General features: G+C 44.6%; 3 protein-coding genes and 1 long non-coding RNA gene across 16 annotated transcripts; 1 reads left to right on the top strand and 3 right to left on the bottom strand.

The window, feature by feature from the left end:
• Nucleotides 1-29,344: 29,344 nt before the first annotated feature.
• On the top strand, nt 29,345-46,063 carry LOC123180092 (uncharacterized). Of its 13 annotated transcripts, none has more exons than XR_006490713.1 (6): nt 29,345-29,675; nt 29,762-31,552; nt 41,509-42,096; nt 42,669-42,748; nt 45,175-45,245; nt 45,670-46,063. It is a non-coding gene; the product is annotated as an uncharacterized lncRNA (long non-coding RNA). The 13 variants fall into 13 exon arrangements; XR_006490712.1 differs by having other exon boundaries at nt 45,175-45,268; XR_006490718.1 differs by lacking the exons at nt 42,669-42,748; nt 45,175-45,245 and having other exon boundaries at nt 29,762-29,927; nt 30,409-31,552.
• On the bottom strand, nt 32,929-35,142 carry LOC123180090 (L-type lectin-domain containing receptor kinase SIT2). The gene has a single exon (XM_044592052.1). It carries the CDS (start codon nt 35,099-35,101, stop codon nt 33,098-33,100), a length of 2,004 nt encoding a protein of 667 aa, XP_044447987.1. The 5' UTR covers nt 35,102-35,142; the 3' UTR covers nt 32,929-33,097.
• Nucleotides 37,123-39,360, bottom strand: LOC123180088 (L-type lectin-domain containing receptor kinase SIT2). Its single transcript, XM_044592051.1, has one exon. It carries the CDS (start codon nt 39,221-39,223, stop codon nt 37,217-37,219), a length of 2,007 nt encoding a protein of 668 aa, XP_044447986.1. The 5' UTR covers nt 39,224-39,360; the 3' UTR covers nt 37,123-37,216.
• Nucleotides 42,759-44,516, bottom strand: LOC123180091 (UDP-glycosyltransferase 83A1-like). The gene is made up of 2 exons (XM_044592053.1): nt 44,018-44,516; nt 42,759-43,943 (listed from the first exon to the last, which is right to left on the bottom strand). Exons 1-2 carry the CDS (start codon nt 44,514-44,516, stop codon nt 42,973-42,975), a joined length of 1,470 nt encoding a protein of 489 aa, XP_044447988.1. The 3' UTR covers nt 42,759-42,972.
• Nucleotides 46,064-72,089: the final 26,026 nt, after the last annotated feature.

Below are 72,089 nucleotides of genomic sequence, written 5' to 3'. Positions count from 1 at the left end.
GTTTAGCAATGGACTCCTTAGGCCATAGAAAGCATGTCATAAAGTAGCTCGGGATACTGGCGAGGACTGAATTGATCAAAGTTAGACGGCCACCGGGAGACAGAAGGGCAGCCAACCAACCAGACAGCCGCTTATCAACCCTGTGGATTACTGGCAGAAGCATGCCATGTCCGATCTTGTGCAGAGAGAGAGGAAGGCCAAGGTATGTGCAGGGAAACGAAGAGACGGGGCAACCCAAGAGGGCAGCAATCTGGTTAGCAACTGTATTGTCCAAACATATAGGGACCAAGGTGCTCTTGTGAAAATTAATTTGCAAACCCGAGAAGTCAGAAAAAGCTGTAAGGATTTGTTTGACGAGGCTGGCCTGCTGTATATTGCCCTGAAAAAGTAACAGTGTGTCATCGCGTATTGAAAGACAGGAAACAATCGATCCGACCCAACCGGATAAACCAGATTACCCGCTTCAAATTGGGCACAACATAACCTCTGCAGCACATCGGCAACCAGGATAAACAAGTATGGTGACGTGGAGTCACCCTGCCTCAGCCCTTTCTTAGCCAAGAAAGGATCACCAAGCTCGCCATTAACCATAACTCTTGAACTGGCTGTCGAAAGAAGCGAAGAGACCCAGCTGATCCATCACTGAGGGAAACCTCGGGCTTCCATGATGGTATGGAGGCACTACCAGCTGACCGTATCAAAAGCTTTGCGGAAATCAAGCTTGAGCGCTACCATAGGAAGATTCCTCTTATGGGCAGATTGAACCATATCAGCGGCCATGGCAAAGTTTTCCACAATAGACCTCCCTTTGGCAAAACCGGACTGAAAGGAATGAATTAGATGCGGTATCTGACTCTGCAGTCTGCGGGCAAGAACCTTGCTGTCCATCTTTGGTATGCTGTGGACGATGGAAATAGGCCTAAAGTCCCGCAGCTCCAGCGATGTATCTTTTTTAGGCAGGAGTGAAATGAAAGCCGTGTTAATTCCTGTCAAGTCCACACGGTTATGATACAAGTCTGAGAAGAAGAGCTCGAGATCAGGCCTGAGTGTGCTGTGAAACATTTTGAAGAACTCATTAGTGAACCCATCCGGGCCGGGGCTTCGGTTATTTGGGGAATGGTTGATGGCAGCAACTATCTCAGACCAGGTGAACTCTGCTTCAAGGCAGGAGAGGTCCAAAGTGGGGTACAGAGAGCCTAGCTGTACAGTTGGCAGAGAGAGAGAGAGCGGGCTGCCCAAGAAGTTCAAAGAAGTAGTTGGTGGCAAGCTGTAGTTTATGTGCATTATCAAAGAACTCAACCCCTTCATGAACAATAACTCTGATCTTATTTCTCCTTGCATGACCGTTGGCTGCCGCATGAAAGAATTTCTTGCTCTCATCCCCAGAAACACACCACCGCAACTTGGCCCTCCTGCGCCACATCTCAGTTTGCCACAGAACAAGCTGTTCAGCCTTAGCAGAAGCAAATTGCCTGAGAACCTTTTCCAGCGAGGATAGCAGGCGCCGTTCCTCAAGCATATTGAGGTACTCAACCACATGCTTGTTGTTATTAATAAGCAGCTTGAGGCTGGCCCTGTGCCTTTTCCAGTGTCTCAAGGCGGCATGAATGCGCCTCATTTTGAAATTGATAAGCGAGGCAGAGGACTGAAACTGTCTAGTACCCCGAGTCCAGCCCTCCAAGATGATCCTGCGTGTGTCCTCCATAGCTAGCCAGTGATTCTCCATACGGAACAGATTACTTTTGTTAACTTGATGGCTGAACTGAACCAAGATGGGCACATGATCAGAGGTGACAGTAGGAATAGCAGAGGCAGAAGTTTGAGCAAACCCTAGCAACCAGTCAGTATTCACAAGCACTCTGTCTAGACGCACCAACGTTGGATTATCCCTTTTATTTGACCAAGTGAACTTTCTGTTACTGACCTCGATCTCATCAACACCATGATCCCTGGTCCAAGCATTGAACATATCCATCATAGCCCAGTTGATACGACCACGTGATTTTTCATGCTCAGAACGATACATATTAAAATCACCAACCAACAGCCAGGGATCAGACACCATGCCAACAGCCGAGTCAATAACATCAAGAAAAGGAAGGCTGTCCCGATCCAAACAAGGACCATAAACAGCCGTGAGTAAGAAAACAGAACTGCTTGAGGTGGATGTCATTCTGATAGTAATGTGATACTTGTGCGCCACAATGATCTGCCCACCAACAACAGAAGAATCCCAGGCCACCAGCAGACCACCAGATGAACCATCAGAGGGGAAAGCCTCAAGGCGATCCAAATGAGGGGGGAGAAAGGCATTCAACTTTCTGTGCGGGAGCGATTCCAACTTAGTTTCCTGCAAGCAGACTATACTAGGACGACAGGAAGTTAGGGTGTCGCGGACCAAAGAATACTTATCCTTATCACCAAGGCCACGAACATTCCAATCAAGAACTTTCATGGATTGCAAGATGCAGCAGCAGCCCAGCATAAAGAGAGAACACAAGTTTGAAATGCTCATGCGAAGGAAAAGCAAAAGACGCGTACATGACAGGCTCAAAAGAGACCTCTAACAGACAGAATCTGAAACAGACTACAGACGCTAGAGCAATGCAGGAACAATGCAAATGAGCTAGTGGAAAGGTGGTGAATGGCAGCGACCAACGCTGCAGCCAAACTCCAGAAGAACTAGACCTACACATCCAGAGTGGCGCAGTCACTGACGGAGGAAGCAGAGGCGCCACCAGCCTGGGGGAGCGAACAACCCCACCAGAGGAAGAAGCTTGAGCTTGTGCCTAGGCGAGAATGGCGTCAGCGTTGAGGTCGTAGCATTTTGCCAACTGCTTGAGCTTACCCCTGGTAAGCGGCCTGGGGGTGTTGGAGAAGGGAAGCTTCAGCAGGCCAGCCACGGCGGCCACCTTGGGCACCTTGCGACGGCCACCAGGAGAGAGGAAGCGCCTGCCTGGAGCGTGATACGTCTCCAATGTATCTATAATTTATGAAGTATTCATGCCATGTTTACAATAGTTTTATATGATTTTGGTATGATTTGATTAGAACTAACCCGGACTGACGCTGTTTTCAGCAGAACTACCGTGGTGTTGTTTTTGTGCAGAAATAAAAGTTCTCGGAATGCGATGAAAAACAACGGAGAATTGTTCTGGAAAATATGAAAAATACTGGAACAGAAATCTACCGGAGGGGAGTCCTGGGGGCCCCGCGAGGGTGGGGCGCGCCATGTGCCTCGTGGACTCCCCGAGGGCCCCCCTGACGTGAAATCAACGCCAAACTCTTCTATAAATACAGAAACCTTCGGGAAATAACCTAGATCGGAAGTTCCACCGCCGCAAGCCTCTGTAGCCACGAGAAATCAATCTAGGCCCTCGCTGGCACCCTGCCGGAGGGGGCCATCATCACCGGAGGCCATGGAGGAGGATCCCGGAGGGGCCATCATCGCCATGAAGGCCAAGGACCAGAGGGAGAACCTCTCCCCATCTAGGGGGAGGCCATGGAGGAGGAAGCATAAGGGGAAGAACCTCTCCTCCTCTCTCTCGGTGGCGCCGGAGTGCCATCGGGAGGGGAATCATCGCCGCGGTGATCGTCTTCATCAACATCATCATCACCATCCTCATCTCTTTTACGTGGTCCACTCTTCCGCACCCCGCTGTAATCCCTACTTGAACATGGTGCTTTATGCCACATATTATGATCCAATGATGTGTTGCCATCCTATGATGTTTTGAGTAGATATCCTTTGTCTTTGGGTTGATTGATGATCTAGATTGGTATGAGTTGTATGTTTTATTTTGGTGATGTCCTATGGTGCCCTCCGTGTAGGGTGTTGCAGTATGTCCATGGTTTACTTATTGTCTGCGTTGCTTGAGTGACAGAAGCATAAACACGGATAAGTGGGTCACGGCGTATGGGATAAAGGGGACTTGATGCTTTAATGCTATGGTTGGGTTTTACCTTAATGATCTTTAGTAGTTGCGGATGCTTGCTAGAGTTTCAATCATAAGTGCATATGATCCAAGACGAGAAAATATGTTAGCTTATGCCTCTCCCTCATATGATATTGCAATAGTGATTACCGATTTTGTTAACAATTGCCTAGGAAAATTCCGCACACCGATCCATCATTATTCCACACTCGCTATTTATAATATTTAGTAATATATTCTAACTTTATGATAACAACACCTACTTTTATATTTTAGCTCTCCGATACCATGCAAAGCTATCCTCTTCATACCCACAATGTAGTTTTATTTCTCGTTTCTAGTTGGAAGCAAATGTTCCGTGTACGTAGAGTCGTATCAGTGGCGGATAGGACTTGAGAGAATATTGATCTTACCTTTAGCTCTTTGTGGGTCCGACACTCCAAACTTATCACTTCCACCTTTGGAAATTGCTACGATGATTCCCTGCACTTGGGGATTATCAAGCTCTTTTCTGGCACCGTTGCCAGGGAGCAATAGCGTGGGGTTGATATTCTCGGGTGTGCTTGTTTGCTTTCTTCACTAAGTAGATTTTGTTTTTCCTTTTTGTTTCTGTTTAGTTGTGGGTGAAACATACAAAAAAAATTAAAATACAAAAAATTTACTTGCCTCTCATGCCTAAAAAGTTCTTCAAAAAGAGAAGTGGTTGGAAAGTTATGCATTGAAGAAGTGAGGGTCGACCTTGAGCACTTGTGTTCATGCTTACGGAAACAATGTAGAATTTTTCATGGAAGTTTCTCTGTAAATAATTATCCCCTTATATATATATATCCATTGTATTATAAAAATAATGTGCCAAGCTTTGGTTTTAGGATGATTAGATTGCTTGTTTACTATGTGCAGAACAAAAACAGAAACTTTGGCTGTAGTGCGTGAATTTACATTTTTTACTGGAAAGTCAAATGGGTCTGAAACGTTTTGCACATTACTTCTGTACAAATTGGTTAAATTGTCATATTTTTTAGAATTTTTTGGAGTTACAGAAGTTTACTAAACTTCCAGATTACTACAGACTGTCCTGTTTTTGACAGATTCTGTTTTCTATGTGTTGATCGCTTATTTTGATGAATCTATGGGTAGTATTGGGGGGTATGAACCATGGTGAAGGTGTAATATATTAGATAAAGTGATAATATGAAATTGGAATGAGTTTGCAACAGTACCTAAAGGTAGTGATTTGCTTTAGTATACTAATGGATCTCACAAAGTTTTTGTTAAAGTTTTGTGTGGATGAAGTGTTCGGAGATCGAGGAGCTATCAATATGAGAAGAATAAAGAGAGGCAAGAGTTCAAGCTTGGGGATGCCCAAGGCACCCCAAGTAAATATTTCAAAGGATACTCAAGCATCTAAGCTTGGGGATGCCCCGGTTGACATCCCATCTTTCTTCTTCAACAAATATCGGTATACCTAGGTTTTTGTTTTGTTCACATGATTTGTGTCTTTTGTGTTTTTTTTTCCTTTAAGAAACATGCTAGTATAAGATAGCCCTTCATTGATTTATAAAATACTTCATGTGCTGCACTTATATCTTTTAAGTGTGATCTTATAGAATTGCTCTTTGTGCTTCACTTAAATCTTTTGAGTATGGTTTTATAGAATGCTTCGTGTGCTTCACTTACGTATTTTGAGCTTGGATATTGGTTAGTCTATATTAATTGTAGAATGTTCCATGAACTTCACTTATATCTTTTGGAGTATGAATAATACTATCATCTAAAGCGGGTTTGGAAAAGTGTCAACTTTAGGAATTAGTGATCCCACTATTCTAAATGAAAATAATTTTGCTTACGGGAGAGTAGAAAAATTTCTATGCTTGTAGATCATGAAAAGAATGCTTTATGTGATGGTTATATTGTTGAATTCATTCATGATGATACTGAAAATTATTATGAGGGAGGAATATATGCTTGTAGGAGTAGCAATAATACCAAGTTTCCTCTCTATGTGCTTAAAGTTTTGAAGTTATACTTGTTTTGCCTTCCTATGGTAGTTGATTCTTGTTCCTATAAATTGTGTGCTCACAAAATCCCTAGGCATAGGAAGTGGGTTAGATTTAAATGTGCTAGTCATATTCTTCATGATGCTCTCTTTATGTTTCAATTCTTATCTTTTATGAGAGCATCATTCAAATCATCATGCCTAGCTAAAAGGCATTAAAGAAAAGCGCTTATTGGGAGACAACCCAATATTTACCCTTAATGTTTTTGTGTTTACATGATTAAGCTACTGTAGTAATCATGTTTATAGCTTTTGTTTCAATAAAGTGCCAACTAAGACCTTTGGGAAGACTTGGGTGAAAGTTAATGTGATCTTGCTGTAAAAAACAGAAACTTTGCGCTCACGAGATTAGCTGTCATTTTTTACAGAGGAATGCTTTTGAGTTGATTATTTTTGCAGGAAATTAATAGACAAATTCCTCAGGTCCACCAATTTATTTCATAATTTTTGGAGTAGCAGAAGTATGGTTGCTGTTAAAATCATTACAAACTGTTCTGTTTCTGACAGATTCTGTTTTCATTGCATGGTTTGCTTGTTTTCTAGTTTCTATGGCTTATATTTCTCAATATAAATTGTAGAAATGATATGGTACAGTAGGCATTGTGTGAGAACAATTATGAACCTTGTCTTTGACAGTACCAAAGTGAATGGTTTACTCTTTATCATACTAACCTATCTCACGAAGTTCCGTTAAGTTTTGTGTGATTGAAGTTTTCAAGCTTTAGGTGAGATATCGATATGAGGAGAATAAGAAGTGGAAAGTCCCTAGGCTTGGGGATGCCCAAGGCACCCCAAGCTAATATTCAAGGAAGACTCAAGCGCCTAAGCTTGGGGATGCCCCGGAAGGCATCCCCTCTTTCGTCTTCAAAACTATCGATATACCTTACTCGGAGCTATATTTTTATTCGTCACATGATATGTGTTTTGCTTGGAGCGTATTTTCATTTTACTTGCTATTTGAATAAAATCATTGGATCTGAAATATTAAATGAAAAGGAATCCTCCCATGGCTAGTTAATTATTTGACTACTCCGTGTTCTTCACTTATATCTTTCGGAGTAGTTTATCATTTACTCACGTGCTTCATGTATATCCTATGAGTGAATGGTTGAATGAATTGAATATCATAAATCTGAATTTATATATGTTTCATATGCTTATAACATGGGGAGTAATGACTTCACACATAATAAGTGTAGGTAGTAAACTTATTGAAAGTTAGCAAACGCAGAATTGGTCGCTTGAACAATTCATGAAATAATATTGAAGGAAGAGAGATTTCACATATAAATATACTATCTTGGACATCTTTTTGTAATTGTGAGCACTCATTAAAATATGACATGCTCAAAGGTTGATGTTGGACAAGGAAGACAACGAATGGGTTATGTTTTCTTATATCCGAAATAAAGTATATTGTCATGGATCATCCAACATGCTGAGCTTGCCTTTCCCCCTCATGCTAGCCAAATTCTTTGCACCAAGTAGAGATACTACTTGTGCTTCCGAATATCCCTTAAACTAGTTTTGTCATGAGAGTCCACCATACCTACGAATGGATTGAGTAAGATCCTTCAAGTAAGTTGTCATCGGTGCATGCAATAAAAATTGTTCTCTAAATATGTATGATCTATTAGTGCGAAGAAAATAAGCTTTATACGAACTTGTGATAGGGAAGAAATAAAAGCGACGGACTGCATAATAAATGTCTCTATCACAAGAGGCAATATAAAGTGACGTTCTTTTGCATTAAGATTTTGTGCATCCAATCTTAAAAGCACATGACAACTTATGCTTCCCTCTACGAAGAGCATATCTTTTATTCTTGTCTTATACCTTATACAAGAGTCAAGGTGATCTTCACCTTTCCTTTTTACATTTTATCATTTGGCAAGCGCATTGTGTTGGAAAGTGTTGGGGAACGTAGTAATTTCAAAAAAATTCTACGCACACGCAAGATCATGGTGATGCATAGCAATGAGAGGGGAGAGTGTTGTCCACGTACCCTCGTAGACCGATAGCGGAAGCGTTTAACACAACGCGGTTGATGTAGTCGTACGTCTTCACGATCTGACCGATCAAGTACCGAACGCACGGCACCTCCGAGTTCAGCACACGTTCAGCTCGATGACGTCCCTCGAACTCCGATCCAGCCGAGTGTTGAGGGAGAGTTTCGTCAGCACGACGGCGTGGTGACAATGTTGATGTTCTACCGACGCAGGGCTTCGCCTAAGCACCGCTATGATATTATCGAGGTGTAATATGGTGGAGGGGGGCACCGCACACGGCTAAGAGATCAATCATCAATTGTGTGTCTAGAGGTGCCCCCTGCCCCCGTATATAAAGGAGCAAGGGGGGTTCGGCCGGCCTAGAGGAGAGGCGCGCCAGGAGGAGTCCTACTCCTACCGGGAGTAGGACTCCCCCCTTTTCCATGTTGGACTAGGAGAGGAAGGGGGAAAAGGTGGAGGGGAGGAAGGAAGGGGGGCGCCGCCCCCCTCTCCTTGTCCTATTCGGACTGGGGGGAGGGGCGCGCGGCCCTGCCCTGGCCTCCTCTCCTCTCTTCCACCTAGGCCCACTAAGGCCCATTAAGTTACCGGGGGGTTCCGGTAACCTCCCGGTACTCCGGAAAAATCCCGATTTCACCCGGAACACTTCCGATGTCCAAACATAGGCTTCCAATATATCAATCTTTATGTCTCGACCATTTCGAGACTCCTCGTCATGTCCGTGATCACATCCGGGACTCCGAACAACCTTCGGTACATCAAAACATATAAACTCATAATATAACTGTCATCGTAACGTTAAGCGTGCGGACCCTACGGGTTCGAGAACTATGTAGACATGACCGAGACACCTCTCCGGTCAATAACCAATAGCGGAACCTGGATGCTCATATTGGTTCCCACATATTCTACGAAGATCTTTATCGGTCAGACCGCATAACAACATACGTTGTTCCCTTTGTCATCGGTATGTTACTTGCCCGAGATTCGATCGTCGGTATCTCGATACCTAGTTCAATCTCGTTACCGGCAAGTCTCTTTACTCGTTCCGTAATACATCATCCCGCAACTAACTCATTAGTCACAATGCTTGCAAGGCTTATAGTGATGTGTATTACTGAGTGGGCCCAGAGATACCTCTCCGACAATCGGAGTGACAAATCCTAATCTCGAAATACGCCAACCCAACAAGTACCTTTGGAGACACCTGTAGAGCACCTTTATAATCACCCAGTTACGTTGTGACGTTTGGTAGCACACAAAGTGTTCCTCCGGTAAACGGGAGTTGCATAATCTCATAGTCATAGGAACATGTATAAGTCATGAAGAAAGCAATAGCAACATACTAAACGATCGAGTGCTAAGCTAACGGAATGGGTCAAGTCAATCACATCATTCTCCTAATGATGTGATCCCGTTAATCAAATGACAACTCATGTCTATGGCTAGGAAACATAACCATCTTTGATCAACGAGCTAGTCAAGTAGAGGCATACTAGTGACACTCTGTTTGTCTATGTATTCACACATGTATTATGTTTCCGGTTAATACAATTCTAGCATGAATAATAAACATTTATCATGATATAAGGAAATAAATAATAACTTTATTATTGCCTCTAGGGCATATTTCCTTCAGTCTCCCACTTGCACTAGAGTCAATAATCTAGATTACACAGTAATGATTCTTACACCCATGGAGTCTTGGTGCTGATCATGTTTTGCTCGTGGAAGAGGCTTAGTCAACGGGTCTGCAACATTCAGATCCGTATGTATCTTGCAAATTTCTATGTCTCCCACCTGGACTAAATCCCGGATGGAATTGAAGCGTCTTTTGATGTGCTTGGTTCTCTTGTGAAATCTGGATTCCTTTGCTAAGGCAATTGCACCAGTATTGTCACAAAAGATTTTCATTGGACCCGATGCACTAGGTATGACACCTAGATCGGATATGAACTCCTTCATCCAGACTCCTTCATTTGCTGCTTCCGAAGCAGCTATGTACTCCGCTTCACACGTAGATCCCGCCACGACACTTTGCTTAGAACTGCACCAACTGACAGCTCCACCGTTCAATGTAAACACGTATCCGGTTTGCGATTTAGAATCGTCCGGATCAGTGTCAAAGCTTGCATCAACGTAACCATTTACGATGAGCTCTTTGTCACCTCCATAAACGAGAAACATATCCTTAGTCCTTTTCAGGTATTTCAGGATGTTCTTGACCGCTGTCCAGTGATCCACTCCTGGATTACTTTGGTACCTCCCTGCTAAACTTATAGCAAGGCACACATCAGGTCTGGTACACAGCATTGCATACATGATAGAGCCTATGGCTGAAGCATAGGGAACATCTTTCATCTTCTCTCTATCTTCTGCAGTGGTCGGGCATTGAGTCTTACTCAATCTCACACCTTGTAGTACAGGCAAGAACCCTTTCTTTGCTTGATCCATTTTGAACTTCTTCAAAACTTTGTCAAGGTATGTGCTTTGTGAAAGTCCAATTAAGCGTCTTGATCTATCTCTATAGATCTTGATGCCTAATATATATGCAGCTTCACCGAGGTCTTTCATTGAAAAACTCTTATTCAAGTATCCCTTTATGCTATCCAGAAATTCTATATCATTTCCAATCAGCAATATGTCATCCACATATAATATCAGAAATGCTACTGAGCTCCCACTCACTTTCTTGTAAATACAGGCTTCTCCAAAAGTCTGTATAAAACCAAATGCTTTGATCACACTATCAAAGCGTTTATTCCAACTCCGAGAGGCTTGCACCAGTCCATAAATGGATCGCTGGAGCTTGCACACTTTGTTAGCTCCCTTTGGATCGACAAAACCTTCCGGTTGCATCATATACAACTCTTCTTCCAGAAATCCATTCAGGAATGCAGTTTTGACATCCATTTGCCAAATTTCATAATCATAAAATGCGGCAATTGCTAACATGATTCGGACAGACTTGAGCATCGCTACGGGTGAGAAAGTCTCATCGTAGTCAATCCCTTGAACTTGTCGAAAACCTTTCGCAACAAGTCGAGCTTTATAGACAGTAACATTACCGTCAGCGTCAGTCTTCTTCTTGAAGATCCATTTATTTTCAATGGCTTGCCGATCATCGGGCAAGTCAACCAAAGTCCATACTTTGTTCTCATACATGGATCCCATCTCGGATTTCATGGCCTCAAGCCATTTTGCGGAATCTGGGCTCACCATCGCTTCTTCATAGTTCGTAGGTTCGTCATGGTCTAGTAACATAACCTCCAGAACAGGATTACCGTACCACTCTGGTGCGGATCTTAATCTGGTTGACCTACGAGGTTCAGTAATAACTTGATCTGAAGTTTCATGATCATTATCATTAACTTCCTCACTAATTGGTGTAGGTGTCGCAGAAACTGGTTTCTGTGATGATCTACTTTCCAATAAGGGAGCAGGTACAGTTACCTCATCAAGTTCTACTTTCCTCCCACTCACTTCTTTCGAGAGAAACTCCTTCTCTAGAAAGGATCCATTCTTAGCAACGAATGTCTTGCCTTCGGATCTGTGATAGAAGGTGTACCCAACAGTCTCCTTTGGGTATCCTATGAAGACACATTTCTCCGATTTAGGTTCGAGCTTATCAGGTTGAAGTTTCTTCACATAAGCATCGCAACCCCAAACTTTAAGAAACGACAACTTTGGTTTCTTGCCAAACCATAGTTCATAAGGCGTCGTCTCAACGGATTTCGATGGTGCCCTATTTAGAGTGAATGCAGCCGTCTCTAAAGCATAACCCCAAAACGATAGCGGTAAATCAGTAAGAGACATCATAGATCGCACCATATCTAGTAAAGTACGATTACGACGTTCGGACACACCATTACGTTGTGGTGTTCCGGGTGGCGTGAGTTGCGAAACTATTCCGCATTGTTTCAAATGTAGGCCAAACTCGTAACTCAAATATTCTCCTCCACGATCTGATCGTAGAAACTTTATTTTCTTGTTACGATGATTTTCAACTTCGCTCTGAAATTCTTTGAACTTTTCAAATGTTTCAGACTTATGTTTCATTAAGTAGATATACCCATATCTGCTCAAATCATCTGTGAAGGTGAGAAAATAACGATATCCGCCACGAGCCTCAATATTCATCGGACCACATACATCTGTATGTATGATTTCCAACAAATCAGTTGCTCTCTCCATAGTTCCGGAGAACGGTGTTTTAGTCATCTTGCCCATGAGACACGGTTCGCAAGTACCAAGTGATTCATAATCAAGTGATTCCAAAAGTCCATCATTATGGAGTTTCTTCATGCGCTTTACACCGATATGACCTAAACGGCAGTGCCACAAATAAGTTGCACTATCATTATCAACTCTGCATCTTTTGGCTTCGACATTATGAATATGTGTGTCACTACTACCGAGATTCATTAAAAATAGACCACTCTTCAAGGGTGCATGACCATAAAAGATATTACTCATATAAATAGAACAACCATTATTCTCTGATTTAAATGAATAACCGTCTCGCATCAAACAAGATCCAGATATAATGTTCATGCTCAACGCTGGCACCAAATAACAATTATTTAGGTCTAATACTAATCCCGAAGGTAGATGTAGAGGTAGCGTGCCGACGGCGATCACATCGACTTTGGAACCGTTTCCCACGCGCATCGTCACCTCGTCCTTGGCCAGTGTTCGCTTAATCCGTAGTCCCTGTTTCGAGTTGCAAATATTAGCAACAGAACCAGTATCAAATACCCAGGTGCTACTGCGAGCTCTGGTAAGGTACACATCAATAACATGTATATCACATATACCTTTGTTCACCTTGCCATCCTTCTTATCCGCCAAATACTTGGGGCAGTTCCGCTTCCAGTGACCAGTCTGCTTGCAGTAGAAGCACTCAGTCTCAGGCTTAGGTCCAGATTTGGGTTTCTTCTCCTGAACAGCAACTTGCTTGCTGTTCTTCTTGAAGTTCCCCTTCTTCTTCCCTTTGCCCTTTTTCTTGAAACTAGTGGTCTTATTGACCATCAACACTTGATGCTCCTTTTTGATTTCTACCTCCGCTGCCTTTAGCATTGCGAAGAGCTCGGGAATTGTCTTATTCATCCCTTGCATGTTATAGTTCATCACGAAGCTCTTGTAGCTTGGTGGCAGTGATTGAAGAATTCTGTCAATGACGCTATCATCCGGAAGATTAACTCCCAGTTGAATCAAGTGATTATTATACCCAGACATTTTGAGTATATGCTCACTGACAGAACTATTCTCTTCCATCTTGCAGCTGTAGAACTTATTGGAGACTTCATATCTCTCAATCCGGGCATTTGCTTGAAATATTAACTTCAACTCCTGGAACATCTCATATGCTCCATGACGTTCAAAACGTCGTTGAAGACCCGGTTCTAAGCCGTAAAGCATGGCACACTGAACTATCGAGTAGTCATCAGCTTTGCTCTGCCAGACGTTCATAACTTCTGGTGTTGCTCTTGCAGCAGGCCTGGCACCCAGCGGTGCTTCCTGGACGTAATTTTTCTGTGCAGCAATGAGGATAATCCTCAAGTTACGGACCCAGTCCGTGTAATTGCTACCATCATCTTTCAACTTTGCTTTCTCAAGGAACGCATTAAAATTCAACGGAACAACAGCACGGGCCATCTATCTACAATTAACATAGACAAGCAAGATACTATCAGGTACTAAGTTCATGATAAATTTAAGTTCTATTAATCATATTACTTAAGAACTCCCACTTAGATAGACATCCCTCTAATCATCTAAGTGATTACGTGATCCAAATCAACTAAACCATAACCGATCATCACGTGAAATGGAGTAGTTTTCAATGGTGAACATCACTATGTTGATCATATCTACTATATGATTCACGCTCGACCTTTCGGTCTCAGTGTTCCGAGGCCATATCTGCATATGCTAGGCTCGTCAAGTTTAACCTGAGTATTCTGCGTGTGCAAAACTGGCTTGCACCCGTTGTAGATGGACGTAGAGCTTACCACACCCGATCATCACGTGGTGTCTGGGCACGACGAACTTTGGCAATGGTGCATACTCAGGGAGAACACTTTTATCTTGAAATTTTAGTGAGAGATCATCTTATAATGCTACCGTCAATCAAAGCAAGATAAGATGCATAAAAGATAAACATCACATGCAATCAATATAAGTGATATGATATGGCCATCATCATCTTGTGCTTGTGATCTCCATCTCCGAAGCACCGTCATGATCACCATCGTCACCGGCGCGACACCTTGATCTCCATCGTAGCATCGTTGTCGTCTCGCCAACTATTGCTTTTACGACTATCGCTACTGCTTAGTGATAAAGTAAAACAATTACATGGCGATTGCATTGCATACAATAAAGCGACAACTATATGGCTCCTTCCAGTTGCCGACAACTCGGTTACAAAACATAATCATCTCATACAATAAAATATAGCATCACGTCTTGACCATATCACATCACAACATGCCCTGCAAAAACAAGTTAGACGTCCTCTACTTTGTTGTTGCAAGTTTTACGTGGCTGCTACGGGCTTAGCAAGAACCGTTCTTACCTACGCATCAAAACCACAATGATAGTTTGTCAAGTTGGTGCTGTTTAACCTTCGCAAGGACCGGGCGTAGCCACACTCGGTTCAACTAAAGTGAGAGAGACAGACACCCGCCGGTCACCTTTAAGCAACGAGTGCTCGCAACGGTGAAACCAGTCTCGCGTAAGCGTACGCGTAATGTCGGTCCGGGCCGCTTCATCTCACAATACCGCCGAACCAAAGTATGACATGCTGGTAAGCAGTATGACTTATATCGCCCACAACTCACTTGTGTTCTACTCGTGCATAACATCAACGCATAAAACCAGGCTCGGATGCCACTGTTGGGGAACGTAGTAATTTCAAAAAAATTCTACGCACACGCAAGATCATGGTGATGCATAGCAACGAGAGGGGAGAGTGTTGTCCACGTACCCTCGTAGACCGATAGCAGAAGCGTTTAACACAACGCGGTTGATGTAGTCGTACGTCTTCACGATCCGACCGATCAAGTACCGAACGCACGGCACCTCCGAGTTCAGCACACGTTCAGCTCGATGACGTCCCTCGAACTCCGATCCAGCCGAGTGTTGAGGGAGAGTTTCGTCAGCACGACGGCGTGGTGACAATGTTGATGTTCTACCGACGCAGGGCTTCGCCTAAGCACCGCTACGATATTATCGAGGTGTAATATGGTGGAGGGGGGCACCGCACACGGCTAAGAGATCAATCATCAATTGTGTGTCTAGAGGTGCCCCCCTGCCCCCGTATATAAAGGAGCAAGGGGGGTTCGGCCGGCCTAGAGGAGAGGCGCGCCAGGAGGAGTCCTACTCCTACCGGGAGTAGGACTCCCCCCTTTTCCATGTTGGACTAGGAGAGGAAGGGGGAAAAGGTGGAGGGGAGGAAGGAAGGGGGGGCGCCCCCCTCTCCTTGTCCTATTCGGACTGGGGGGAAGGGGCGCGCGGCCCTGCCCTGGCCTCCTCTCCTCTCTTCCACCTAGGCCCACTAAGGCCCATTAAGTTACCGGGGGGTTCCGGTAACCTCCCGGTACTCCGGAAAAATCCCGATTTCACCCGGAACACTTCCGATGTCCAAACATAGGCTTCCAATATATCAATCTTTATGTCTCGACCATTTCGAGACTCCTCGTCATGTCCGTGATCACATCCGGGACTCCGAACAACCTTCGGTACATCAAAACATATAAACTCATAATATAACTGTCATCGTAACGTTAAGCGTGCGGACCCTACGGGTTCGAGAACTATGTAGACATGACCGAGACACCTCTCCGGTCAATAACCAATAGCGGAACCTGGATGCTCATATTGGTTCCCACATATTCTACGAAGATCTTTATCGGTCAGACCGCATAACAACATACGTTGTTCCCTTTGTCATCGGTATGTTACTTGCCCGAGATTCGATCGTCGGTATCTCGATACCTAGTTCAATCTCGTTACCGGCAAGTCTCTTTACTCGTTCCGTAATACATCATCCCTCAACTAACTCATTAGTCACAATGCTTGCAAGGCTTATAGTGATCTGTATTACTGAGTGGGCCCAGAGATACCTCTCTGACAATCGGAGTGACAAATCCTAATCTCGAAATACGCCAACCCAACAAGTACCTTTGGAGACACCTGTAGAGCACCTTTATAATCACCCAGTTACGTTGTGACGTTTGGTAGCACACAAAGTGTTCCTCCGGTAAACGGGAGTTGCATAATCTCATAGTCATAGGAACATGTATAAGTCATGAAGAAAGCAATAGCAACATACTAAACGATCGAGTGCTAAGCTAACGGAATGGGTCAAGTCAATCACATCATTCTCCTAATGATGTGATCCCGTTAATCAAATGACAACTCATGTCTATGGCTAGGAAACATAACCATCTTTGATCAATGAGCTAGTCAAGTAGAGGCATACTAGTGACACTCTGTCTGTGTATGTATTCACACATGTATTATGTTTTCGGTTAATAAATTCTAGCATGAATAATAAATATTTATCATGATATAAGGAAATAAATAATAACTTTATTATTGCCTCTAGGGCATATTTCCTTCAGAAAGATCCTGATATACATATCCAATTGGATGTAAGTTATCATGAACTATTATTGTTGACTTTACCTTTGAGGTAAAAGGTTGGGAGGCGAATCTATAAGCCCCTATCTTTCTCTGTGTCCGATTAAAACTTTGTACCCATAAATATCACGTGAGTGTTAGCAACTATGAAAAATTAAATGATAGTTGAGTATGTGGAGTTTGCTGAATCAAAGCTCTGACATAGACGCTTCCTGAAAATAAGATGAATTGCAATTGTTTGATGACTAAGAATATAGTTTGTTAGCTTCAAGAAAGTTTATGATCTATAGTTTGACATGTGAATAGCTTGTTACTGTTGGGAATCGTAGCATAATTTTAAATTTTTCCTACGCTCACCAAGATGCATCTATGGAGTCTACTAGCAACGAGGGAAGGGAGTGCATCTACATACCGTTGTAGATCGCGAGCGGAAGCGTTCCAATGAACGTGGATGACGGAGTCGTACTCGCCGTGATCCAAATCACCGATGACCGAGTGCCGAACGTACGGCACCTCCGCGTTCAACACACGTACGGTGCAGCGACGTCTCCTCCTTTCTTGATCCAGCAAGGGGGGAGGAGAGGTTGATGGAGATCCAACAGCACGACGGCGTGGTGGTGGATGTAGCGGTTCTCCGGCAGGGCTTCGCCGAGCTTCTGCGCGCGAGAGAGAGGTGTTGCAGGGGAGGAGGGAGGCGCCAAAGGCTGTAGTGTGCTGCCCTCTCTCCCCCCCCTTTATATAGGCCCCCAAGGGGGGTGCGCAGCCCTAGGAGATGGGATCTCCAAGGGGGGGGGCGGCGGCCAAGGGGGGAAGGGGTTGCCTTGCCCCCCAAGGCAAGGGGGAACTCCCCCTAGGGTTCCCAACCCTAGGCGCATGGGGGGGAGGCCCAAGGAGGCACCCCAGCCCACTAGGGGCTGGTTCCCCTCCACTTTCAGCCCACGGGGCCCTCCGGGACAGGTGGCCCCACCCGGTGGACCCCCGGGACCCTTCCGGTAGTCCCGGTACAATACCGATAACCCCCGAAACTTTCCCGGTGGCCAAAACTGGACTTCCTATATATAATTCTTCACCTCCGGACCATTCCGGAACCTCTCGTGACGTCCGGGATCTCATCCGGGACTCCGAACAACTTTCGGGTTTCCGCATACATATATCTCTACAACCCTAGCGTCACCGGACCTTAAGTGTGTAGACCCTACGGGTTCGGGAGACATGCAGACATGACCGAGACGCCTCTCCGGTCAATAACCAACAGCGGGATCTGGATACCCATGTTGGCTCCCACATGTTCCACGATGATATCATCGGGTGAACCACGGTGTCGAGGATTCAATCAATCCGTATGCAATTCCCTTTGTCAATCGGTATGTTACTTGCCCGAGATTCGATCGTCGGTATCCCAATACCTTGTTCAATCTCGTTACCGGCAAGTCTCTTTACTCGTACCGCAATGCATGATCCCGTGACTAACGCCTTAGTCACATTGAGCTCATTATGATGATGCATTACCGAGTGGGCCCAGAGTTACCTCTCCGTCACACGGAGTGACAAATCCCAGTCTTGATCCGTGCCAACCCAACAGACACTTTCGGAGATACCCGTAATGCACCTTTATAGTCACCCAGTTACGTTGTGACGTTTGGCACACCCAAAGCACTCCTACGGTATCCGGGAGTTGCACGATCTCATGGTCTAAGGAAAAGATACTTAACATTGGAAAAGCTCTAGCAAACGAAACTACACGATCTTTTATGCTATGCTTAGGTTGGGTCTTGTCCATCACATCATTCTCCTAATGATGTGATCCCGTTATCAGTGACATCCTATGTCCATAGTCAGGAAACCATGACTATCTGTTGATCAACGAGCTAGTCAACTAGAGGCTTACTAGGGACAGGTTGTGGTCTATGTATTCACACATGTATTACGATTTCCGGACAATACAATTATAGCATGAATAAAAGACTATTATCATGAACACAGAAATATAATAATAACCATTTATTATTGCCTCTAGGGCATATTTCCAACAGTTACTTGATCATGAGAAGTTTTATGAGTTGAGCTACTGTTATGATATATAATCATGCTAGAAAAAGTGATTGGAATTATCATTGATCAAACTTATGCACTTGCTAGCATTCACACTTCATAAATTATTTCTTTTATCATTTACCTACTCGAGGACGAGCAGGAATTAAGCTTGGCGATGCTGATACGTCTCCAACGCCTTTCTAATTTATGAAGTATTCATGCCATGTTTACAATAGTTTTATATGATTTTGGTATGATTTGATTAGAACTAACCCGGACTGACGCCGTTTTCAGCAGAACTATAGTGGTGTTGTTTTTGTGCAGAAATAGAAGTTCTCAGAATGTGATGAAAATCAACGGAGAATTTTTCTGGAAAATATGAAAAATACTGGAACAAAAATCTACCGGAGGGGAGTCCCGGGGGCCCCACGAGGGTGGGGGGCGTGCCCACCCCCCTAGGCGCGCCCCTATGCCTCGTGGACTCCCTGAGGGCCCCCCTGACGTGAAATCAACGCCAAACTCTTCTATAAATACAGAAACCTTCGGGAAATAACCTAGATCGGAAGTTCCGCCGCCGCAAGCCTCTGTAGCCACGAGAAGTCAATCTAGGCCCTCTCTGGCACCCTGCCGGAGGGGGCCATCATCACCGGAGGCCATGGAGGAGGATCCCGGAGGGGCCATCATCGCCATGAAGGCCAAGGACCAGAGGGAGAACCTCTCCCCATCTAGGGGGAGGCCATGGAGGAGGAAGCATAAGGGGAAGAACCTCTCCTCCTCTCTCTCGGTGGCGCCGGAGTGCCATCGGGAGGGGAATCATCGCCGCGGTGACCGTCTTCATCAACATCATCATCACCATCCTCATCTCTTTTACGCGGTCCACTCTTCCGCACCCCGCTGTAATCCCTACTTGAACATGGTGCTTTATGCCACATATTATGATCCAATGATGTGTTGCCATCCTATGATGTTTTGAGTAGATACCCTTTGTCTTTGGGTTGATTGATGATCTAGATTGGTATGAGTTGTATGTTTTATTTTGGTGATGTCCTATGGTGCCCTCCGTGTCGCGCAAGCGTGAGGGATTCCCGCTGTAGGGTGTTGCAATATGTCCATGGTTTACTTATTGTCTGCGTTGCTTGAGTGACAGAAGTATAAACACGGATAAGTGGGTCATGGCATATGGGATAAAGGGGACTTGATGCTTTAATTCTATGGTTGGGTTTTACCTTAATGATCTTTAGTAGTTGCGAGTTCCAATCATAAGTGCATATGATCGAAGACGAGAAAGTATGTTAGCTTATGTCTCTCCCTCATATGAAATTGCAATAGTGATTACCGATTTTGTTAACAATTGCCTAGGACAATTCCGCACACCGATCCATCATTATTCCACACTCGCTATTTATAATATTTAGTAATATATTCTAACTTTATGATAACAGCACCTACTTTTATATTTTAGCTCTCCGATACCATGCAAAGTTATCCTCTTCATACCCACAACGTAGTTTTAATTCTCGTTTCTAGTTGGAAGCAAACGTTCGGTGTACGTAGAGTCGTATCAGTGGCAGATAGGACTTGAGAGAATATTGATCTTACCTTTTGCTCCTTGTGGGTTCGACACTCCATACTTATCACTTCCACCTTTGGAAATTGCTACGATGATTCCCTGCACTTGGGATTATCAGAGCGCTAGCAGAGGCAGCACCAGACGCTGCCGCCTTCCGCTTGGAGGCTCTCTCAACAGAACCAACACGCTCACCATCATACAGCTGCAGAATCCGGGGGCTGCCGCGAGGAGAGCGTGGCGCCGCCACCTAAGCGCCCCTGGCGATGGCCAGCTCCACGAGGCGACCGGGGTTACCAGGCCCAGCACGCGCAGCACTCCCGAGCCCCAGTTCCTGCAAGAGGGGATCAGGCGCTGGATCCAGGATAAGCGCATCCCGATCCGCTGCCACAGGAGGAGAGGGCGGGGAAGCACAGGGGCCAGGCATCACTGGCCCGAGGAACTGCAGCGTAGGTGGGGAAGGAAGGAGGTCCCCTGCCTGGGGCTCTGACGGTGGCGCCCGGCAGCTGCAGAAGGCGGCCGCCACATGAGCCGGGACTAGCGAGCAAGCTCCATGCCTGAGGTCAGTGGCCACCACTAGGGAAACGGACCCACCTGGGAGCAGCCCTTCACCCAGCGGAGGCAGGTGCTTGATGGGCCTGGAGCAGATGGACCGGGCTGCGAGGACCTGGTGGGCCTGCACCAGTGCTTGGGCCACGAAGTAGACGTCCGGCGGCAGAACGACCGCCTCAGCAAAGGAAAGGAAGGGGCCCACAGTAGGCAACAGCCCAGCTGGAACGATGGGCTTGGGGGGGGGCCTACACTGATGGTCTCATCAATGAGATATGGGACGTCGCGCGCTCGCTTGGCGCTCCCTCTGCTCCGCCCCTAGCCCCGATGGACCGCCATGAGGACGGTGGCTCCGGCCAAGGCGGCAGTGCCCTGCCAAGGATGCTCCCCCGCCAAGCCCATGCACATCCTCGTAGGGCGCGTCCAGGGCGCGCAGCTCCTGGCCACCTAGAGGAGGAGGACGGCATGGTGACGCGTGCCTACCGCGCGTTCCTTCACCCGCATATCGCCTCTCCTGCCGACCTCATGGCGATGCTGAAGCTTTCCTTCAAGCCAAGGCTCATCAAATGGCCACCTTCCATCTTCCCACCGCCGAGCAGATCGTCCATGAGGACGAGCAACGTCACTGCCTCCGTCCTATCCTTCTCGCTGCTCATGCCCATAAGCCCCGCGTCCTTGTTTCCTTTGACCTTGACACCATGTGCTTCTCTTTCAAGCTTGAGCTCAGCCACTGCCGCTCCGCCTTGGGTTCGATTCCGGTGCGCCCTGTCGCAGTGGATAACGACTACTTCCCATCCTTTGATCTTTGCTCCGAGCTGCTTGCGCGGGAAAGCTGTCGCTCCCTGCTGTTCAAATTTTGGCCCCAATCAGGCGATGGCAATATGTGCCCCCGTACCCTGCCTTTGCTGCCTACTATAAAATACATAATTCATATATATTCAGTCAATATATGTTGCTTTGTACTCCCCCTCCCCCTTTTTTTGACGGGTTGTACACAAGTCTCTAAAATGTCTTATTCTTATTTATTACCGAGGGACTACATATGGTTATGTGATAATCTAGCCCAAATGTGATGGTTATGTGTAATTTACTCATATTTGCTCCGATGGCAGGCTGGGGTTAGGTCATATAAACATTCTTGTTGCTCAAATCAAGGACATGAGGTCATGCTCCGTTGATTTGGTTCCGATGGCGTAATTGGCCTTCTCTCCTGACTAGGAACTTGCTCAAATAAACCCCACTGTTTTCCATAAAAAAATCAACATTGTCAAACAACCATTGCTTACTTCAAATTAAAACGCAACACATTCCATCCGCCCATTTTATATTTCTATCCCTTAAACTAAGAAAGGACCGTATACATTTTGAATAGGATGCACAATATGGGATCAGTTTTCACCATCATCTTTATATTATCAAGATCTTTCAAACCACATCATTGTTGACTTATTTTATAACTTCAATGAACTTTATGAACCCAATGATTTCATCGATGCAGGATTTCTGGATAGGGGATTTGGGCATTCCTTTGTATTATCAAGGGCAGGTGGGTAATAAGTTTATTAAACCCCATAAATATAATTGTAAGTATTGGGGTAGTTTACCCCAATTTTTTTCTTATGTGGTGCTTGCAAGTTGATCGCATACAAGGCTTGCACAATTGATCATGCAGGCGAATCGGTGCTGGAATTTCTCCTTAACATGACATACAACGAAGTGATGGTTCTTGGACGAGGTAAATTTAATTTTGTGAAACATTAGCAACTTGTGCTTAGTATCTTTGGTGGGAACGCTCGATGTTATTGCACGGTATTTACTTTTTCTCCATTATGCTATTATTTGTTTAGATCATATTGTTTCTGGGGAATTTGAGGATTTGCCACGCCTTTAATTACACTTTGAGGATTTGCCCCTGTTTACCCTGTAACTGAGGATTTACCACGCATTTGCTGTAATCTTGAGGATTTGCCCTCCGTACACGGTTTGGATCATTTGGCAGATTATAGTATAAATTATGTGACCAAAATGCCCCTGGTCCAAATCAGGATGAGTAATCCCCAATCGGACATGTACCTTATCTCTTCTTCCTTTTGCTTGTACTCTGTTCGTCCATGGTGGATGGCCGCCCTGCAACCTCGCCGTACGTCGTGCGACCTTGCAGCAGCTATACCGGCAAGGGCGTCCTCCCCTGAGCTGCTGCTGTGTGGTGTTGTGCCTCCTTGAGCTTGCGACGCCCTGTGTGCAACCTTCCACGAGCTGCCGCTGCATGCTGCTGTGCGTCCGTGAGCTGCTGTGAGGTCTCACTGTGTGGAACCTTCCCCGAGCTGCTGCTTCTTCCTGCTGACCCTCGCCGAGCTTGCTGCTGCCGCAATGGGCTCTGCCTTCCCCGAGCTGCTGCACAGGTCCGTGCTCTCCCAAATCTAAGGAACTTCAGATTTGTGGTTATGTGTACTTTCTGAAGTTGTGAACTTTAGATTTGTCATTTTGGGTACTTCTTAATATTCTAATTTCTGCTCCGCCAAATGATCTCAAATTCTCCCACAAATTCACGGTTTTTAGTAATTGTTTCAATGTTTCCTGCATAATTTCAATTTTAGGCCAAATTTGACCCAAAAATAGGCTGGAAATGATCTGTTTTTAAGTTTCTCAATTTCTGTTCGGCCAAGTGAGCTCAAATTTTCCCAGAATGCTCAATTTAAAACTCTTTATTTTGTGGAATTGTTTCAACTTTATCTGGGTAGTTTGATTTTTTGGCCAAAAAAATTGTGCATCATCAGGCTACCACTTGGACAACATTTCTTCACAAATCATGGCAACTGCAAACATTTGGTTACAATAATAGATAGTCTGACTCTGACATCCATACATAAGAATCAACAAACATAGTTAGGCACAAAAGGACACGACATAGCATGTTTAGCTCAAAAAAATGACATGACATAGCATCTAGTTCACCACATAAGCACGCCACCATCTACGTTCTTTTTCTCTTAGGGGTCAGCTTTCTCGCACGCGAGGTCGAAGGCACCTCTGTTGGCTCTGATGATTCATCAGCCAAGGCCATAGCCAGCATCCTATAAAGAGTGGAATAGTAAACATGAGAGATCAACTTTGGACTGCAATGAAATAATCATTTTACTGTATATTACCTTCTTGTCACTGGCCTAGGACTATCATGGAGTCTGGCAGGAATAGTAAGCATTTGCCTATTGGGTGTGCCAACAGGAGCGCCACCAATTTGCCTGTTGGGTGTGCCAACAGGAGCACCACCAATTTGAGGTCCTGGCTCATCATCTTCAGCAGGATATGTTCTTGCTCTCTGTTTTCTCTTCCTGCAACATGATACAAAATGCATATAACTGGAAACAATTCATAACATGACAAAAGTAATGCAAAATATATTTGGTTATATAATTACCTTTTTTTGGGACCATTTAAAGGGCAAGCAGCTTGTCTGTGACCTAGTTCATTGCATCTTTTGCATCTGTTTTGGCTGCCCAATTGTTTAGGTTCTTTCTTTTTTGGACCACCTTTTCCACCTTCGAGGGCACTCTTGTACCTCTGCTTTCTAGGCCTTCCAGGCGGTCTTCCTTTGTCAATTGGTGCGTCCATGTCGAAACCAACATCCACATGAGGCCATTGACTCCTATCTGTCATAGGCTCAATCTCACCTGCATAAGCTGCCCTAAACTTGTCCAAGGAGAAATAATTATGAACATAGTCAACCCATTTGGGGTTTCTCCTCCCCATCAAAAATACTAGAGCATGCTCACAAGGCTTTCCGGTGTGCTGCCATTCCAAACAGGTGCATTCATGTTTGTCAACCTTCACAACATGCCTAAGACTGTTTTTGCTTGTGTCCCTGACTTCACAACTACCATTACCTGATTTTCCAACTTTTAGATGACCAAGCCCTCTAGTCCTATTGAAAATCTGTTGAATAACAGCAGGAATGATCTTTCCCCTCAATTTCTCCCCAATTCTCCTTCTTTTGTATACTAGTTTCATCAACAACTCTCTATATGTGTCAGCAAGCTCATCAACAGGCAAGTCTTTATAATCTTTTATCCAGTTATTAAAAGACTCGGCCAGATTGTTGTTTATATAATCACACTTGATGTCTGCATTGAAACTGCATCTCATCCACTTCAAACTGTGATAGGTTGACAAATATTCATGCACACGGCTACTAGCTGCCAAGACTTTCTGCATATGATGGGAGAAAACTTCAGGCCTATATGCCCTAGCAGCAGGCCACATCCTACCAAACACATCACCTTTGAATTTTTTTGTGAAGTTTGCCATCAAGTGCCTAAAACACTCTCTCTGCTCCACATGAGGAAAAACCTTTTTGACAGCATTTTCTAAACCTTTGCATGCATCTGTACATATAGCTAAGTTAGGGACTGAACCTAAAGCTCTATTGAGTTGTGACATGAACCAAGTCCAGTTTTCCTCAGTCTCTCCATCAATGAACCCAATTGCAACAGGAAACATCCAGTTATGACCATCTAATGCTGTACAAGCTGCCAAGTGTCCTCTCCATCTACCATTCAATGCCGTGGAGTCTATGCTGAGATATGGTCTACAACCAGCTAGAAAACCATCTATGGAAGGTTTAAGAGCCATAAAGAATCTGTGAAAGTGGACTTTACCATCTACTACCTTGGTATCAACCTCTACGATGCTCCCTGGAGATCTCTTCTCAACTTCTGCTTTGAAGTTATGCAAATTCTGAAAACTCTGCTTCAAAGTGCCATAAATCTGTTTTTCGGCTCTAGATTTACCGGCCCAAACTGTATCATAACCAATGGTGATGTCATAAGTTTCTTCGAGTTTCTCTTGTAGTTCTTTACATCCTATGGTAGGATCATTCTGGAGTATACTCATTGCCTTGGCTTCAACCCAACCTTGTGTTGCCATGGTGGTTTTTACTCTGCTACTTGAAGAACACTTGTGTTTCTTACTCATCTTAGTGACCTGCATCCATACAAAACAAATGGCCTATGAGAAATAGTACTGCATTCAATAAAAGAAAATTAATCACTCCCTCCGATCCATATTACTCATATTAAAGCCAAGTAATATGAATTGGAGTACTAGAAACAGAAGTTATTGTTAGCAAGAAAGTTGTTAGTACCCTTATTGTTTTCTCATCAGCCCTTAAACGAGCAGTTATTCTCCATGGACACTTGATGCCTCTGCATTGTCCGAGATATCTTTTTTTGTCTGTTTTATATCCCCATATGTCAATTTCATTGTTAATGGCATATTGTTTTATTGCCATCCTGAACTCTTCCATTGAAGGAAACAAGGCACCTACATACATATGAGGGTTCTCTTTGTCATATGCAATCTCCTCCTCTTGAGCTATCTTGTCATCAACAGGAATAGCAGCCTCAGTTAATAGTTGTTGGTCCTCCTCATCAGTGAGATACGCATCTTCACTAGGTGGCGAAGAAGGTGCTTCATGTGTCTCATCCTCCTCGATACCTAGAAAATCACACATATTCTCCTCTGTAACTGGAACATCCACTTCATCTTCATTTGGAGGAGCAATCTCAATTAGGCTCCAATCAATTGGTGGTTCGATATCCAACACCACTGAAGACCCGCATTGCTCATTGCTTTCAGCAATGTCAGAAATTGATGGCATATTGGGTTGAACAACATCACATGCTGTGAAGTTAATATCATTGTCAACAAAAGCACTTGTTTGACTCGCCATTGATTGAACAACCTCAAGTGCTTCCTCATTCGCATTGTCCACAACCACAGATGATGTAGCACTGCATAGTACATCATCCATAGCCGATTTTAGGATTTTAGGTGCCTTCTCAATAGGTGCCTTCTTAGGTTTCTTAGCAGCTGGTTCCTTAGTAGGCTTGTTAGCTCTCTTCGCGACAGATTTCTTAGCAGGTTTTGTATGCACCTCAACTAGCATCTTCACTTTTTCTTCCTCTCCCCACATATGGTCAATCAAATGGCTTCTCAATTGCTTAGTGCTAACCAGTCTGCATTCCTCATCTGAATCCTTATCATAGCCAAACAGATGCACCTCCTGCCATGGGCCCCATGGTATGTATTGGCTCAAGTCGTATGCAAATTTGTTTAAAGTGAGCCCCTTCCATCTAATCTGCATTTCAATATCCTGCCGCTCCATTTGTTCCTCGGCGCCATCAGCAAGCATGGCCCGATATGGAAGAACTCTAACTTTGATGTTAACATGAACAGGCTGCTTCACCCTACAGTGAAATATTCGAAGTTTACGGTTAGATTGTTCATTGACGGAAATGCGGATAGAGTATCATTCTCACCTTTGTGTCTTGAGAGCAACACCCTCAGTACCCATATTAGGGCCATCATCCATAGCATCCATCCTCCACAGATCAACCGTACATGCTCTGCATCAAACTTGTTATTCTCTTTACATGTTTATTCAACAGGTGCCAAATGGCTTTTATTTTATCTTCAGGTTTCTTGACATTAACAATCAAGTGGGAGCTAATAGCAGGACTCTGAATTTGCAGAAAATCTGGAGATGATTTCTTCGGAGTTTGTTGATTAACTATGTTTTAGGGGCAAATCTGGGAGTTGGTTCAGACTCATACCAAGGCAAAAGGTGGACGTATTGACATGTTGCACTAGAGGAACAACGACCTTGGGGGAGCAGGTGACGGTCGAAGGAATGGCATATAGTGGCACATACCAGGTTGCAGCCGCCACTGCCGTTGTCGCTGCCGCCGTCGTTGTCGCCGCCGTCGTGGAGATCGAGGTCGCCTTCGCCGCTGCCACCCAAATCGTATCAGACGAGCGTGATATCTGGGACAGAACGATCGGGGTTGGCTGCCTCTCACGTAGATCAACACGAGGGCTTGTTGGTCATTTTGCTGTGGCCCGTCTCGTCGGGGGCAAATCCTCAAGATTACAGCAAATGCGTGGCAAATCCTCAGTTACAGGGTAAACAGGGGCAAATCCTCAAAGTGTAATTAAAGGCGTGGCAAATCCTCAAATTCCCCGTTGTTTCTTCTTCTTCTTTGAACTTCTGGGCTGTTGTGTCCAAACCTGGCCAAGTGGGTCGGCACGACCCTCACTTAAAATGTGTCAGGCATGATATGATCCAAGTGGGCCGCGTGTTTTGGGCCAATTTGAGCTAATTTGGGGGCTTTTGGACAGTTTTTGGGTCTATATACAGAAAAATTAACTGACAAAATAATAATAATAAAGTCATGCAAGCACCAGGAACAACCCTTGGCATGCCGCGTGCTGGGCACAACCTGTTTAGCCACGTGTTGGACAAGACCCATGGCACGCCAGACACACATGCTAATGGGCCAACACACTAAGAATGGCCCAGTTGGTCAGGTTTGATTGTGTCCAAGTTTGCGGAGCACCTATGCTCCTCGTTTATAATGAGAGCCAAGAAGGTCTTGCTGAAGGAGCACCCTCCCAGCCACAAATAATGGGCCGACCCAACTTTTAGGTTTAGTCCCTTTTGTTGTCCGTTATTGCTTTCCTTTTTATTACTTCTGTCTGTTTGTCGAAATTCCAAAACTTAATTTACCTCAAAAAATTATAACCGAGAATTTGAAAATATTAGTGCAATATAATTTTTTGTTAGAATAACTTAAGACAATGTTGATAGCTTTCAAAAAAAATGTTTGTGACATTCACAAAATATTTACGCCTTTCAAAAGCATGTACATGAATTTTTTTAAATGTTTATGCAATGTACAGAAATGTATGTGTAATTCAAAAAAAGTGTTAAACATGTATAAAAAGGTGTTTCAGATGTGTAAGGAAAATGTAAGATGCGTACAAAAAATAAGACATCAAAACATATAATTGAAAAAAATGTTAATCATGTATATAAAAAATGTTAAATATATATAGAAAATTTATGTGTATGAAAACAATAGCATCAAACCATATATTTGAAATACAGTGTTAATCATGTGTTTCACAAATTTTAAATGTGTATTAAAAATGTTTTAGATGTATCCCAAAAATGTACAATGTGTAAGGCAACATATATTTGAAAAAATGTTAATCATGTATACTAAAAATGCACAATGTATACGAAACAATAGAAATCAAAACATATATTTTAAAGATTTTTTAACCATGTATTTCAAAAAAATTAGACATGTATTAAAAAAATTATGTATACAAATAATGTACAGTGTGTATGTAAAATGTAGCCATGTGTTAAAAAAAGAAAAAAAGAAAGAAAACCATAGAGAGAAAATAAAAATGAAAAGGACAACAAGCCGGTGCAAAAAAGAAGAAGAAACAAAGAAAACAAGAAGATCAAAACAAAACAACCAAAGAAAATAAATAAATAGAATAGAATAGAATAATCAGTGAAAACGAGAAAGAAAAGAAGAAAACTAACGAAAAAACAAGGAAAACTGAAGAAAACAAAAACACGAAAATAAAAGTAAACCTGAAGAAAATCAGAGAGAACAGAACCATGTAGCCAATGAGCGACTGAACTGGGCTCTATTTTCTGATGCCGCCAAATCACAAGCCCAGCCCAGCTACACCAGCCGGTTTCGGTTTGCATCTCTGTCGCTCTGCAGAGTGGAGACGACGAGGCAGCCAGGCCGGCCGGATCACCACCGCCACCGCGCCGCGCCAACCCTTGTACAGCCAGCCGGACTCCCTCGCTACGGCGGTTGCTGCCGGCGGCGCATCTGGTGTCACGAACATCACCACCTCTCGCCGGTAGCCGGCCGGCCGGCCGGCCGTCCATGCCCGTGGCGACCACCGGCATCAGCAGGGCAAGCACGGGCACGGCGGCGACTCCCGCTTCATCCTGCGCTGCGACACATCAGCCTCGTCCTCACCTTCCGCACACTTCCCCTCCGCCTCTCGAGGTGCTCACTCGTTCCTCCCCTCCGCTCATGTTCCTGCCCCCAGATCTCCACTCTCTTCTGACCCCCTTTTCACTTTTTCTAACAAGGAGCGAGGTGAATAAGAGGCTCGTTGACACCGAAGTTGATTGCCTTCAGTGCTGTGAACAAATTTAAGGAGGATTGCGAGATGCTGGAACAAACATTTGTTCCTTACCTAGCCTGGTTGGATTCTGCAGCTTCGAACCCCACACACAACCCAGAGGTGTCTTCCAGGTTGAAACTGATTTACCGTCAGAGTGCTGTATGTGTCTTCTTTTTCATTCTTCATGTTTCGAGTTTCCTAACCTGTTTGCGAAAATAAATGTCTCATACCGCAAATGTGGTGGTTGATTGCCGTCTAGCATGAAGGCTATATCACTTGAAAGCTGTACTGAACTTGTTGTTGGCAAAATACACCGACATAAGCAGTATCTTTCTGAGTGGAAGTATGCCTTTTCATACTAAATCTGATGTGAAGGCTATATCATTTGAAAGCTGTACTGAACATGTTGTTGGCAAAATACACCGACATAATCAATAAATTTCTGAGTGGAAGTATGCCTTTTCATACACAATCCGCTGTTCGCTTGATCCAGTTTTACTGGTTGTGCAACTAAATGATGTTTCATGTTTTCATACATCTCAGTAGATATTTTGCACGGGTGTGTGTGTGTGGCAAAAACTGGCCGTTACTAATCTGTTGAATCCCATGTAGCTGCTCTGGTAACTATTCCTACATATAGGAGGAATTATGCTCTTGAAAAGGTTGAGTAACCTAATATTGATATTCAGAGAATTATGCATGTGGAGGAGAAGCAACTGGTGTGGAATTTCCATTTTTCTTATCTTAGATAGAAGAAAGCTCTTACAAAGTTTGTCTGTTCAGTGGAAGTGAGTGATATCCAAGTTAGTTAAAACATCCAGTTATCCTTATATCTCAGCACGGCTTATGTTTTGTACTGTTGTATTTCGTATGTGCATCAGAGGAAATGTGCTTTCTAGGCATGTTGGACCGTACGAGTCCGAGATTTCATTAATATAATATGGTCATGCCCAGTGATCAATACAAAGGACACTGGAATTCGGTTTCTAATGTCACTTTTTTTTTCCATTTCAAACATTATCTGTGTTGAAAGGAATCTATGTCGTAACTTCTGCATGTCTATTTCACATTCCTTGTTCTAATTTCTAAATGACAAATTGACAAGGCAGCCTGTTATATAATATTGAGCTACCGACTCCACATTATCTTGATATAATTTGCAAGGTTTAGTATTGTGATCGTGTGTGGGAAGCTAAAGAAGCTGTCGTATTATTGATTGGAAAATGGAAAGTGTGAACCAATTGATGTGATGATGACTCAGTCAGCATTTGGTTATCATGGTCAGCAATTTCTATTTATACTTAACTACTGTATATAAAACTCACATGTTATGATCTGTTGTCCATTTCTGCTTTATTAAATATTGAAATTGCTAGTTTCATACTAACTTTTATAGTCGAGAAATTAGGACAGGTGTTGTCAGTAGTTGTTAGTGAGCATCCTAACTTTGCTGAGGCAATACTTGTTTTACATCATTAACTTGCTCACTGTTTACTATTGAAAGCTAAGAAAATATGGATCATATATATATGGATTAACTTGTCTTAGTTGCTTTAATTGGTTTAATTTGGAAATTTCATTTCAGCCAATTCGTTCACTGTCAGCAGCTACACTTATCCTTACTAGTGTTTCACCTAAGAGTCATCCGTATTCAAGAGTGCCTTAAAATCCACCGCGTCTTACATTTAAGTCGGCGAATGGGGAAGCATCCAAGATAATTTTCAGAAAGGGAGATGACCTCCGCCAAGAGCAGCTGGTAATTATTCTACTCTTGGTTTACATTTCATGGAAATCATTTTGGCTTTTGTGTAGTCTGGCACACTGATATGTATTGTCATCCCTGCGTACTGGTCTGAGAATACTCCTGTGAAACCAGCCAGCCTGTATTTTCAGTCCTTGCTAAGTTGCCACTTATAAGCTAAATAAAGTATTGTAGACTCTTCTCATTTTGTTTTAAAGTTGCCTGCTGTTGGACTTAAATGTGGGTGGGGGTGAAAGATTAAGTACATCTAGGGTCATGTCAGTCGGGGAAGTGTTTGGCACTCCACTTGTGTATCCTGTATCGTACATTTGAAGCACAAGTGGTGGTGATGAGAGGAGGAACTGCGTGGGCCCACAACTGACGTCTAGTCAGTCTGGAAAGAATAATGGGCATGGTGGCGAGCTCGCGGGGTAGTTGCATCGTGGGGCTGCTGGGGGGGGGGGGGGGGGAGGTCATGGGAGAGGAGGAGGTGTGATGGGGGCAGGTTGCGAAGGGGTGGCAGCGTCTTTAGGTCGTTGGAGAAGGGAAGATAGGCTGCAGAACCGTCGCCGCATCCTTGTGTGTCATCTCTAATGGTGGAGATGGCTGCAATCCTACCTTTACTCTGTGTGTAACTAATTAATAGATAAACGCAGCCTCCTCCAGGGAGGTAGATACACTTCCCACAGTTTCTATTTTATATACATATATGTTTGTGAGCTGTAAAACACCATGCAATAAGCAACTGAATAATACATGTAATTGAATTGGCAATGGCTCCTAGATGCGTATGCACCCATTATCTAAATACACATTTTGAAAAGTTGAAAAATTCCGAACAAAAATCCCGCGTGTATATCCGGACATTCTAAGTGCGTGCACAAAGTTTTCGGTGAAAAACGAGGTTTTTTGTGGCTTCTGTAAAAAAGACAATTTCTGATGCTTCATTACAACTATTCATTTTGCATTTCTTTATCTTTTTTACACAAGCCACAAAAAACGTCGTTTTTCACCGAAACTTTGTGCATGCACATAGAATGTCCGGATATACCCGCGGGATTTTTGTTCCGAATTTTTTAACTTTTCAAAATGTATATTTAGACAATGGGTGCATATGCACCTAAGAGCCAAAACACCGCGTCCGTAAATCAACCCATAAATACAAAGATAGTACTCCCTCCGTCCGAAAAAACCTGTCCCTCAAATGGATTTATCTAGCACCAAATTAGTGCTAGATACATCCATTTGAGGAACAAACTTGGGACAAGCTTTTCCGGACGGAGGGAGTATTTATTTGTCGGCTGTGAAACACCTCGTAATAAGCAACTGAATGATGCATATGTAAATCAACCCACAAGTACGCAGGTAGCTTCTTCGTTTAGATATTAAAATTATGAGCTGTAAACACCTTTCGGAAAGCAATTACGCACTACTCTAACAATAAGAAAAGCCTCTGAGAAGAGTAACCTAGCCCCAAACATTACATGACCTGGTACTAAATATAATATGTGGCATGCAAGCTCACATATATTATAATTATAACATCAACCAAGATTGATATCATCTTCCTCCTGAAAGACCAGATATTGTGCCAATGCTCGTGTTTAATGAAAGATATGACAACGCATAACGGTCAAACCCTTGACCCTGCATTTGAGAGAGCAAGCTGAAGCTCATATCTGTATCTGTCAACTCTGGGAGTTGCGACTCGCCAGCAAGGTACCGCATGATACTCTGCATGTTGGGCCTTGCATTGGTAAATGGGTGTGCACATAGTAGTCCTAGCTTTAGCACTAGGCATGCCTCGTCAACATTATAGTCATTCTGTAGCCTCGTATCTACTGCCTCAGCCAGTGATCCCTTATTCCAATGCTCAAGAACCCAATCAACTAACAAAGGTTGATTTACTCGTGCATTGCTGTTAACTGGCCTTTGCCCACAGGCAACCTCAAGAAGGAAAATCCCAAAGGCAAACACATCGGTGAGAGGAGTTGCCTTACCTGTGCATATCAGTTCTGGGGCTAGGTACCCAATGGTACCAACCACATGTGTGGTCTGCATATCAGTTCCATGATCATAAAGTCTTGCAAGGCCAAAGTCACCTAGCCTCCCATTCATTTCACTATCAAGGAGTACGTTGCTTGCTTTGATGTCACGGTGGATGACCACTTTCTCCCATTTTTCATGGAGGTAGAGCAAGCCTGATGCAATATCCTTTATTATCCGAAACCTCTGAGCCCAGTTTAGTATAAGCATTGGATCATCACAATACAAATACTTATCAAGGCTACCATTTGACATGTAGTCATACACCAAAAGGAGTTCATCTTTTCTCCTACAATAGCCAAGTAGCTGAACAAGGTTACGATGTCGGATGCGGCCAATGCTGACAACCTCAGCAACAAACTCCTTTAGACCCTGTCTGGACTCATGCGATACCCTCTTCACAGCAACCTCTAGTTTTGTTGATGGAAGGGCCCCTTTATATACCTTCCCAAATCCTCCTGCACCAAGTAGGTGTTTGTTCTTAAACCCTTCTGTGGCATGGAACAAATCCTTGTATGAGAACCGATGTGGCCCGAACTCGATCTCCCAATCTTCTTTTAGCTCAGCATACCTCAATTTTCTCCTCACAAGTAAAATGACCATAGAACCCACAGCAAATACGAAAATTGCGCTCCCTATAGGTAGGATGATTTTCAGCAGCTTTGGTTGATGCTTTGGCTGAGGTAGCTTTGGCAGCTTCGCAGAATTGATCAGTGGGGCTGGTTTGTTCATCCCAAAACTCCAACCAAGCACATAATGTCGTGAGTCGACCTCTCCACCTGAAGATGAGAAGCCGATGTAGGATGGATCTTGCAACACACTTGAGAGATCATAATCTGTCGAGATGAGTGGCCTTGTAGGTTTCGCCATTTGAAGGGGAGCCATGGTCACACTGATTTTCTTGGCTTCACCATTGTAGTCCACCCACACTTGAATTGCATCACCACTAGCAAGAACCATGTCTTGGAAGGTACCATTCCTATCATCATAGTATCCTGCAGGGTTGGACTCTATAGACTGGAGGCTGTTGATGTCAATACCTACATGGTTGGTGTTGATGTCTTTGAACTCGATGTTTAGGACGGTGTCTAGCTCGATGGCGAAGATGTGGTTGCTCAAGTTGCCGTTGTTCTGGGAGTTCATGAGGCCCAAGTATTGATTGGCCAATGCAGTTGAGAAGTTCATGCTTGGGGCGACGACGAAAGCCAAGCCCTGTCGGCTCATGATGGGGTAGGTAGAGTGGATGGCAAACACGAAGGCGACTGAGAAAGATTGCACGGTATCATCATGCGATTTGCGGAAGTGCAGCGGAGTTGGGTAGAACGCATGGCCTTTGCAACCAAGCGAGCCGTTGGTTAGCTCAAGGAGTCCGTTCAACGTGACTGAAGCAGCCTCGTCGACGGTGAGGTTGGTACCGGCTGTGAAGCCATGGTACAAGAGTTGGTCATCGCTTGCTGCAGTGAAAAACGCAAGCTCGAGGCCAAAGCAGAGGAGGAAACAGAGGAAGAGGAACTTCATGTGAGATGGGTGCTTCTCTGTGCTTGCAGGAGCAGACTGCAATGCTATTTAACTTAATTTGCAGTGAGGTAAAAGTTGCTATCCTGCCCTCTCTTTTCCACAGGCATCGTTGTATGACATTGACAGTTTTGGTATTTTATACTAAGAACACGTTTTGGAAAAACAAGATAGGCATGACTTCAGTGCACAATGCTTCCCTCATGGTTGTAATTTATTTGCAGGGAAGGAAATTCTTAGCCACTCATGTCATGACTTCAGTGCAAAAGTCAGTCATCCTTACTTTTTCATATTCTCCACTACACATGGCTTCATATACAAGTCTATCTTCTGTGTAGCTTTCCATGGCTACACATGCATGCATGACTTGAAAAGTCAGTCGTCTATGTAGCTTTCCACACTGGTCAAGTATATCTTCTGTGTAGCTTTCCGTGGCTACACATGCATGCATGACTTGAAAAGTCAGTCGTCCATGTAGCTTTCCACACTGGTCATTATGTCATTTGGTTACTATATGATGTGCCATCTGGTCAATGCATCATGAGAAATATATGGGCATTACTATAGATATTTTCCAACTTTGCCCATGCCACCTACCGAACCCAACAACTACAGTGTAAATGGAAGGGTTATCTCTGACCATCCGACCGATCAAATTAATCGCGATCAAATACGGTGCTTGATAGTTCTCGTATTAACATCGAAGTCAAATAATTCATCTTGGGTTTTAATTGGTGTCAGATAATTCGGATAATATATGGATAGCCCTATTTGGATATCCATTTTTAGTTATTTAAGTAAATTACTCAAAAATCAATTTAAGATTTTTTTAGGGCATTTTTTTCTAAATGTTTTAAATTCTGGTTCTCCACATATTGTTTTAACTTTTACTTTGCGTAGTAGATACTTCCTAATTCTGGTTCTTCACATATTGTATTAACTCTGTTTTCATGCAATCTCGTGATATTTTATTTGTTTCCCAGTCTATCTTTATACAATTTGGTTCATATATCCTATATGTATGATCGTCTCAGGAACTCTTAGAAATATTATAAGCACTAGAGTCCCACTGTATGATGGCTGCCACCATGTTTTTTCTGATTTGTATATTAAACAATACACATTTTACTGTTTCCTGAAAAGAATTAAAACCCAAATTTACACAGCCTGGAGCATAAATCAGAATAAAAAATATCATTATGTTTTCCTTATGATACAGTTATTTCTTATTACTAGATAAATGTGTGCAATCAACTTAATAGCTGCTACACATAGCTTCAGTTTGTCATGTGTAAAGGTTACCTACCATGAAAGGAATATAACTTTCAGGATAGATGCTTAGGCAAAAGTTGTGGGAAAATCTTTGCTGTGCGGCTGTAATTTATTTTCAGCCACGCATGCCTTCATAATTTATTTCATGTGCGTCGGCCTTGCTTTTTCATATTGACTACTGCACATGGCCTCATAAGTCAGTCGGCTATGTAGTGTAGCTTTCCATGGCTACACGTGCATAAAGTCAGCCGTCTTGGGAGTATGTAGCATTTTAAATTGGTCATTGTCAGGAACTGTCGTAGGACTGCATAGAGTTCACACCCGGTCTGTACAGAACAAGATGCACACAGTCCAAACAAAGACGAACTCACCCGTAGAAAAAGTACAAACCCAGTTCTAGAAACTTCCGCACCAGGTGGGGTCGGGGAAAGGATTACACAGGGCAAGCCTTACCTTTGCATAGTGCAATGTAGAAAGGATGCATCGAATCCAAGACCTCTCTTGGCACAAGTAGGGAGTAATTCACCACTGTGCCAGGACGAACTCACACGTATAAAACTTAAAATGACATGGTTCAACAAAAAGAGGACAACATAAGGCACATGTAAGTACTTGTGTAGTTGTGTTCCCCTGAACATGCCCTACATATATAGGTCTTGTTCTTAGAGGTTATGATAAACCATATGAGATAAGAGCTTTTGATACTAACCAAGAATAATTCTTCTTCCACATGTATGAATACATTGCACATAATATATTGATTCAATGGTAGAGTTTGGAAAAAATGTGCATCTAAAAAGGTTTAAAAAAATGTGCATCTAAATTGGAATAAGAAGAAAGTGGAATTTACACCATCGAGGCTGCACGCAAGTCATCTATTGAAACTTCATTCTGCATCAAGGATAGAATGTTGAAGCTCATGTGTGCCAGATTCAGATCTGGGGGTGGCATATCACCATTGAGATACTGCAGAACCTGCCTCATGTTGGGCCTTAAATTGATCAATGGGTGTGAGCACAGCAATCCTAACTTCAGAGCTAGGCATGCCTCATCAACATTGTAGGCACCTCGGAGCTTGGTATCCACTGCATCTGTGAGAATTCCTTGGTGCCAATGGTCAATCACCCATCTGACCAAGGTGAGTTGGTTGCCTTGTGATGCTGGCTCGATGGGCTTTCGCCCACAAGTGACTTCAAGAACAAACATGCCAAAGGAAAACACATCACTAAGTGGGGTTGCTTTGTTGGTGTGTGCTAGCTCAGGAGCTAGGTATCCAATGGTGCCAACAACATGTGTGGTTTGAGGGCCAGTCTCGTGGTCATATAACCTTGCCAAGCCGAAATCACCTAGCCGTCCATTCAGTCCATCATCGAGGAGCACATTGCTTGGCTTGATGTCTCGATGCAATACAACTTTCTCCCATTCCTGGTGAAGGTAGAGCAAGGCAGACGCAATGTCTTTGATGATTTTGTATCTCTGGGCCCAAGTTAAAGTAGGCTTCTTCTCCTGATCATACAGGTACTTGTCGAGACTTCCATTCGACATGTATTCATACACCAAAAGAAGCTCAGCCTTGCGACGGCAGTAGCCATGCAACTGCACAATATTGCGGTGCTGGAGGCGGCCGATGCTCGCAACCTCTGCGACAAATTCCTTCATCCCCTGCTTCGAGTCGTGGGAGATCCTTTTCACAGCAATCTCCACTTTAGACTTTGGAAGCACCCCCTTGTACACCTTTCCAAATCCTCCAATCCCCAGTAGATTCTTGTTCTTAAATCCCTTGGTGGCATGAAACAAGTCCTTGTATGAAAACCTATGGGGCCCAAATTCAGTTTCCCAATCTTCTCTAAGCTCGGCATACCTTAGCCGCCTTCGCACAAGAAGAATGATAGTGGTGCCCACAGCAAGAACAAATGCCGCAGAAACTATTGGCAGTACGATTTCCAGTACCTTGGACCTAGGCTTGGGGCCTTGGCGAGGCAGCTTGGGCAGCTTGGTGATGTCGATCGCTGGAGCAGGCCTGTTGATGCCGAAGCTCCAACCAAGCACATACTGCCGCGAGTCGAATGAGCCCGTCGAGGCGGAGAAGCCGACGTAAACCATGTCTGGGAGCACCGTTGAGAGGTTGTAGGTGGTGGAGAGCAGTGGTTTGGTGGGTTTGGCCATGTCTACGGGAGCCAAGCTCACACTGATCTGCTTGCGACCTCCATCGTACTCCACCCACACCTGCATCATTTTGTAGCTCGCGAGCGTCAGGTTTTGGAAGTTACCCTCGTCGCGGTCGTCGTAGTAGCCGGCGCTGCTGGAGTTGACAGAGACGAGGTTGTTGATGTCGATCCCGACATGGTTGTTGTCAATGTCCTTGAACTCGTCGTTCCAGTTGGTGTCGAGCTCGACGGCGAAGAAGCGGTTGGCTGGGTCGCCGTTGTTGTGGTCGTTGATGAGCCCCAGGTACTGGGTGGGCATGGTGTCGGAGAAGTTGCTGCTTGCGGCGACGATGGAGGCCATGCCGTGGCCACAGGTCTGGGCCTGGACGCAGTAGATAGCAAACACGTACGAGACAGCAAAGGACTGAGCCTGAACTGCTGTCCCGTTGGGCGCCTTGCCGAAGTGGAATGGAGTCGGGTGGAAAGCATGGCCTCTGAGCCGGAAGGTGCCGTTGGTCAGCTCAAGCAGGCCGTCTGGTGTGATGGTGGCCACGCCTTCGAGGGCGAGGTTGGCCCCAGCGAAACCGGAGTAGACAAATTGGTTTTGTTGCCCGGTAGCAAGCTCTGAAAGATCAAGGACGAGGAAGAAGAAGAAGAAGAAGAAGAGGAGATATTGGAGCAAGGAGAGACGCTTAATGCTAGTCATGACTCCGGATGAACAGAAGTTACTAAGCGAGATGAAGAAAGATGGAGAGACATAATCACATAAGCAAGCCTGCCCTCTACTATTTGGCAGTATTTTTGCTGCAGTTGGTCAGATTCTCTGGAAAAGCATCCCCCCTGACCAACTCCTGCAGTATTGTATTGTGCACAGCAAAATATTGCTTCTTTGGATCATACTTCTGTTGGTTTCATTCATATGAAGCACGTGTGGATTGAGCTTGAAGCAAATCAGTTTTTACATTGCAAAGTCAAGGTCAATGAAAGCTGCTGTGATGTCGGTGTGCAGATATTTCTCTAGTTGTGGTTGGTGGAAATTACCTTCCTGCAAGTGTGGCCAAGTTCTTCTGAAGCTGTGACATAATCTTTGACTTGCACAAGTCAGTCAGTCAGTCATACATATGTCAACCACGGCCTCGTCAGTCCTAAGTTAGTCGTCATTGTTAGATTGTGGAGATCACTCAAGATGCTGGTGGCGTACTCCGATTTCATGAAAGTTGTGGATGTCATGAAGAATGGTGGACATTCATTGGGCCTGCAGCGGCAATGTACGACGATTGTTTCTTCCTCTGTCATGAGTTTAGTGATATTTTCTTTGATTCTTTTCCCTAGGAAAGCCAAGCCAATATGGGCGGTACATGTTTTAGCTAGAAAGTCGGAGAATTGTAGCCCTTTTGTTTGGCAAGAGGAACCTCCTGCATTTCTTGTAGCTGTCATCACAAAGGATGTAAGCGTCTTGCCTTATGAATAAAAACCGCCATGAAGGCTTTCCTCCAAAAAAGAAATAAACTCGACCCTCTCCCATGGCGCTGCTGCCTCAGTGAACGTCATGGAGGTAGGCAGCCCCAAGACGTCCTGTAGCGGTGATGCCCGAGGCAAGGAGGCCACAACCAGCAGGGCGCACCAAGACTTCCTGTAGCGGTGTAGCATGAGTTGAGAGCTGCGCGGTGATGCGTTGCGCCGCGGTGATGGTGTGTGTGTGTGTGGCCTGCAGGGTAGCAGCGTCCATCACATTGGCGTCCGGATGCGGCGACCTCCAACGGCAACTCATGCTACATCGTTCTCTGAATACTTCTACCTCAATTGTGTGGTTCTCTGAAGAAACGTCCAGCACGGCTCTGTTTTCTGAAGAATTGACTCTGTTTTCTGAAGAATTGTACTACCTGAAATTGCTGAAGCTTGCGCGGTGAGATTAGTTGTTCTGTTAGTGCTGCAGCTGTGCAACTCCCCTGTAGTTTCTGAAGGTGGTTGTTCGGCGGTGATGAACAAACCGAAAAACCTGAAGCTTCTTGCTGTAGATTGCGTCATGATCTCAAAACACACTAAAACCTGAAGCTTCAGTCGGCAAATAGTACGCATGTGCCAGTGCCTTTATCCTAACTTTGCTTGCTTGAGCACGAACGGCAACAATTAAGGCCTGGCCACAGGATTCACATCTAGCGGCCGGGAATAATGGGGCAGGGAACCCCACGGTCACCAGATTCTCACTCAATATTGCGTTTGTGCAAAAACTGTTATTATTATCAGTTGACTAATGTCTTGAATATTATGCTACTTTAGAGTTTTGTTATTATTTTGTTGTTTAGTCTTGTTCACCTATCTTTATCATGCTTATATCAGCTTTTTGCTGTTGCTGTGATGCAAGAAAGCAACTTATACGAGACAAAATCCCGTGCAGATCTTGGAAGTTGGAAGCTGCCCACCTTCTAGTCGTTGAAAGCAAACTCAAGTACTCCCTCAAAGAAATATAAGAGTGTTTAGATTACTAAAGTAGTAATATAAAAAGTCTTATATTTCTTTACAGAGGGGATATATTATAGTACTGTCCGCGTGTTCATGCGTGTTTCCAGGATATCGTTTGTTTTTCATTTTTGATAAACCAGCTATTGGTCACGTCCACGGAACACAGAGTACACTAACAAGCAGGATTATTAGCGGTCCGTTATTATAAGCTGTTCCAACAAACTTGCTTGGCACACTAGACGAATATTAACTACTCTCTCCGTGCACTATTATAAGCTGTTTCAACTCTTTTCTGAATCAAATGTATATATAAACGCATTTTAGTGTGTTTGTTCACTCATTTCAATCCGTATGTAGTTCATATTGAAATATTCAAAATATCTTATAATTCAGAACGGAGGAAGTAGTATTCATTTGTACGCCCGTGATCCTAACATATCACTCTAATATTAATTTCGTGTTAAGACAAACACATATACCACATATATATATGCAAACTGACACCACCGGTGATGTACCACATCACAGGAACAAAGGCAGTGGCACGGCCTTGAGTGGTGTGACCATGTTGTGGGATGTCCTATACCGGTCCCTAACATCCACGTCGCACGGTTGCATCCCCACGGGCAGCCTCCACTTGAACCTGTGCAGCAGGATGCGAGGATGAGTGTCACAATCCTCGTGGCCATCGGCATCCCAGGGCAGATTCTTCTTTTATTATGATCTTTTACTTTTGTTTCTACTCGACTCAGATTGATGTAACAATGGCTAGCTAGCTACTGCCTTGCATATTGGTAAATTAGTTATACTACTGCCTTACATTTGTTTTTCATGCACTATTGTTCTTCCAGGGTGATCTCTGTTGTGATTCCCTGTGTTCATTCGGAGCAGGGGGCTGATTAATAGCTATTCTTCCGGTCGCTTAAAACTGATGTAACTTAGATTCTTGTATGTAGCCGTGAGGGCCATCATGGGCTCCACATGTGCCCTATTGCCGGCCCTTGATGCGGCGCCCCAGCCTCCCTATAGAGGACCGGAAGCTTGAAGTAGCAGGAGCAGCAACATCTCTGACCCTTTCCTGAGGAGCTGCAGGTCCTAAACAAGGTCCTGGCCGAGGTATGCCCTCCCCTCCTTTCTTCCCCTTCCTGTCAAGTTCTTGTGTGAAAAGCAATCTTGACCGAAAATAAATCTGCTTATTTAATGGACTGCCACTTCACATTGATCTCAACATGGCTAGTTTGTCGTATCTTTACTGTTTTAGTAGCTCACTACTGAAAAAACCATGGATTTGGAAAAGAGTTGTGGATTTTAAGAAATTCATTAATTTTAGAAAAGTTTGCGGATTTAAAAAAATTCACCGATTTAGAAAGGAGTTGTGGATTTAAAAAAAAAACATGAATTTAAAAATAAATTGAGGGTATAAAAATGTTCATGAATTTGAAAAAAATCACAAATTAAGAGAAGAAAAGGAAAAGGGAAACTGAATAAAAGCCGTTCTAAAATAAACCACAGAAAAAACCGCACCAAAAAACTGGGGGAACCTTCCAAAAACCAGCGGAAAAAATTCCACATGGGCCGGCTCACTACGCAAGCGACGATTAGGTGATGTGTGCGCTGTGTACCGTTCCAGCTATAACTTGTGCTTTAAGCGTAGAATAGGAAGTGGCTGACATCCTGCCTCCGTTTAGTTCCTCCCTGTCTTGGCCTTGGGGCTACGTACATTGCTGCTCTTCATCATGTTATTTACGGACGCATGCAAAATTCTCAGGTACTATCTCTGTAACTTTTTGTAAGATTTGTTTTAGTTCTAGATATATCTATTTCTATCGATAAGTAATTCGGGACGGAGAGAGTATACTTCCTCCGTCCAGAAGTTACTCGCAAACAGAAAAGCGGCAAATATAAAGGCAAATGGTGATAGTCGAACTTTTTATTCTGTGTGGGAATGCAAAATTGCACACACTACCACACGTACACTCAAGCAGCAGATGATCATGCCTTCATGCCGTCTGCAAGAGTATGGAAGTTTCCATGTGAGGAGCCCCCGTCCTGAACGCTCTCAGGCGCCGCATTCTTCATGGCCTCCGCAAAAGCATCGAAGTTTCCATGCGAGGAGCCGCCTTCCTGAATGCTCTCGTGTGCGCCCTTCTTCATGGCCTCCACCCTCTCCCTCATGCCGGCGTCCCCCATCAGCTCCTCCACCCTGCCAGCGATGTGCTCCTTGGTTATGACCCCCGACTCGTCGGCGACGGCCTTGAGGCCGACCTTCCACACGTCGGAGATGTACACCTGGTTCACGAACTGGTCGGCGAAGTAGGGCCAGGCGAGGAAAGGCACGCCGTTCCGGACGCCCTCCATGGTGGAGTTCCACCCGCAGTGCGACACGAAGCACGCCACCGCCGGGTGCGCCAGCACGCGCTGCTGCGGTGACCAGGAGACGAGCTTGCCCTGGCCACCGGGGCCGCACACCCGGTCCAGGTAGCCTTCCGGGTAGTCGTGCACCGCTCCGTGGCCGATGTCCGGGCGCACGACCCACAGGAATGGCCTGCCGGAGAGCTCTAGGCCCAGCGCGAGCTCCTCGAATTGGCGCCGGTGGAACATGGTGAAGCTGCCGAAGGCGACGTACACTACGGATCTCTCTGGCTGCGTGTCGAGCCAGGACATGCACTCGTCGTCCTCCGGCTGCCAGAAGTGGCCCACGGCCTTGCCGCTGCGCTCGCCGGTGAGGAGCGGGCCAACGGGGAGGACGTTGGGGAAGAGTTTGAAAGACGCCGGCTCCGCGTCCTGGAAGGAGTTGCAGATGACGAAGTCGCACTGCTCCATTGCGCGGACGCCGTCACAAAGGAGCCGGTAGAGGGTGGCCTGCTGGTCGTGGTCGCCGATGCAGTTCCATGCGAGGTGGGCGCTGTGCATGAGAGGCATGTCGGGGCTCAGCTGGAATGTTCCCTCGCCCACTGTAGACCCTGCATGCAAAGTCGAACTGAGATCAGTAAATAATGTACTAAGAGAAGTCAAATAAGTTGCTCGATCAGTTTACCATCTTCCGCATCGATGATGTTGTCCTCGATCAGCTTGGGAAAGCTGAGCAAGGTGACCATGACGGCAGCCGACGCCGGCCAAACGGCCCCCACCCGGATCCCGGTCCTCCGCGCAATGTCAACCGCCCAATACCCGACGTTGTAGTCCGTCACCATGCACGTGATCTTGCCCGGGCACGCGCCGTCCTCGCCGCTCCGGAGAATGAGCTCCTCCACCCGCGGCGCCATGAACTCTGCCATGAGTATGGTAAGCCTCACCAGCTGGTTCCGGTCCTCCCTGGGGGCCATGCCGTCCGGCACCTCCACGAGCCGGATCCGGCCCAGCCCGCTGCCGGCGCCGTTGGACATGGAGGCGACGACACGGGCGTGGTTGAACTCGGTGTTGACGAAGGTGACGTTGAAGCCCCTGTCGGCCAGCGCGTGCGCGACCTCCATGAGCGGGATGACGTGCCCCTGCGCTGGGTAGGGGATGACGATCGCGTGCGGTGGACACGCCATTGACGCAAGTATAACTGAGATCTAGCTCGGCGGCGGCGATCCTAGCTACGTACAAGTAGTCGTCGATGCTGCAGTTATGTCATCCGAGTGAATGATCGGCAGAATTTATAGTGAGAGATGCTGCAGAATGAACGACACGCACCAAGAGCCACAGAGAAGGAATGATTCTTGTTGCTCCAGCGGCTAATCTCGTTCTTGGATCTTCTGAAAAACTGAGCTGGTTCTTGTTGGGGTTTCTTGTTAGGGCCTGGCATTCTGCTTGTATTTTATGATCAGGCATTGTACTTGCATTTGATTCGTCGGAGAGTTCCTTGTGACCGTCGAGGCATAGTTTTTTAGAAGCATAGGAGATAAACACACTTGGCAACTCGACAACTTCAGTGGTTTACTAGAAGCTAGCTAGTTCTTTTACCAAGTCTTCATCACGAGGATAGTTTGCTGCATATATGCCAAGTAAGAAGCAACAATAACTTCGCCCAAGATGACGTAATGGAACCTGGCTCCCAGCTGGGAGGCGTGTGGAAAAAAGAATCTATTTTTTTGTCCCATCTTTTGTCATTTTTGAGAGGGGTTACCTCATTTAAGCAATTTTAATCAATTTTACCCCATTTAAAACTTTGAACCACATTTTATCGGTTTTATTTTTTGAGTATTTCAGGTACTTCTACCTAAGCCACGCAAGTTAGGTTGAACTCCGACGACATGCCGATTTTCGGGTACATGTACCTGGTGCGTGCTGTCTGGTTTCAATAGTAAGTTGATCCTTGGGTAACACTACCTAGCCTACACAGCTCGGAACATTCGACTGATACAAAATATAACGGAAAAAATATGTACTGCAAAATGAATCATGTGTTTGCTCAAGATGTCACGTGTATCATGATTTATTCTCTCAAGAAGATAACAAATACTCCCTCTCTACCGAAATATATGTCGCTGGAGTAGCTGAATATAAAACATTCTTGTAAAGCAGACCACGGTTCTTCTGCTTGAAAGTTATGAAACATTACTACTCCCTCTGTTCTGAAATACCTTGCAGATTACGCCTCGCCAATGCGAGCTTTGACCAACAATTACCCCTTGCTGGTATACTTAATTATGTTGGATTCACATTCAGAAGTACTTACTTTTTGTCATTCTCACCTTGATACAGGTGAGACCACCCTAATGGATCCAGCAATTTCCCCTCCATCATTCTCACCTCGTCACGGATTCTTACCTCGCTACGGGCAAGACCACCCTAATGTTGGGTGGTGGATGGCTCGGGGCTGGTAGTGGTGCAGCTCCTTGACAGTGGAACGCTCCATTTATCCTATGTTAGTGGGTTCAATGTTGTTGCTGGTGGTTTGCTCGTTCGACCGCTGACTTTGTGACCATGTTGTCTTGTGGGTGGTTACAACGTTGGGAAAACTTTGTTTCGCCATTCTAGTTTTTGCTCACTATGTTATGTCACTCTAGAATGTGACATCTCACTTTTATCACACTTAGCTTTTGACAATATATCACAAATGCCAGGCCGTGGAAAAAAGCAAATATTTTTCATTTCATTTTTACCACTCTTAACTTTTGATAATGTATCACAATTGACACCGTGAATTTTTTGCTTTTTCCACGGAATGGCAATTGTGATGTATTTTCAAAAACTAAGAGTGGAAAAGTGAAATGTCAAATTCTAGAGTGACATAAACCAAGTGGGCAAAAGCCAGAGTGGCAAAAACAAAGTTTTTCTCTACAACATAACCTATACTGCACCACCCAGCCTCATACATCCTTACGCAGTTGAACTTTGTGTTCTCTTATAACTGTGTGGGGTGTTTTTTGTGTTTTCCTTGTTCTTGCATTAGCAGGATGTGTTGCTCCTCGGGTTTTAAGTTTTTTCAAGGTTTTTTTATCCGTTTTTTCTCATAAATTGGATCAAGGTTTTTGATCTGGTTTCTCACATAAATTGGATCATGTTGTACTACCCGCTTTCCCTCATAAACCGGCTCAGTTTTTATTAACTCGGATCAATATACAGGTGGCGACACCTCCCGCCCTCGGTGAAGGATTCAGATAATAGTACTTATTTTTTATTATGATTATGTATCACAAAACTTTCATATTAATGGCGTACGCTAAAGATTTTTCTTAACAAAACCTATCATGCAAGGTGTTTGTAACAAAGGAACATGTGAGTAACACAGATGTTGATTTTATTATAGAGGAACTAGTTGAATGTTTGTGTACTATTTAAACAATTGATTTAATACAAAAACGTTTTCCAAACATGACAACAAGTGATCATACAAGGACAAATATCGATTATATATCCAGCTTCTTTTATCCTCGATAATCGCCCATGTCTCCCTAGCTAGCCACCATCTCACTGCAAGAAGACAAAGCAGCATATTTCTGCATGCCCCTCCTTCCCATCCACCTCCATTGTCTTCGTCCCTTGTTATAGCATTGTCGTTGTAAGAGAATAAAATGACAAAATGAAGATAGTTGTCTGTAAGAGAAGAGAGAAAGTAAAATAACATGTGGCGCTCATAACTTAAACAGATAATCAAGAATTTCTTCTTCCCTTGGAACATATCAGGGGAAAAGTACAATATGCATGTTTGAAGGAAAAAAAGTTGAAATTAAGTAAGTTGGTTACCGTTAGTGGATATATGAAGAATATCTAGTGGTGAGGGCTATGTGTTTTCAAGCTAAAAAAACTGTGAGTTTGAAAGAAAAAAATCAACGGGAAAGGAAAGTCATTATATAGGGAAAAATATTCTCAGCATGACCCCCGAACTTCAAAAGTTCAACATGCAGCTGAGATTATTCTAATAGAGTCACGTAAAGTGATGGTTAAAGAAAATATGAAAATGAAAGGAGCTAAAAATGAATCAAATGTTTTCATGAGAATCAACCTTTGGATAGATTGTAACAGATGAGAACATCAAAGAATTTAAATTATCAAAACAATTCTAACCAGGGCAAGTCAATCGATTCACAAGAAGAAAAGAAATCGAGACCAATACTCACTTATTGCAGTCCGTTGTCCGTATGAAGGCGGGGGGGGGGGGGGGGGGGGCATTGCCCCCTTGCCCCCTCAAGCCAACACATAGCTCCGGCACTAATGAAGAGCAAGCATATCAAATCTCAATTCTTGATTCATGTCGGAACATGAGGCTTCTCAGGTCGTTTGGAATAGGGACCGTCCGATCTGTGGGTCCAGGCTGAGGTTTCTCGATCATGCCCGCTCGTTCATTCCAATTGTTTCTCCTGGCCTCATTCCTCACTTATGTATATTGGTCGTAAGTCACTGATTCGTGGGGTCCAGTCTCCTGTGGGCCACGCCTATCAGCGGCCGTGGCTAGAAGGGTGCCCGGTGGGCTTCTTGTGCGGTAGAAAAGCCGTGCCACCGCCTGTAGTTTTGGCCGCCCATTATGGGCACTAGCGGAATTCCAGATCGACGGACACCACATTGATCACTCCAATTCATTGCTCTGCCCCAATGGGATGAGATGCTAGGTTTCGGCTCTCTCATCTCACTTCTCTTTCTCCCTCGCACCTCTCTAGTGCCTCCACCGCCACCGCTCCTCCCTCGCCGCTCTCTCCGGCCCCAGCCGCTACCGCTCCTATGCGCATCCCTCCTCCCCCATGAAGATCGCCACCGGCCCTCCCTTCTTCTCGAGTCCTGGAGGAGCAGCCGCACCGGTGGACAAGGAGATCCATGGCCAATCGTCGATGATGGGTGCACCACGGAGGAGCTCTCCACGCCCAGCCACCTCTCCACCACCAGGTACTAGTCAGGGCCCACCAGTAGAAAACTGACCTTTCATCCGGAGCACTAGTCCCGACCGGGTTTGGGCCCGGGACTAATGTAAGCATTAGTCCCGGTTCCAATGACTAGGAGCGGACGGGGGCACGGCCAGGATTAGTCCCGGGTCAAATGGGACATGTAGTCCCGGTTGGTGATACCAACCGGGACTAAAGGGGTTGCGGCAGGCTGGGCCCCTGCGAGCCCCTTTAGTCCCAGTTGGTATCACCAACCGGGACTAAAGATAGACCTTTAGTCCCGGTTGGTATATCCAACCGGGACTAAAGTCTTCCCTATATAAATCGGCTTTGTCCAGCCCGAGTCCAAGCTTTCTATCCTCTATGTTTCCTTCCCCAAGCTCGAGTTCATCCTCCATTTTTGCCAAGATTTGTCAATATTGGAGACACCCCATCTATCCAAGGGTTGTAAAAGGTTAGCAACTTCATCCTTTCATCTCTCACTGCTAGTTTAGCTCATTTCATGCTCCATAAGTATAGTGATTTGTGGGTTTTAGTTTAGGAGTAATTATGTGGGAGTTTATTTGATTTATATGCAATTTGAGCTCAAATTAACTTCTTAGTTTGCATATGTGTAGGTGTGGTTTACTTAGGCCTTGTAAAATGCAAGGTGCTTAGGAGAGGTGCTTGGAGAAATAAATCAGGCTTTTCTTAAGCACCGGTGCTTATTTGTACAGGGCAGACGCTTAATTAGGCGTCTCTTCTGTAGAAATAGGCACCGGTGCTTCAAAAATCCGGTTTATTTTTCTAAGCACCTAGCATTGTACAAGGCCTTTGTGCCTTCCTATCCCCGTCCTCATCGCCGTCGATCGCTCACGCCGTCCCGTAGCCGGCACCACCTTGGTGAGCCTCTTGTTCTTATTTTTTTTTGTAAAAAAAATCTTATTTGTATGATTTAGATAGTTGTTTGTATGATTGTTTGTTATATATAGTGCCATGGTTTTGATATCCGTCCCAATCGGCCCTCGTCCGGTTTATGATTCAGATGTGGTATATTATCTTTTATAACTATTTATTTCATTTCATGTTTATGACAATTATGCCCATCAAGTTGACATAGATATTTTTATCTAGGAGGTATATGAACCGGAAATTGCAACCGACCCTCTTGTCGAGAGGTTAAATTTAGTTGAAAAATAAAACGATTATTTGAAAGAAAATTGAAAAGAATTAAAGAAGAAATGATGAAAGTGGAGTTGTATGTTGCCGATGTTGTCGATGATCACAAGGTCAAGATGTATGCAATGCGTTTGAAGATTAGACAGATTAGAAAATATGCCATTAATAAAGAGGCTTGGTATCATTATGCTGTTGGATCAATTATTACCTTACTTGCGATTTTGATCGCATTTGTTGTTGCATTTAAATGATTTAGATAGTTGTATGTTGTTTTATGAGAAGTATGTATGGACTTTATGTTTATATTTTTGCAGTAATAACATTTGGTCGCGACTCTACTTTGGTTTTAATGTGATGAACTTGTATTAATTTGGTCACTTTGATGTTGTGTAATGAAGATGAGCCGGCAATGGATGTAATATGACCGACGCTCTCCCGAGTTCGTTAATGGCATGCATAATTTTATGCATCTGGCTGAGATAAACAAGCGGAATAGTTTTATGTGTTGTCCATGTGGTGTCTGTAAGCTAACTAAGAATTACTCTACCTCAAAAATCCTTCACAGCCACCTGCTTCTGATGTGAACTGGGGACCCGATCTTTCGATGAGAGAGGATAATTAAGATTTTTGTGGGACTTGTCCCTCACGATCCGGCTATCAACCGTACAGGGAGAACTGTACACGACTGATATCCACGGCAATCGCTGAACCAACTCCACGGCGTTATCGACCAAGCCAACGGCGCGATCGACCTATCCACGAAGGATTTTTCTGCAAGCAAATCGAAGAACATGCCAGGAAATAATAGTCAAGAAATCTAAAATTACGAATATGCTAAATGGAATAATCTCACAAGATGAGATTTTGATAGGATGTCTTGACGGTCGCACTAGCCGCTACGAGCGAAGACAAATAAAAGTAGCAATAGCTAAAGTTCTCCAAACAAAATCCCAAACCTAACCCTAGAACATAATCTGCTATTTATTAGAGGCGGAGACGCGCTCGATGCACGCGGTGGCGGTTGTCTCTCGATCGTGTTATCTTGGGTTTCCTTAACGCCGACAAAAAGTGGACAGGCCTGTCCTTCGTGCATCGGACGTGATGCTTATGGGCCAGCCCGTGCGTATACACGCACGTAATGCTGAGGGCCAGCCCGTGTCCTGTACATGCACATGCACGTACAGGAGCTTCCTTGTATGATGGCTTCATTAGTATTTGACCCTTGTATGCATGTACATGAGCTCCTCTTACTTGCCTTGACCACATGGATTGACTTCTAGGAAAATCTTCAGTATAATCACGCCTTTTAATACGTAGAGCGTACGTGCTTCCAATAAATCTACATAAAGCATAAAAATATGTAGTATATTTGTTTCCAATAGTAAAACAAATAATTGAATAGTTACTATTAGAAATCACCTGACAAATATGCCGTATAATATTTGTATATGTATATATGGTGGCTATGTCCACATCATCCTCCCTTCCATGAAAGCAAAGCCATCCTCAGCTTTTATATATCTGGAACACACCATAGAGCAAAGCAAAAATACGTGCAATGTACATAGGTCCTTCCAAGGGCGTTAGCGCAGGAGGGTGTGATAAATTTGTAATAGCACCATTAGGAATATCATCATAAGTGTTATCCCACACAGAGTCTATATATGAATTATGAGGACAAAAATGAACTATGTGAGCATGCCGTAGGACGAATACAGAAGTTGGAACACTCAATCGAAAATTTTCAGAATTGATAGGAAGCATACTATGCATAGTATGATCCGTTAATTTAGCTTTTCCATCATTAATTATTTCATCAGGGGTCATAGGAAGCAAATTAATGGTTTTTCCTTCAAACATGAGCATATACGTATTTGTTCTACCATGATGCGTAACACTATTATCATATTGCCAAGGTCGACCTAACAATAAAGAACATGCTTGCATAGGTACGACATCACAGTCAACATAATCATGATATGAGCCAAGTGTAAAATGAACCCTCACACGACGTGTTACTACCTTCAACTTACCACAGTCATTGAACCATTGGATACAATATGGATTGGGGTGCCTTGTAGTGGTGAGGCCAAGCTTCTCTACCATCTCAATACTCGCCAAATTATTGCAGCTTCCACCATCAATGATCACACGAACAGAATGCCCTTTGACAACAAACTTAGTTTGAAAAAGATTGTGGCGTTGAGGCATCTCAGTATGCCCAACCTGGGCACTAAGTACTCGCATGGTGACAAGGCTTGGGTATTGATCTGCCATTGCAGCATTAACATGTATCGCCTCCATATCATTCTCCTCAGTGCCACCTACATTATTAGTGGCAAGCATAGCACATGTATCGTCATCCAAATCACTAGCTGAGGAGTACTCACCATCTTCTCGCACAATGAAAGTACGTTTATTTGGGCAGTCCTTCATTAAGTGCCCGCCACCTTTGCATATATGACACTTCATGTCCCTTGTGCGTCCAGACGAAGTGGTGGGTGCTAGAGAAATTGTTTTCGAAGCCTCGGATGATTGTGGAGCTGATTTTGAACTTGATGGGTGTGCACCATTGTTCAAGATAGATGGTGTTGACTCAGTACTGGACGGAACAGTAGGCGAGGGTGTCCATGATGAGCGGCGACATGCTGAAAAAGTACCTCGTCCCTTGTTGTGTCGTCCCTGTACTTCCCTTTCAGCTTTACAAGCAAAATCAAACAAACGAGTAATATAATTGTACTCTTTATAGTCCAATATATCATGAATATCACGATTCAAACCACCTAAAAATCTAGCCATCATAGCATCTTCGGTTTCAACTAAACCACGTCGCATTAAGCCACTTTGCAATTCTTGATAATAATCTTCTACAGAACTACTACTCTGTTTTAAACGTTGCAATTCATTCAGTTTATCTTGAGCATAATATGAAGGAACATAACGTTGTCGCATAGCTCGTTTTAAAGCATCCCAAGTAGCATGTATATTGTTCACATTAACACGGCAATACTCACTCCACCACATAGAAGCAAAGTTTGTAAATTCACTAGTGGCTGCCCTAACTCTTTGCTTCTCAGGAATATCATGACATGCAAATTTTTGTTCAACAGAAAGTTCCCAGTCAAGATAAACACCTGGATTATATTTACCATTAAAAGCAGGCATAGTAAATTTAATTTTAGCACTAGGGTGTTCATAATCTCTAACATCATACTCGTGTTGACCTCGTGCCATACCTTGACGGTTGAAACACAGTTGTTGATGAGCACGGTCATTGTGGTTGTCGACCGCTTGGTGGTCCTCGGTGTCACCGGAATAATCCGCGTAGTTATCCCCATATTCGTCGTTGACACGGGGAGGAATGCGTTGGTGCTGGTTTATGGTGGCGGCATCAGTGGTAGTAGCTGGGTCTTGTGGATGACCCATAGGCACACGCCGAGCTCGCGAAATAGCGGCGCCACCAGTGGAGTTGCGAGGATCAACGTTGTTGTTGTTGACGGGGGGTGCAGTCCGTAACTCGTCCAGACGTGACAAGATGTCCTTTAGCTGTGTGTTCGCAACACCTTGTGCATCCTCTATGGCCTTGAGCCTCTCTTCGGCCGCAATCTGAGCACCCTCAAGTTGGTCAAGACGCTCGGTGGTGACTTTCACATCCGCGGTGAGGCCCTCAAGAGTGGGTTGATCCTGTGCCATTGTTAGCGAAAGAGAAAAAACACAATGTATAATCCCTATCAACTAACAGGATGTGGTGGACTAAATTCGTTCACACTCAAACTTAGTATCAAATTCTTACTTGTTCTTACCAATGCAACAAGTGGTGATCGGCGCGTTGGTGTTAGCTTCAAACTACCGATGAATATTGGATAGAGCAATAACTAGGAATCAGTAGAGCCGGAACATGTACTTATTGGTAGAAAAAGTGTAGCTTGGCAAAGGCTTCTCAACTCACAATATCAGTGACAGAATTTAGCAAAAAGCAATGCAAATTGAATAATTGCTCAAACTCCTAACTAGTGCTTGCAGTCGACTAGTAAGAGACAAAATAATCTAAGCCCACATACTGAATCAAATGAGTGGAAGCCAATGAAAATATGATAGCTCTAAGTAGTTAGATTTAAGTGAGGTATAAACGGCAGTGTAGAGTAGCTGAGAGCAGAAAATATATGATAGATGCAGTGGCGACCAAGTAGCAGCAAAACTACTGTCTGAGTAACAAATAGAACAAATTAGTCCAAATTAGATGCTAGCCGGCCTGACTTTTTTACCTTTTTCTTTCTTTTCTTTTATTTTTTATTTTTTTCTTTTCCTTTTTTTTCTTCTTTTTTCTTTTTCTTATTTTTTTCTTTTTTATCAAGCCGGTTACTTCGACGGATGCCTGCAGATTTTCGGCAGAGAGTAGGGCGTTTTGGTGCCCAGACTCATCTGCACCCGGTTAGAAAAAAACATAAAAAATTCAAAACAAATTCAAAAAATTCCAAAAAAATTGTGTGGTAGACAATTTTATGCGTGAGGCCCGCTCCAAATTTTAAGTCATTTGGACATATGAGCAGCTCTCAGCAAAAAAGACAAATCAAGCCAAAACAGTACATAAACAGTAAACATTTTTACAGACCCTCAATTTGTCTTTTTTGCTGAGAGCTGCTCATATGTCCAAATGACTTGAAATTTGGAGCGGGCCTCACGCATCAAATTGTCCACCACACAAATTTTATTTGAATTTTTTTGAATTTTTCTAGTATTTGTTTTGATTTTTTTCTTCAGCGCGGGTGCAGATGAGCTCAGGGGCAGAAATGGATTTTCGGCAGAGTCTAGGCTAGCAAGCAGTAAAGAAGCAACCGGACCGTGTGCTGTTAGAGCTGGCAAAACAAAGCACAACTCTCTTGATGGGATGTGTCACGTGTATGCATGCAAGACCGTGCAAGGAAACTGTGTGAACAGCGGCGCAGAGGAGCAGAGGAAACAGCGGACAGATGGCTGATGTCTAAGTAAGATCGAGCTGATGTCTCGTTACTAAACCAACTCATGATGATTCCATATACTGATGGATAAGAAGCAAATAAATTCACATGATCCAGAGTTTCAAACCTTAAGCATGTTTGTTTATCTACATAGACGAAGGGTAATAATATAACTTGAACTCAACCTAACAGTTCGTCCTAGTTTCATTTTCAGTGTCAGGATTTGCCCTCTGATGTATAGTGTGTGCAGCAACGTAGGAGCGACCATCCTTCACAGAATTATAATGCAATTCCAAACGATTAATTTGCATGTGTTTGAACATAAGAAACGGGGCTATTGAAGATGAAGCACAGGGAGTTATTTCCGAAGGATTAATTTGCATGTCATAGATTGAACTTATTTTTTGGTTATTTGCTTGTTTTAATCTTATCATCTTCGTATGATAAAAGAGTGTTCCATGCACAGCGACGTACCTATGGATGAGAGTGAATTGCAAAAAACATCAACATTGAAGGCTAGGATTGCAGAAACCACACTTCTACGGTTTTGTGCCAAAAACCACTAATTCTGAGCCTAATTTTTTGCAAAAAAACACTAGTCGGTGATTTAGACCGTTTTGAGTATGATTATGACAGATGGGTCCCGCTGGACAGGGTGGCATGGCAAATAAAAAAGTTGATTACATCCTTATATTATTTTGTTTCACAAAAAGACCCCCGAAGAAAAAGCAATCGGGTCCTCCGTACGTCTCCTCCCACCAGTCTGGTGGTGGATGCCGGCGGCCATTCCCTCCCTGTGCGCGACCGGCGCAGCTGCTGCTTGCTTTGGCGGCGGGGCATAGGGGAGGTTCGGCGTTGTCGGGGACGCGTGCCACCGCAGCGCCATTCCCAGGCTGGCGCCGGCGAGGAGACACGGGAGGTTGCTGACGTCCTCCCTGCCTCCCAGGCCGTTGCTCGTCACAGCGAGGAGACGCGGGAGGTGGGGCGAGATGCACGAGCGCGGCTAGAGCCCGGCGGTAGAGCCAGGGAGCGCGGCGACGGCGGTGGCTGACTGTGCGACGACCGAAGGCGCCGTTTCCGGCTGCCCTGGCGGCCTTGGCCCGCACGCCGGCGAGTTCGAGCACGCCGCCAGCGTAGGTCGCTGCTGCTGCTGGCCCTTTGTCGTGGATGACCTTTTTTTTAAATGACCTTATCCTCTTAGGACTTTTTACACTTTAGTCTATGCTATTCTATCTATTTGTGATATGTTATGTCGTGCCACATCACCCTATCTAGTGGGACCCATATGTCATAATCGTGCTCAAAACGGCCTAAACCGCTGACTAGTGTTTTTTGCAAAAAATTAGGCTCAGAATTAGTGGTTTTGGCACAAAACCGTAAAAGTGTGGTTTCTACAATCTTAGCCTTTAATGTCGATATTTTCTGCAATTCACACTATGAATGATGAAGTGCGAGCAGCTTCCATGCTGAAGCGGCTAGCACCATCTGTCTCTGGCGCGCTTCGCCGCCCGGAGCGGTGAGGTTGAAAGGTCGTAAGACGGGAGTCGTCACCACTGGCTAGCGCCGCTCGCCTCCGTCACGCTGCGCTTCCTGGGGCCGTGGTCTTGGCTGGGGGCAAGATGAGATCCGTCGCGGCTATGTGTGCTCGCCTCAGGCACGCCGCGCCGCGCTCTGCCGTGTCCTTGGCCGGCGGCAAAACAGGAGCCGTCGCGGCTAGTGCTGCCTGCCTCCGGCGCGCTCAAGGCCCGGCCAAGGTTCTGGCCCACCCGCTCCCTTGGAGATGGTGCCATGATGGAATTGCTGCGCTGTCAACCGGTGGCCGAGATGCCGCGCGGTCGCACTAGAAGATGCGAGCTCGATACTCAACAGGCAAAGGTGAGTGATGATTCATTGCTTCATCTACCTCTGTACTAGCATCTAGCTTTGTATTAGTAGCTAACTAGCTCTCAACAATCAGCGTATTGACATTTGCACGTACTGAACTTTCAAGTATGCGCTGTATCCATTTTTCTCTGCTTTCCAATTACACAGTACAGGGGAAGGGGAAATCACAAATTGGTAGGATTTTCCATCTACTTGTATAGCATAAAAAAAGGAAGGATTTTCCATCTGCTTGAGAAAAAGGGTTTCCCCCCGCTTTGTATTACAAAGCAACCATCCGATACAACCAACGATAGGGGCTGGGGTGGAAGCAACACGACCACGTCCAAAAAAAATGAAAGAGAAAAAAGAAAAGAAACAAATGCCGATAACGGCGAATCGACAAAAACGACGAAGCCTCGTGACCGGTGCGTCCACCGGAGATCGCCCACCAAGCTCCGAGACTCCGAAGCGCCGGTACCTCAACACCTCCAAGAAGGGACGCGACGATGACGACGCTGCTGCCAAGGGTTTCCCCCGGTACGCGGCGAGGAGAGAGGAAGGGTAGCCCCGACGCCCTCCAGGAAGGTCCGGCGGCACCCTCAGGCGCCACCGCGTCGGTGTCGGCCAAGCCAACAAGGATTTCTCCCGATCCCAGCCTCTACCTCAAGCACTTCGGAGCTCGCCACCAAACCGGCCACCACCCTGGGCCAACACGGACACGAAGCTTCCCACGATGTCTCACCACGGCACCGCGAAGATGGTATGCACAAGGAAGAAGAGGAGCCGGGACTAGGGCAGCGGCACCGTCGGCATACGGGAGGGCCCCACCTCCACCGTCCACGACGGTAGCCGACTGGACGCCATAGCAGGAGCCTACCGGGCTCGTGGCCCCACAGGCCCGGCCGGGCCCTCAAAACCCAGACAGCTCCCGCCTCCGCGCAGCAGCTGGCACGCCGTCGGCGTCGCTGTCCCAGTCCAAGCCGCTCCCCTGCCTCCCCATACAGAGAGCGTCGTGGTCGCGCCGGAGCTGAAAGTGCGTTATATCGACTAGAGGGGGGTGAATAGGCAATTTTTATGAATTCTTCACTGAGGAATTTGTGGGTGAGGAAATTCCTTAGCGAAGAACTACTTGCAGCGGAATAAGTACTCAAAAGTATGCATAGCAGAACACAAGCATAGTCATCATGATGAAATGAAGATAAGCACGGAGTACAGAAAGCGTAAACACGGGATAACACAGGATGAAGACAAACAGACTGAAGAAATTGAACTGATGAAATTGAGAAACTCTTCAGTCAAAGTCTTCAAACACAGATATGAACAAGCATACAACACAGTAATGAGGAAATGAAAGAGTTGAGGAAATAGAACCAGTAAGCTTGGTGAAGACAATGATTTGGTAGACCAATTCCACCTGTTGTCTCAGTTGTACGTCTGGTTGGAGCGGCTGGGTATTTAAACATGAGGACACACAGTCCCGGACACACAGTCCTCACCGTATTCTCTTTGAACTAAGGTCACACAGACCTCGTCCAATCACTCGTGGTAAGTCTTCAGGTGACTTCCAAACCTTCACAAACTTGGTCACTCGGCGATCCACAATTTCCTCTTAGATGCTCTAGACCATGACGCCTAACCGTCTGGAAGAAGCACAACCTTCAAAGGTAACAAGCGTCGGATCCACGCAGGATCAATCTCTTCAGTGATGCTCAATCACTTTGGGTTTGGGTTTTCCTCACTTGATGATTTTCGCTCAAAGTCCTCGGAGGACGGGATGCTCTCAAATGACAAGTGTCAATTTCTCTCGGAGCAGCCAACCAGCTAGTGGTTGTAGGGGGCGGCTATTTATAGCCTAGGGAGCAGCCCGTCATGATAAGACATAAATGCCCTTCAGTGATATGTCCGTTAGGTGGGTAGATATTTTGGGACAGCTGGCGCATAGCACAGCAACGGTCGGAAATTTGAGTATCAAATTCCTCAGGGCTATCATGTTCCTCACTGTGTAGGCAATACGCACTGGCGAATTCCTAACTCCTCAGTCAGAACAAATTCCTCAGAGACCAGAAGAACTTCGTCTCTGTCACTGAAGAATATGACTGAACTGTATGAGATTTCCAATGGCTTCACTCGAAGGGATTGGTAGGTGTAGGATTTTGAGTTGAGCATCACATGGAAATTTTTCCTTAGTATTTCCTCGACCCCTTTTAACAGTACGGTGTTTCTAGCTTTCAAAAAAACAGTACGGTGTTTCCTATGACTCAAGAAAGAGAAAATGAAACTACGAAAACAGAAGTCTTCACGCTTTATGTTCCTCGAATGAATACCAAGTCTTCAAGGTCACACCAATTTCTTCACTTTCAAAGTCTTCAGAAAGTCTTCAGAAATCCAAAGTCTTCAGTCGAAGAACTTCATTTTTAGGGGTCGACTTTCTCTGTAAATATCAAACTCCTCATAGACTTATAGACCTGTGTATTATCACAAACGCATTAGTCCCTTAACCTATAAGTCTTCAATACACCAAAATCACTAAGGGGCACTAGATGCACTTACAATCTCCCGCTTTTTGGTGATTGATGACAATATTGGTTAAGTTTTCAACGGGGATAAACATATGAAGTGTAAATACTGATATTGAGGAATTTGATTGCAAGATATAGAAGAACTCCCCCCTGAAGATGTGCATAGTGAGGAATTTGCTTTTGAAGCAATGCACACTTGAAGAGTTGAATCATGGAGATCTCCCCCTATATCTTGTAATTCATACACGCATTTGACATAATATATGAGGAATTTGAAATGCATGATGAAATATGATGACTGATGTAATTCAGCATGCATGCAATAACATTAACGAGGAATAAGCATGCAGAAGAAACGACAAAAGTATCAGGCCACCATAGAGTTTAAGTTAACAACTCGGTCCAGCAAAGTCATCAGAAGAACGAGAGTTTTAACTTAGAAAAGACGCCCATAAGATAGACCCGCTTGAAGACTAACTCAAATTTCTCCCCCTTTGTCATCAAATGACCAAAAGGGTCGAAAATGAGGACTAACGCCCCTGAAGAATATCAAGGTGATGAAGGAGCGCCAGCGTCGTTGGGGTCGTTTGTTGATGTAGGGCCTGCCGCTGTGTCGTCCAAATCTTCATGTTCATCAGTGTCACATGATGAAGAATAGGAGCTGGCCACCAAGGAAGGAACCTTGACCTTCTTGTACTTCTTCGGAGGAGGTGTAGCCCAGTCAAGATCTTCCTTGAGACCCATTTTCTTTAGATCTTCTTCACCATATATGTGCGACAGAATAGCCCAGGTGCGGTTGAGGGTTTCATGAAGGTAGTAATGGTTTTTCTTCACTGCATTATGGGTAGCAGTCATGTTGTGAAGAATTGAACCAAACTGACGCTTGACCCATTTATGATTGCGATCAATCTTCTGGTGAAGACTGAGTAGAAGCTCACGGTCAGTCATCACCCTGGGTGTTGTGCCTTGAGGATTTTGCTTGGGTGCATTTGCGGCAGAGTCATGGGTGGCAGAGTCATCATTGGTGGAGTAGGATGCAGCCTTGCGAAATTGACCATCCAATGGACGAATGCCTTCATCAATTATAGCAGTAGCCTTTCCATTTTCATCAGCTGAGGAAAACGTCCTTTTGAGGACTTCAATCGGGGGCAAGTAACTGCAATGGTTCAGTGTATCAGCTTTGTAGTTGAGTGAAGATCTTGTTCTGATGAATCTCATAATCCATGGTGCATAAGGCTTCAACTCAAATGGTGACATTGCGACATTGGCCAGAGTCCTCATGAAGAAATCATGGAAGTTGACGGGAACGCCATGAATGATATTGAAAAGCAGATTCTTCATGATGCCAACGACTTCTTCTTCATTCGAGTCGTGGCCCTTGATAGGACTCAATGTCTTCGTCAGAATGCGATAGACAGTCCGAGGCACATACAACAATTCCTTCACAAGGAATTTTGTTCTTGGGGCCTGACCTGGCTTCAAAGGCTTCATTAGCACTTGCATATAGTGATCGGTAAGGTCAGGTTCATTGTATACACAACAAGCACCTTCAAGGGGCGGACTGAGAGGCAAAGCACGAATCAATTCAGTAGCTGGTGCTTTGTAGTGAGTGTTTTCAGACATCCAGTCCAGCACCCATGAATTCACGTCTTCAGAGTTGCCGGTGATGTGCAGAGTTGCATAAAATTGAAGAATTAGCTCGTCATTCCAATCACATATGTCAGTGCAGAAATTTAGCAGTCCAGTGTCGTAGAGAACACTGAGGACTGGCCCGAAGCATGGCAGAGATTCCATATCCATGTGAGGAATGTGCTCATGATCGAAGACTTTGTCTTTGTTGAACAGCACTGAGGAATAGAAATTTGCCTGGCTGGCAGTCCAGAAACACCTCTTCCTTATGCGAGCAGAGTCATAAGGGTTGTAATCAGTGAAGAATACATGCTCGCCAAAGAAGGCATCAGTCTTGAATTTTTTCTTCCTTGAGAATGGATCCTTTGGCTTGGGCAGTGGAGTGTCAGTCAGTTGCATGATGACCTCAGGAATCGCAATCTCAGGTTCTTCAGGCTGAGGAATTTCTGGTTCCTCTTCAGTGGCAGCCTGGTTCTTCAATTCTTCATTCTCATTTTCTTCAGCACTAGCGGCTGGAATGTCTTCATGAGCTTCATCAGATCCCATTTGAACTGTAGTTGCTGGGGACTGAGGAATTTGTTGTAGGGGAGTGAAGAGTGGAGAATTGGGGTGTTGATTTTCCCAAAAGTCATCATTCATTACTGGTGTGGTACAACCAATGTCCACATCTTCTTCTTCAACGCCAGCCTCTTCAGCAGTAAACTGAGGCATAGGCGAGGAAACTGTGGGGGTTGAAGGGATTTTATCCACTTCAATTTCTTCATCCATCTGCTCTGACGTAGCAGCAGAAGGATTTTCTTCATCAGATCCGGTAGGAATCACATATTCTTCATCAGAAGGGATGATTTTCTTTGATGGCATGGAGGAAACTGGAACAGCATCAATTGGATGAGCAAATGAGCTTATCAATGTCATCATGTTCTTCGGTGCTGAAGAATCTGAAGGAGCTGATGCTTTCCTTTTCTTCACTGATGCACGCTCTGCAGCCTTGATCTTCTTCACATCTGATGCAGATGGAAGGATTGGAGTTGGAGTAGGCGCAGGAGGAGCAGAGGAATGTGGTTGATTTTCTTCAGGCACAACTGATGCAGTTGCCCTGACCTTTTCATTTTCTTCAGACGCACCACTAGTGGGTGCCCTGGCAATTTCTTCAGCGGCTGGATTGCAGTCATCAGCCCTGGAACTTACATTTTCTTCAGCGGCTGGATTGCAGTCATCAGCCCTGGAACTTACATTTTCTTCAGCAGCCTGATTGTCATCAGCGGTGCTGGCATGTTCTTCAGTTCGCTGAGCAGAGGCTTCAGCCTGAGGAATTTGTTGTTGCGATGGGGCTGCAACATTGGAGGTGAACAGCTTAGTCAGTTTGACAAACCTGACCTTGGCTCCTTTCCAATCAGCATAGTAAGCATTGAAATCATCGCTGAGGATTTTGATTTCAGATTGGATCTTCACAAGTTCATCAGTTGACATAGAGACAACGTTGTTCTTCAGGAATTTCTCCTTCCTGTACTGAGCTTTCTTGAGCTGTCTGGCCTTCTTAAATTTCCATTTTTCTTCTTGGATGAAGGCAGTCAGCATATGACTTTGACCAGGAGTCAGCTTGAAGTCAGGCATAGGAGTGTTTGGGTCCTTGTGCCAGAGGTCAATATAGTCGAGGATCAACTTTGGATCCAAAAGCAGTGGCACATATGTGCCCTTGGCTCTAGCGGCCCTGACTTGCTTGTCTCTAATGATTTCAGCAAGTTCTTCATCATCAGCTTCGTCTTCTTCAGACAGTACTTGGAAGGCGACCTGCCTCTTGTGAGGACTTGGGCGAGAGCCTCGTCCGGCAGTGGTCTTTGTCTTCAGCAGAGATGGTCCTGTTGAAGAATTTGGTGCAGCTGAGGAACTAGCTGAAGCTCCTGAGGCAATGGAGATGCCTGTAGTCCTTTGGCACGTGGCAAGATGCACAGGTGCTGAGGATTTGGGCGGAGCAACTGAGGACTTTGGAGGAGCAGGAGCAGCTTGAGGAATTGGCCGCGAGGGCTTAGCTGAGGAAATTGGTCATGAGGGCATTGAAGAAGAGGCACTTGGCTTGTGCACAGGCTTCTTTGCCATGGATTTCTTCGGCCTTACAGAGGCCTCAGCAGCAGCAGCAGTAGAGTCTTCGTTGAATTTCTTCACGGCATCTTTTGCCTGTTTGGCCAACTTGGCGTGGCGCTTGGCCCATTCTTCAGGAAAATCCTCACCGCGCTTGATGCTAGTGGGATCTGCCTCTTGACCAGGTGCCAATGGAGGTCTTGAGCATGGAGGAGTAATAGCGAATTTCTTCATGTATTTTGGAGTCACATACCTGTACTCCCTCCACTCTTTTGCCCATCTCCTTTCTATCCTCTGAATGCGCACCTTGCGCTGATTTTTATCTTCCTCAGGGGGTGTGCAGTACCCAGCATAAATGTCCTCAGGGATTTCAAAGGCAGTATTGATTTCAGGCCTCTTTCCTCCTTTTTGTGGCTTCTTTCCATCATCCATTTTCTTCAGTTGAGGAATTTGAACAATTGAACTTTCTGAAGAAGTATGCAACTTTTATTCGAGGAACTCTACAAATGAGTTAAGTTGATGAGAACCTAGTGATTCAGCAACGGACATGAGTACCTGTGAACAGAGTATAGTTGCGAGGAATTTGGAGAGGTCATATGCGTTCTCAGAAGGTTTTTCAAAAAGAACAAGTTTGAGGAATTTGACCAGTTGAGTCTTGAAGAATTTCACTAAGCGTTCTTTGTCTTAGGTTCCAGAGTTGTATAGATCGAAGATCCACACAATTGAGGAATCTTGAAGAAAAATGATGCTTAGGGAAACGAATCAAGAACAGATGAGATGTGAGGTGTTTTGTGTGTGAAAATTTTGAAGAATAAACACCTTTGAAGATTTTGTAGGAATCATTTGAATCAAAAGGGGCAGTAACTCCACGCCCTAACTCGGCGGAGGAAGACGGCTACGGCGGCGGCGGAGTGAAGATTTCCGCGGCCGGCGCGAGTATGGCCGCGACGAGGTCGAGGCAGTGAAGCTCTTCCTCACCGGCGACGATGAAATAGCGGCGGTGCTAGGGTTTGAGAAGCTTGAGCTGGAGAGAGGTCGAGCGGAGTAAAAGAAGTGGGGAAGGGGAGAGGGGGTATTTATAGCCACGGTGAAAAAACCGTTCGTCCAAAGAAATTGGACGAACGTGCCCCTGACCCTTCTCATTCGCTTGGCATGTGTCACCCACGTACTGAGAAGTGGAGATTGTGTTAGATCGTGGGTGAATAGATAAGTATGTCGTGGGATGCGGAACGGTTTGAGTGACAAAGCCGAAAATTTTCATAAGATAAGTTAAAAGTTCCGTTCGCAAATTCTTCAGCTGACAAGGACACAGTGAAGATTTTGAACGAGTTTCAAATAGAACGCACATGAAGAATTTGTGAATAGATTGGGTTGAGTATAGCATAGAGGGGGAAGGGTCCGATCACATTCACTTAGCAGAAAAACCAACTTGAAGAAATAGCCATAAGTGAATGCTGTAGAGGACATAAACTCATTGTCACAGAAGAAAAACGACGGAAACAGTGAAGATTTTGCAAAGTTGAGGAATTTGAACAACTGAGGAATTTCAAAACTGAGGAAAAACTCAAATTGAAAATTTTTAACTTTTGGTGGTGGCGTGACCCACCGTATAAGAATGATGATTTCAGACACCGCGTACAATTGTCGTAGGGTTCTAAGAATCAAATTCTTCATTAATTTCTTCACACTTAGAGTGTTATTCTTCATTGATTGAAGAAAAACGTTTCTTCATGTGTTGCACATTTAAGTCATCAATTTTGCATAAGTGTTAGGATGAGTGTCCTTTTCAAAGAACATTCGAAGATTCTAAGATATTTAGCTCACACCGCAACTTGCTAAATCTCTTCTCATCTAAGGGCTTTGTGAAGATATCGGCTAGCTGTTCTTCAGTCTTCACATGCTCAATAGAAATGTCGCCCTTCAACACATGATCGCGAAGAAAATGATGACGAATCTGAATGTGCTTTGTCTTCGAGTGCTGAACTGGGTTGTGAGCAATCTTGATGGCACTCTCATTGTCACAGAAGAGAGGCACATTCTTCACATTTACGCCGTAGTCCTTGAGAGTTTGCTTCATCCACAGTAATTGAGCACAGCAAGAGCCAGCAGCAATGTACTCAGCTTCAGCAGTAGACAGTGATACGCAGTTCTGTTTCTTCGAGGACCAACGGACCAAAGATCGTCCGAGGAAATGACATGTATCAGATGCTGACTTGCGATCCACACGATCACCAGCATAGTCAGAGTCAGAATATCCAATGAGATCAAAAACCGAGCCCTTGGGGTACCATAATCCTAGTGTTGGTGTGTGAGCTAGATATCGAAGAATATGCTCCACAGCCTTATGGTGTGATTCCTTCGGTGTAGCTTGAAATCGGGCACACATGCAAACACTAAGAATTATATCTAGCCTAGATGCACATAAATACAATAAAGAACCAATCATGGAGCGGTATACCTTTTGATCGAAGTCAATACCATTTTCATCAGTGCACAGATGGCCATTTGTGGGCATAGGAATTTTGACTCCTTTGCAGTCTTGCATGCCGAATTTCCTCAGTACATCTTTGAGGTATTTCTCCTGAGATATGAATATGCCCTTGCGTTGTTGACGAATTTGAAGACCTAAGAAGAATTTCAACTCTCCCATCATACACATTTGATATTCTTCACTCATCATATAGGCAAATTCATCACTATAACATTGGTCAGTACAGCCAAAGATAATATCATCAACTTATATTTGGCACACAAACAATTCACCATCATAAGATTTAGTGAAAAGAGTAGGGTCGAGTGAACCGGGTTTGAAGCCTTTCTTCATGAGGAATTCCTTCAAAGTATCATACCATGCCCGAGGGGCCTGCTTGAGGCCATAGAGGGCCTTATTGAGTCTGAAGACTTTGTTAGGATGCTTTGGATCTTCAAAACCTGGGGGTTGAGCAACATATACTTCTTCCTCAAGCTTACCATTGAGGAATGCACTTTTCACATCCATTTGATATAAAGTGATATCATGATGGTTAGCATAAGCAAGTAATATGCGAATAGCTTCAAGTCTAGCAACAGGTGCAAAAGTTTCATCGAAATCAATTCCTTCAACCTGTGTGTAGCCTTGAGCTACTAGCCGTGCCTTATTCCTCACCACAAGGCCATTTTCATCTTGCTTGTTGCGGTAGATCCACTTTGTGCCAATGATATTGTGTTTGCGAGGATCTGGACGATTGACCAGTTCCCAAACGTTGTTGAGCTCGAACTGATGTAATTCTTCTTGCATGGCCTGAATCCACTCAGGCTCCAGAAATGCTTCATCTACCTTAGTGGGCTCTGTGATAGAGACAAAAGCATAGTGCCCACAAAAGTTAGATAAATGTGAAGCTTTTGAGTGTGTGAGAGGACCTGGTGCTTCAATGTCATCGATGATCTTTTCAACTTGCACTTCTTTTGCAACGCGAGGATGAGTTGGTTGTCGTCGAGGAATTTGATCAGCATTTTCTTCAGGTGCATTAGCTCGACGTTCTTCACGTTCTGGAATGAATTCTTCAGCAGATTCTTCGGTAGGAATGACATCCTCAGTAGCCTTGAACTTGATAGTTTCCTCAGGTGTTGGTTCATCTATCACAGAGGGTAGGTGCTCTCTTTGCGAGCCATTAGTTTCATCGAACTGCACATCTACAGTTTCAACAACCTTGTGAAGAACGTTGTTGAAGACTCTGTAGGTGTGCGAGTCCTTTCCGTAACCAAGCATAAAACCTTCATGTGCTTTTGGTGCAAATTTAGCGTTGTGATGAGGATCTCTAATCCAACATTTAGCACCGAAGACTTTGAAATAACTCACATTGGGTTTCTTGTCAGTGAGGAGTTCATAGGCAATCTTCTTGAAGAATTTGTGAAGATATACCCTGTTGATGATGTGGCACGCAGTATAAATTGCCTCAATCCAGAAGTGACGAGGCGTCTTGTACTCATCAAGCATAGTGCGAGCTATCTCAACAAGAGTTATGTTCTTGCGCTCCACGACGCCATTCTGCTGAGGAGTGTAAGGAGCAGATAACTCATGAGTAATACCAAGTTCATCAAGATAGTCATCAAGACCAGAATTCTTGAACTCAGTTCCATTGTCACTTCTAATGTGCTTGATCTTCACACCAAAGTTGGTTGAAGCCCTTGAGGAAAATCGTTTGAAGACTTCCTGCACTTCATGTTTGTAAGTAACAATGTGTACCCATGTGTAATGAGAGTAATCATCAACAATAACAAGACCATAGAGGGATGCGTCATTTGTGACAGCTGAGTAATGGTTAGGACCAAAGAGGTCCATGTGAAGCAATTCGAATGGTCGAGTAGTGGTCATGATAGTCTTCGCTGGATGCTTAGCCTTGGTCATCTTTCTAGCTTCACAAGCTCCACAGAAATGATCCTTGAGGAATTTGACATTCTCAATGCCAATGACATGCTTCTTCTTCGCAAGAGTGTGCAAATTCCTCATGCCTGCATGACCAAGTCGTCGATGCCATAGCCACCCTTCTGAAGCTTTTGCAAGTAGGCACACGGCTGGTTGCGGTCCTATAGAGAAATCAACAATATACAAGTCTCCTCTCCTAAAGCCTTCGAAGACTTTGGAACTGTCAGTTTCCATAACCACAACACAACGATACTTGCCAAAGACAACTACCATATCAAGATCAAAAAGCATTGAGACAGACATAAGATTGTATCCTAAGGACTCGACAAGCATGACTTTGTCCATGTGTCGATCCTTTGTGATCGCAACCTTACCTAGACCCAATACCTGACTTTTGCCTTTGTCAGCGAAGATGATATGCTTCAGATGCGATGGTGACAAAGGTGCATCCATCAATAGATTCTTGTCACCACTCATGTGATTTGTACATCCACTATCGAGGACCCATTCAGTGGCTTTGGGTTGATCATCCTGCAGATGAATTAGTGCAGCTTACGAACTTCATATACTTCATCAGTGAAGAATATGACATCACAATTCATCAGATGAATTTCATCAAGCAATGCAACAGTTAAAACAGTATGAGGACGTGTGAAATGAAGGTTCATTTCTTCATGATTAGCCTGCGTCCTTTCAGGCACTTTTCAGGTCTCTAGCAAATTCTTCAGACGTTTAAGTACGTCTGGAGAACTGACCCTGCAGAAGAGATTAGTTCTTTTTCTTCACCACCCACATCTGAAGGGGTGGCAAAGAGTTCATCACTTTGCGAGCTCCATACGAGAAAGGTGGCATAGAAGCCAATCCATTTCGTTTCACATAAGAAAGGTTAGGGTAAGCATATGAATAAGCAGAGAAATTCTTCGAGGACTTATGAACATAATGACTAGAAGAATAATGCTCATATTCATAGCCCTTAGCTCTTCCCTGCGAAACAGAATTGTTAGCATGATGATTTTCATATGAGGACTTTGATCCTTTTGAGGAATTTGATCCATGTGAGGAATTTGGTCCGTATGAGGACTTGGATCCATATGAAGAATTTGGTCCATATGAAGAATTTGATCTGGGGTCCATATTCTTCACAGGTGGTGTCATGAGGACATTCACCTGAAGACTTTCAAGGCACCTTTTGGGAACCCAGATTTTCTTCATAGGAGAACCGTTCCTGTTGTTAGTGCCAACATATCTAGCAAATACTTCACCATTCTGATTTTTGAACAGTTTATAGTTGGAGTCAAATGACTCATCAGAAGAATAAGAAGATTCACATGTAAAGCCAGATAAATTAGATGGATCAACTGGAGGTCCCTTTGCAGCTACCCATGAGGTTTTGGGGTACTGCTCGGGCTTCCAATATGTACCATCAGCATTGAGTTTCCTCTCAAAGGCAATACCCTCTTTCCTAGGGTTCCTGTTGAGAATCTGTTTTTTAAGCACATCACAAAGAGTCAGATGCCCTTTGAGGCTTTTGTACATGCCTGTCATGTACAATTCCTTCAGTCCTGCATCGTCAGTGATACTAGCAATATCCTCAGATGAGGAATTAGTGATAGCAGAGATAGTTGAAGAATTTGTAGCATTAGAAGCATTTGAACATTCAGGTGAAGAATTAACAGATTCACGTTCAATGCATTTCAAACATGGAGGAACAAATTTTTCCTGAGCAGCGCTGATTTGTTGAGCAAGTAATGAATCGCGCTCCTTCTGAAGATCTTCATAACTCGCTCTTAGCTTTTCAAGATCTTGCTTTCTTTGAAGAAATTCATAAGAAAGCTTCTCATGATCAGACAAGAGAGTGTTATGATGACCTGTAAGGTTGTCAAACCTAGTCTGAAGTCTCTGAAGATTTTCAGTCAAGGTTTTAGTGCGATCCATTTCTTCACCCAACATATCATCACTTTTGTCTAGCATGTTTTGAACCTTTTCAAGGGCCCTTTGTTGTTTCACAGCAATCTTGGCAAGTTTAGAATAGCTGGGCTTAAGGGTTTCATCAGATTCATTCTCACTTGATTCAGAGGAGGTATATTTGAGTACCTTGGCACCCTTTGCCATGAAGCAATAGGTGGGAGCGTAGTCATCATTGCCTTCATCAGCCTTGTTGGTGAGGTCATTTTCTTCAGTGTTGAAGATAGACTTGCTGACGAATGCAGTAGCGAGGGCCAGGCTCGCCACACCGGATTCGGAATCCTCAGATGCCTCCTCTTCCTCATTTTCTTCAGATTCAGCCTCAGAGTCCATTTCCTTGCCAATGAATGCCCGAGCCTTCTTGGAGCTGCTCTTCTTGTGAGATGAAGACTTTGAGGATTTTGATGATGAAGATTTTGAGGATTTCTTCTTTTTCTTCGCATCATCAGAACTGTAATCCTTGTATTTCTTCTTCTTTGATTCCTTTTCCCACTGAGGACAATCTTGAATGTAGTGTCCTGGTTTCTTGCATTTGTGACAAAGCCTCTTCTTGTAGTCACTGGATGAGGAATCATTGCTCCTTGAGGGTCTTCCAAGGCGACCACGTCTTGAGAACTTCTGAAATTTCTTCACGATCAGTGCTAGATCATGGCTCAGTTCTTCAGGGTCACCAAGACTGCTGTCAGAGTCTTTATCCTCAGACTCAGAAACTGCCTTGGCCTTCAGTGCACGTGATTTGCCATAGCTCGAACCATATAGATCTCTATTTTCAGCAAGCTGGAACTCATGAGTGTTTAGCCTTTCGAGGATATCAGGACTTGTAATCAGCACGTTCTTGTATCATCAATGCCAGTGTATCAAATGAAGAATCAAGCGATCTCAACAATTTCTTCACCACCTCATGGTCGGTGATGTCAGTGGCACCAAGTGCTTGAAGCTCATTTGAAATGTCAGTGAGGCGATCGAAGGTTTGTTGAACATTTTCATTGTCGAGTCTTTTGAAGCGGTTGAAGAGATTGCGAAGAACATCAACTCAAGAGTCACGCTGAGTTGAGACTCCTTCATTCACTTTGGACAACCTATCCCAGATAAGCTTAGCAGTTTCCAAAGCACTCACTCTTCCATACCGTCCTTTGCTTAGATGGCCACATATGATATTCTTCGCTTGAGAATCGAGTTGCTTGAATCTCTTCACATCGGTAGCGTTCAGTGAGAGTGAGACAGAGGGAACACCATTTTCCACAACATACCAGAGATCATCAATTGCCTCAAGATGCATTCGCATCTTATTCTTCCAGTAGGGGTAGTCTGTCCCATCGAAGGTAGGACACCCAGCAGAGACCTTGATCATACCTGCGGTCGACATAACTAAAACTCCAGGCAGTTAAACCAAAATCACACAGAACAAGGGAGTACCTTGCTCTGATACCAATCGAAAGTGCGTTATATCGACTAGAGGGGGGTGAATAGGCGATTTTTATGAATTCTTCACTGAGGAATTTGTGGGTGAGGAAATTCCTTAGCGAAGAACTACTTGCAGCGGAATAAGTACTCAAAAGTATGCATAGCAGAACACAAGCATAGTCATCATGATGAAATGAAGATAAGCACGGAGTACAGAAAGCGTAAACACGGGATAACACAGGATGAAGACAAACAGACTGAAGAAATTGAACTGAGGAAATTGAGAAAGTCTTCAGTCAAAGTCTTCAAACACAGATATGAACAAGCATACAACACAGTAATGAGGAAATGAAAGAGTTGAGGAAATAGAACTAGTAAGCTTGGTGAAAACAATGATTTGGTAGACCAGTTCCAACTGCTGTCTCAGTTGTACGTCTGGTTGGAGCGGATGGGTATTTAAACATGAGGACACACAGTCCCGGACACACAGTCCTCACCGTATTCTCCTTGAACTATGGTCAGACAGACCTCGTCCAATCACTCGTGGTAAGTCTTCACGTGACTTCCAAACCTTCACAAACTCGGTCACTCGGTGATCCACAATTTCCTCTTGGATGCTCTAGACCATGACGCCTAACCGTCTGGAAAAAGCACAGTCTTCAAAGGTAACAAGCGTCGGATCCACGCAGGATCAATCTCTTCAGTGATGCTCAATCACTTTGGGTTTGTAGGTGTTTGGGTTTGGGTTTTCCTCACTTGATGATTTTCGCTCAAAGTCCTCGGAGGATGGGATGCTCTCAAATGACAAGTGTCAGTTTCTCTCGGAGCAGCCAACCAGCTAGTGGTTGTAGGGGGCGGCTATTTATAGCCTAGGGAGCAGCCCGTCATGATAAGACATAAATGCCCTTCAATGATATGACCATTTGGTGGGTAGATATTTTGGGACAGCTGGCGCATAGCATAGCAACGGTCGGAAATTTGAGTATCAAATTCCTCAGGGCTATCATGTTCGTCACTGTGTAGGCAATCCGCACTGGCGAATTCCTAACTCGTCAGTCAGAACAAATTCCTCAGAGACCAGAAGAAATCCGTCTGTGTCACTGAAGAATATGACTGAACTGTATGAGATTTCCAATGGCTTCACTCGAAGGGATTGGTAGGTGTAGGATTTTGAGTTGAGCATCACATGGAAATTTTTCCTTAGTATTTCCTCGACCCCCTTTAACAGTACGGTGTTTCCTATGACTCAAGAAAGAGAAAATGAAACTACGAAAACAAAAGTCTTCACGCTTCATGTTCCTCGAATGAATACCAAGTCTTGAAGGTCACACAAATTTCTTCACTTTCAAAGTCTTCAGAAAGTCTTCAGAAATCCAAAGTCTTCAGTCGAAGAACTTCATTTTTAGGGGTCGACTTCCTCTGTAAATATCAAACTCCTCATAGACTTATAGACCTGTGTATACTCACAAACGCATTAGTCCCTTAACCTATAAGTCTTCAATACACACCAAAATCACTAAGGGGCACTAGATGCACTTACAGGAGCCGACCCGCAAGGACCCAAAAGGGGCCCTACGGGCCCAGATCTAGGCCGGGGACGCGCCACCGGCCGGCCAGCACCACCGGACCGCCCCGCCGCCAAGAGGCTGCACCACCACAGCAAGCGCCGCCTGCATCCGCACCAGGACGCCAGACCGCCGCCGGCCATCACCGCCCAAGCAGGGGACGGCCGCGCGCGGGGAAGGGCATGCGCACCGCCGCCAGCACCACGCGGCCGAGGACCGGCGGCGCACGCTAACGGCGGCGAGAGGAGGGAGGGACACGG

The sequence above is a fragment of the Triticum aestivum genome, chromosome 1D, assembly GCF_018294505.1.
Source record: "Triticum aestivum cultivar Chinese Spring chromosome 1D, IWGSC CS RefSeq v2.1, whole genome shotgun sequence".
NCBI lineage: Eukaryota > Viridiplantae > Streptophyta > Magnoliopsida > Poales > Poaceae > Triticum > Triticum aestivum.
The sequence above is the reverse complement of the archived record's forward strand: the minus strand, read 5'-3'. Positions and strand labels throughout refer to the sequence as shown.

Coding starts and splice junctions, on each gene's coding strand:
- LOC123180090 (XM_044592052.1), bottom strand. CDS start 35,101: ATGAAGTTCCTCTTCCTCTGTTTCCTCCTCTGCTTTGGCCTCGAGCTT.
- LOC123180088 (XM_044592051.1), bottom strand. CDS start 39,223: ATGACTAGCATTAAGCGTCTCTCCTTGCTCCAATATCTCCTCTTCTTC.
- LOC123180091 (XM_044592053.1), bottom strand. CDS start 44,516: ATGGCGTGTCCACCGCACGCGATCGTCATCCCCTACCCAGCGCAGGGG. Junction 43,944..44,017: donor CATCATCGATGCGGAAGATG/GTAAACTGATCG, acceptor CTTTGCATGCAG/GGTCTACAGTGGGCGAGGGA.